Below are 72089 nucleotides of genomic sequence, written 5' to 3' on the forward strand. Positions count from 1 at the left end.
AAATGTCGACATAAGTGATGTTAGCTTCAGGCGAATGTGCTAAGAACTGTAGGCACATATCGTGGAGTTTCTTGTTGAAAACGGTAGCCGCTCGGTTGTGTGAAGCAACGCAGCCGTGTTCGTCCAAGTTTGACGGTTTTTTCCCGAACGTAGCGATGATTCTCGGCAAGCATCCGAGGGGACCTGTGTTATGAACCCAGAAATTCCTTGCCCCTGCATCATATAATCTCTGACAAAAGAAAAATACAAAGCATCATAGTTATTCATCTGAACTAGAACTAGTATAATACTTTCAGTGTTGATTTAAGACAGGGCTAGAGAGAACAGAACCTTCATTCCATAGTTGAGTTCTGACATAAGCTTTGAAATGAAAGCAACAACTTGTTCATCCGATGCCGGAAAGTAGAATACGCCGTCGAGATCGTTCTGGCCGATATCAAATATGTAAAGGGCCTTGTTGAAATCATCTTCCGCAGGGAGATAATTCTGAAGCTCCTTGTCTGAAAAAAAAAACAAGAACCATTTTCAACTTGTCCCAAAAAAACATAGAAGCTTGTCCAATGATATGAACAGAGGTACCTTTAGAAAGCAATGTAAGAGCTCGATTCTTGAACCTGAAGAATTGAGATAACTGAAGATTAAAGGAAAAAGGGCTTGTTGAAGCCGCATTTGCAGGAAGAATGGTAGATCCTCCTGTAGCAAAATTGCACCCTGTTTGAAAACTAGGAGAGCCAACAGATTCCAAATATGGGTTCATGTAAGGAAGCTCCATTGCCTCCACTGCCAAAAAATAAAAAATAAAATCAGAAACTTAATGTGGATCATATGAATGCAATGGAAGGAAATGGAGGTACTTAGAAAATCAATGATCAAGCGACCATCACAGAATCTGCCAGAGGGTTCATGGAAGTAAGTTTCCCCATTAAATTGTGTCATGGGAAAAGCTTTTCCGGCAACTAATCCACCCGTGTCGGAATTCGAGTCACCGAAGTTGAACACCGCCGGATAATTTAAACTCAAGGGGATAACAGTAGGCCAAAAGGAACAAAGGAAAGCTAGTTTTAAAAGGGAATGAAGAATATACAGAAGAGCCATGGAAATGGGGGGAGCAGTGACAAAATCTTTGGCAAAAGCAAACAATAGTCTTGATTTCCTTATACTGGCAGGACACGTGATTATAAAAAGGTTGGTAGGATGTAGATTTCTTGTAGTTGAATTAAAGTGAAAATTAAATGAAGGGTCAATTTTATTTAACCTCAAGTTTCAACTCCGACAACACTAGTTTATTAAAACACTTCATGGCTAATATGTAATGCTAGGATGTCTTATATGCCCGAAGTTAATCCGTGAACAAAGGATTTGGACATATATTATCTCTGTTAAACAAAACAAAACACCTTTCCTGCTTCTCTCTTCCTTCCATGTTTTTATTATCATATTTAGTGGTAAGTTAAAAGTTTTAATCCTCCTGTTTCGAATTTCAAGTTAATCAAATCGAATCAACTCGAATAAGTAATTTTACAACTTGATAATTCGAATAACTTAAATAACAAATTAATGAAAATATCCCCAGAGTCCTTGACAATTTCAAAAATATGCAAATTGATTCCTCTAAAAAATACTAAAAATTCAAAATAATATTCAGAAAATCCAAAATGTTTGTAAAATATTTCTTTCCAAAAATTTTATAAATAAGTATTAAAAATACTAAAAATCTTTTAAAAATATAAAAATACTAAATTATATATATTTTTGCATTAAACAAGTAAATTATCAAATCAAGTTTATCATACTAATTATCTTGTTTTCTTCTTTTATTTTGTTTTAAAAGAATTTTGAAATACACATTATATTTATGTTCTTTAACTTGGAATTTAGTCATATGGTCGACAAGATTTCAATATGGTCGGTTTAATTTTTTTAATTTAACTCGAACAAATTTATTTGATTCAAATCACATTTTACTAGATTTAATTCGAAAGAAATTCAAATCAAGTTAAGATGATAAAATAGAATTCATAAATTCAAATTTTTTTTACTCAACTCAACTTGATTCGGTTGGATGCTCACCCCTATGAACTTGATCCAAATGTTTGGAGAAGAATTTGGTAAAATGCTTAAGAGGGTCATTATATATAGTTATATTAATTTCATTTAGTAATTTTAAAAAAAGATCCTTGTTTTTATCAAACTTTTCATGCAAGAAGTACAGTTTCAGCCTTAAAGTTGGCTCTTACAGGATTTACTCACAAAGGAACAGAGAGATTTAAGTTAGGGAGAAATGATGGGAGAAGGGGAGATTACCCCAAAGAAAGAACAACAGCTAAAATGTAAGCTAAGTCTAGAACTGTACTTGTTTAATTAAAGGAAACGAGCTACAATGACAAAATTGCATCTTTTATACAATATATGAAGGTGTTTTTTTACTTGACCAGCTAGCAATATATTTAGATGAGGATTTGAGCTGAGTTTGGAACCCAAGAGTAAAATTATAAGGCCACAGTCCATGCTGTATGGATAGCTGATGCAGTGCTTCAAGGCCCAAAATGAGAGCTCGAGTAAGCGGCCATTACTGGCTAACCAACGAAACTCAATTGCTACTAAAATAAGTAATTGAATAGTCGGCTCTCCGCTCCATCAAGTTTTCTTTTTCATCGCATCTAAGCCAAACCCAGAAACCCCTCCCCTCTCCTTCTACGCAGAGGAATCAAAATCATGGTATTCTTCTTTTTGGGGCCTCCCAAACCTTCATATGACATATGTTTGTTCTCATTCAATTGAGTTCGTAACTGTGTTCTTCTATTCGTTCTCCAATGGGCGTCCTTTTGATTTATTATTTCTTTTTTTATTATGATTGGTGCAGTTGTTCTTTTCGTATTTCAAAGACTTGGTGGGAAGAGAAGTGACGGTGGAGCTGAAGAACGATTTGGCTATCAGAGGAACCCTTCATTCCGTTGATCAATACCTCAATATCAAGCTCGAGAATACTAGGGTTGTCGATCAAGACAAGTATCCTCACATGGTATTCCCCTTTTCCTTTCCTTTTCTTTTTTTCATGGGTATTTATGAACGAATTACTTAGCTTGTCTAACAAAAGCTAGGGTTTCTTTTTCCTTTCTTTTCATTTTAGTCGTTACTTGGAAGAAATGATTTGGGTATTCTACGTTCCTACTTTTCTTTCGCCCCAATCTGCCTTTTTCTTCTTCTTCTTCTTCTTTTTAAACAGGGGGCATGATTGAAGCTGAATTCAGGGTTTATTCGGTTTCTTGTATGCCCTGCCTTCCCTTTCTGATTGTTTATTTGAATTTTATTTTGTATCTGATTTTGTACTGAATATCTACCACTTTAATTCGTTCCAATGTAGCTGCTTCATGAATTCTCTGTTAACTAGTTAGTAGTTCACGTTGTTTTAATCCTCCAATAGTATAGAAACGATGAGCCTAAAAAAGATTTCTGTTCTTCTGTTATCAGCAATTGTTCTTTTTTTCTATTCTGCTTTGCATAAACGGTATTTCTCTGCCCTGTTGTCAGTGAAAGTTTACTTCTAGGGTTTATCTGTAGATGAAAATTTCAAGTAGTTTACTGTAATGGGAATTTTTGAAATTCAACGTTTAGATGATCTTGTTTATCGAGAAGAACAAAACCCTTTAATCCTAAAATATCAAGTTAAATTCGTCGTTCTTGGATTAGCTAGCTAAGGTAGGGTGCGTCCCAAGATGGGAGTCACTTATCAATCTGTTAGGACATTTGATAGAGGCTTTGCTCATGAGCTTTTCCATTGTAGCCTGTTGAAGGTGTTCGAAATAAAGCCAAAAAGGGTAAAGACGAATGTGAAACCTTGGGTTAAATGTAATCTCACAGTAAGTTTCAAGATATAATTCCTATTTTGCTCCAATGGTTATATAGAGCAACAGTTGGAAAATTGGATTCGGGAATATTGTGTTTTGTAGCACATAATAATGCCTTGTCAATGTTAGCATGGTGATACATGGTCTTGCATTTGCCAAGTAGGATTATTGATGCTGGATGACCGTATTATGCTCCACCTGAAAGAATTTCATGTTAACGGTTGGCATTGGATAGCTCAGTGTAAAACCGGTATAATAATTGGTGTTGTCAAGAAGATCTAGGCAGGATAGTGTATTCAAAAATCGCAATACGGCTTTAAGCTGCTTAAAATAAGAGTAGCAATGCAATCTAACTTGCTAATCTCTGGGAAAAGAGAAAAAAGAGAAGGCAATTCAACTTGTTTGGTGATATGAAGGATGGGTTGATGCTCTTCCCAGCCACTCATCCCCTTTCACCTCATTAAAGTGTGCCACAAATGCAGTGATATTGGACTGTATCAAATTTGATGTCAATCTGCAAATCATTTTCTGTTTTTGGTTTTGCCTCTTTTTGAATTTCATGTTTTTCTTTTGCCTTATGACTATGTCAAGTCATTTCATGTTGAGTATTGATTGCATGGAATTCAAGTGATATGGATGCAAATCCCAGTTTTCTTATATATATATATGAACTTTTTGATTCAGAGACTGCTATAGCTTTGATATACTTTATTGCTGCTGAATAGTATTTCTTAATATAAAGTTGGTTCCTTCTCTCTTCTTCTGATACGCTATTGGTTTTCCTGTTGTTGATTTTCATCCATTTTTCTTTTACTTCGACCTAGAGGTGCTCATGGGCCGGGTCAAGTCTGGTTCGAGTTGGGTCTAAGCATGATATTAACATTATTTATGCTTGCCCAAACCTGCACATATTTGCAAAATGCTAACCCAAGCCCATTTTATGCTCACCAGTATTATTTTTTATTTTTTAAAATATTTTTATTTTAATATTTAATAATTTTATATATTTTTTATTTATTAAAATTTTTTAGTCATATTAATATTATTTTAATGTTTACATTAGAGTAGTATTATATATTTAATATAGGTTTATTTTTTTAATGTATTTAAATTACATAATATATAAAAATAATATAATATAAAGTATTATAAAATTAAAACGAGTTGGGTTAGGCCGGGCTTGGGCCTTGAATGTTCAAGTCTCAAGCCTGGCTCATATTTTAAACGGGCTTAATTTTTTTGCCCAATCCCATTTTTGGGCCTAATATTCTTGCTCAAATCTTCCCAAATTTTGGGTGATCTTTTGGGCTTGGATGGGTAGCTCGGCCCTTAAACAGGTCTACAGATCGACCTCATCCTTCCAGTGCCAAGCCATGAAATACCTTTACTTGTAGTTGAACTTATCCTGAAAGTATCACCTGATACTTGTGATATCCTATTGCCCTGTACCCATAAAATGTGTCTTGGTTAGGTTTTCTTGTATGTTGGCCGTCTTAGTCTAGACAAACCCATCTCTGTTTTCCTCGTCTCAATATTGTCCAGCTGAATTGATAAGTCTTTTTGTCTGGTTACAGCTTTCGGTAAGGAACTGTTTCATCAGAGGCTCTGTTGTGAGATATGTTCAACTACCTCCAGACGGAGTCGACATTGAATTGCTTCATGATGCCACTAGAAGAGAAGCTCGTGGAGGCTGAAAAAGCAGCTTTTGTTGACAAATTCAGTGTGCTTTTAATGATTTAGATTTTTTGCTTCAAAGATTGTGACAAGTTATCGAGGATTTATTCCTTTTTGCATTAATGTAGACAAACTTGCTTGATTTTTGTGTATCGGCAAATTTTATTGGATGAAAAAAATGTTTCCTTACCAAATGCATGTCTCGAGTGATGCTAACTAGTTATGATGCTGTGAAGATATGGATTGTTGAGCTCCAATTCTAAGCATCAAGTCTCACCAAATGGTAGTAATTTATGTAATGAATATCTCTTGATTCATTATGCATGCAGAGATCGGTCATTCTATCAGCCTTTCAAAACATTAGATCTCACAAAAATCTATGGTGGTAAAATGAACCTACTTAAACCTTGAAAAAGTTTAGTATCACATAATAAGTACTTAAATATAATGTCTCATTTTTTAAAAGTTAATTGATTTTTTATTAATTCACTATCCCTAAAGGGCTATGTGTTATTAATTTGCTAGCAATATGTGAAATGATTTACTAAAAAAATAGTGTTTCTGGCTCCTTTCAAAAGTTAACCTGAGCTGGTGAGTCCTTAAATAGGGTAAAATTCTTAAAAATATTGTTTTTTTAAATACCATATTATGCCGGTTTTTTCAAAATTTATTGGATTAGGTCGAAAAGATAAAAACGCACCCAGTTGGTTGCGTTTTCAGCGGATTGGTAGGAAAACACTTCCAACTAGACGTGCTTTCTTGCCACATACGCTGAAAACTGAAAGCATTGGGTTATCTTATTGTTTTAGGGTTATGGTTTAGATTTTTATTAAGGGCTTAAGGTTAGGGTTAAGGTTTTGAAAGGTTAAGTGTTTTAGGGTTTATGGGTTTATGGGTTAAGAGTTTAGAGTTTTTTTATACTTTTTAAATTTTTTATATATTATTTAGAAGCTTTTTATATTTTTTTGAGATATAAATTTAATCTTATTTTGAAATTATTTAGAGCACAATTTGGTGTAATTTTCAAAAATGACAGGTCCAAAAGGATATTTACTACAATCGTATTTACACCAATCGTATATTCGAATGATTCGAATTGTAAAATTTAATTTAATTCAAAATCGAAACTCAAACTATTTAATTTGATTAACTCTTCGTTTGTATTTTTTTCGATTTTTCAATGGAATTAAATTTTGATCACCCGTAGTTTATATGGCAGGTTGAGGTCGATTAGAATTTTTCAAAAAATATTAGCCCGAGATACCTGATGGGTGAGTAGAAAATTTTTAGGAGTTGAATTTTTTAGTGGGAAAGCGCTCCACGTAAGGCGTGTTTTCAGTGTAATGTCAGAAAAATGCATTGAAAGTGCGTCCAGTTGGGCTCATTTTCAGTGAATATTTCTGACATGTTATTGAAAACGTGCCCTACATGGAACATTTTTCCTCTACCAAAGTCAACGCATGCAAACTTTCCACTCACTCGTGAGATATCCTGGGAAAATTTCTTAAATTAATCGCCACTCACCCCAACTCTATAAAAGGATGGCTTTCAGCATTGAATGTCATAAGACAATTTCGAGCAGACAAAATTGCAAGAAGAATCGCAAGAGGATGAAGTTCGCCAGGCATTTCATAAGGCATAATTTGGAGCAAACACGTAATTGCATCAAGTAAAGCTCGATTTTTGTTGTCCATATATAATTACAACTCTATTTTTCTGCTTAATGTTTTTGTTTCAAACATGTGAAACAAGTTGTTTTGTTGAAAATGAGTTGATAAGTTAATGTTGTTTATTACAACGATGAAGTCCGTGACACTGGCAATGGGGTTGTTTTATCATTGGAGAACACAATGCAGTTGGCTTTTGACCCTAACATACAATTGCTGAAGCTGCTTACAAGAATTAGGTGAAAAATCATCGGATCCAACCAGATGAGAGTACCGTCATTGAAATATAGATTTTGTGCTTCAGTTGACCCCGTTAAATATGATGCTTTCGATATCAGAAGTGCAAGGGGGATGGTGGTGATGGTGCAGACGCATATTGCTAGTGGATCACCAATACTCGAGTTATATACGAAGTTTGCAAACACAAATGAAGGCGGTCAGAGGTTGACATATGTTCTAATTCAATAGGCTGGAGCGAAATAAAAAGTTGAAAGCCCAACGACACAGTTGTATGATAGGTTCACTACTTTGTTAGAAAGTTCCCATTATGATATCCTGGAATCATCAATGGGAAGACATTCATTGGTTTCAACCATAGATTTCAACCACGATAGGAAGAACGACTAGTAGTTGAGGTTTGGTGGTAACCCAAAATACTAAACCATGACACGACACTCAATTAGTGGTTTTGATTTGAACTTCGATCAGTCGGTGTTCAACTCTAAGAACACTTACAGGGGTATGACATCAAGTGCTGGTGGTTGGAAATCAACGGGTGATTTTGGTTGTTTTGACAACTATACAAAAAAAAGGGATAATGTACTCCCTACGACCTCCATCGGCGAGGGTACATCCAACACTGAAGATGCTAGTGGATTTGAGAATGAAGGGGAAAATGAATTTGACGTAAAATTTTATGTTGTTAAATTTTGATCTGATAAATTCGAGGCAAAATGCGTAATGCGAGACAGGAGATGTGTATGGAAAATCATGGCTTCTTTTAAGAAAAAGACGGGATTGTGGACCAAAAAGAAATATACCATTCAGCATACGTGTGTTGTCGAGGGTACTGCGTCAAAACTGTCTTATATTTTGGGTATTGAATTTTTAATTTTAACGTACTCGTGTTGTTGCATGTATTTTATAGGATCATTCAAAATTAGATTTAGAAATGGTTGCGAACATAATACTACCTATGGTGAAAACGAATCTCAAGATTGTTATGCTGATTTTAATTGCAAATATCTGTAGCAAGTAGGATTACACGTCGTCGTACCACAAGGCGTGGATTACAAAGCAAAAGACATTGGAAAATATGTATAATGGGTGGGATGTATCGAACAATAATTTGTGGCAGTGGTGTCAGATACTAGAGCAGTACATTTTAGGTTGCGTAACTGATTTGGAAACGATGCCTGCGTACTACAACAACCGGTTGGTCCATGGATGTCAAGTGTTCCATCGTTTCTTCTAGACTTTCAAGCAATGTTAACAAGCATTCCAATACTGTAAGCCATTGGTACAAATCGACGACACCTTTATGTACGGGAGATATACGCATCGGTTGTTGTTGGTTGTGGCACAAGATGGCAATTGAAAAATTCTGCCAATTGCCTTTGCAATAACGCCATCAAAGAATGTGGACGATTGAGATTTCTTTCTGTTTAGGTTGAGGAGGCATGTTGTCCCCCAACATGATATATGCGTCATCTTCGACAGGGGACCTAGAATATTGGCTGCAATTGAACGGCAAGGAAGCCTTTGTAATCTCAAACAACATAGGTATTGTTTAAAACATGTTACGATGAACTACCATAGACAACACGAATCTGAAGCTCAACGTGCACAAGTGATTAACATGGGTATGTATTCGCCACTATTTCAATTGCCTGATATTTAATCGGTCAGCAAATGTTGGGATTAATGGATAAACTATTCACTTTCCTCGATAGGGTATGAGCTCGTCAAACACTGTTTCTATGAAATGTTGGAAAACTTACGGGCTATTAATAGTGTCGGCATGAGGTACTTCTCTAACATACCCTTCGATTAGTGGACACAATCGTCTGACGGGGGTCTATGATATAGGCACATGACGACAAACCTGGCAGAATGCATCAATTTAGAATTGAATGAAACACGTCATTTGATGATAACCTCGATTGTGAAAAAACATATTTCCATTTGGCAAAACTATTTCCAAAGCGAGCAGAAAAATATGTTGGATAGATAAAGGGTGGCCACATTTGATGTGAGGACATTATGAAAGAAATTAGGGAGTCTACAACACAAGCGAGTTGTATGCATTCAATGTGTCACTCGCATGAAAACCTATCATTTCAGGTTATAGAGTTCTACAAAATCGACCAAGGTATTGCCGAGGGAGTGTACCGTGCACACCTGAAACAACAAACCTATGACTGTGGGAGATTTGACTCATTTTGTTTTTTATACAATCATGCAATTGCAACATGTTCCTTCGTACTTTTAGATCAGATGAGCTTTGTGAAAAAATTGTACAAACTGCAACACATGTATAACGTGTAGAGATACGGATTCGTACTAGTCCCAGAAGTAAGTATGTGACCGTCAATATCTAGCGCTCCATTCAAGTTGTTACCCAATAGTTCATTGCATCGCAAACCAAAAGGTTGACCGATATCTACTCGGATACATGACAACATGGATATTCGGGAAAAGACAAACCAACTGAAGTTATGTGGGTTTTGTAGGAACTCAGGGCATACAATGTTGTCATGTCCACACCGACGGGATACTATAAGAACACCTTATTAATCGATTAATTATGTAACAGACCATTTTTCAGTGGTGTCAGAAATAGTGGTTTTGGGGCCACCAAATTCGACGAGTAAGTTTGTAAATATTATTATTTAATATTTACAAGTCAAACATGGTTTTAAAAAGGTTTTTGATATAGTAATTTTTGTTATATAAGCGATTTATTAAGTTTAAGTAGTAAGACCTTAAAGTCAAGTGATTTTAGAAAATAAGGTATCGAGACCTCGTTTCTATAAACCAAGCCGTAAATATTTTTATAAATATTTACGGAGTGTCATTAAGGTGGTATTAAATTTTCGTTGAAAAATTTTAATGTTTCGATAGTTAATTAATTAAAAAGAACTAAATCGTAAAAGATGTAAAATTTGATCACTATTTAATTTGAGTGATTAAATGTTTAATTGAATAAAGGAAAAGGGACTTAAATGGTAATTAGACCATTCAAGGTGCTATTAGCAAACAATGGACATGAATTTGATGTTTTATTTAATTATTAACTAAGGTTAATATGGTAATTTGAGAATTATATTAAAATAAAATAAAACCAAAATGTTTTATCATTATCTTAATGTCTTCTTCATCGATTTTTAATGGAGAAAAACTCCATGGAAGACCTTAAAGCTTTGGCTTACCTTGTGATGATGCATGGAAGTTCGTTTTAGCCCCGTTTTCAATAATTTTTATGATTTTGAGATCGTTGCAACTAGGTCCAGTTGAGTGATTTTTGATGAATTTTCTGATTATGGACTAAATTGTTAAAATAGTAAAAGTATTAAGGATTTGATGTGAAATTATTGTAATAATTTGATTTATTGGATTCCATGAGTATTCAGTTAGGCTTAATTTTGGGTTAAAATGGTTGATTTGTATGTTTTAGGCTCAGGGACTAAATTGAATAAAAGTATAACTTTAGGGGTAATTTTGTAAAAATGTTAAAATGACCAAATTGCATGAAATAAATTGTTTTATTGTCTAAATTAATAAATTGAATGAAATTATTAATTTAGATCAAGTTCGAGTGGAAAAATTAATGAGAATGGAAAATTACCAAAATGCCCTTAAACTTTAGTTTTTCTACAAGTTAGCCAGGCAAGTTCGTATGAACTGTATTCTATATAATTTTGATTAAATTTAATGTTAATATGTGATCATATTGTGATTAAATCAATATATATGTTAATGAAATGATGGAAATCCAATGATGTTTCAGTGACTACCGAGCCCCGTTTCAACCTTAGGAATTCATAGGATACAAATTACATGTCATTAAGGTTTACATGATTCGGGTGCTGGTCTTGAACGTCCTACCGATGGCTGAGGTCCTGCATGTGTTGCGGATACTCCACAGGTCGTGTGAGCAACATCGTTTAACTACTTTCTGATCCACAGCTCATGTGAGTAACCCATTTTCATAGCTTATGTGAGCATACTGATTCACAGCTCGTGTGAGCATATATGTATAGGATTTGACAGACTACACTTATATGAGTTAGCACATTTTGTGTGAGCTATCTTGGGTATCCAACGGTACTTTAAACGGTTCAACGGGCATGAATTGGAAAGGAAATGATAAATGGTCAATATGAGCAAATACATGTATATATGAAATACATTGAAATGATGAGATATATGGAAAACATGTTATGTTATGAAGGAGGTTATATCTAATTAAACCATATTCAAGTATAATGGTTATCTATGTTGAACTCATGTGAAATATGTTCAAGTATGCTAACATGTGTTGTTGTTTGATGCTTAGGCATGTGCCAAGCTATTGGTTGGATTGTATTATGCTTACTTATAAGTTATGCATTGAAATGGTAAGTGTCCAAATGGAAATATGCTTGTGTTCATGAAAGAGTGGTAAGGTTTAAAATATATAATTTCTTATGAAATGGTTTATCATGTGGTTAATTCCAAAAGAGCTATGTTTAAATACACTAGCTTATGGCTATGGTTGATAATATGCTTATGTCTTGTGTGTTATGCATATGAAACGAGTGTGGAAAGGTAATGGTATAGTAAGTTCATACTTGAAGTGTAAATTGATGAAAAAGGAAATGATGAGTTGAATTGATGTTTTTATTTAAGCTAAAGAAAGTAAATGCAATGGAAAGTAATGAAATGCAAATGAAAGTAAGAAAAATTGGAAAAGGGTTTAAAGTTTTATAAAATCCTATGATGCTAGGGATGATATATATATGATGCTGTGAATTTATTCACTTTGTGAGTTGTTGAATATGGTTTCATGAATCTTGTAGTATTGGTATAAAATTATTCTTGATATGTATAAATTTCATAATTGAAATAGATTGATATGACTTAAGTTTATACGAGCTTACTAAGCATTCATTACTTACATAATTGTTTTTCCATTACTTTTTAGATTATCGGACGCTCGATCGGGTTGGAAGTTTGTCAGAGATCTATCACACTATTTAGCTATTATATTGGTAGATTTTGATGTCTTGATTAATTTTATAATGGCATGTATAGGTGGACTTATGGTTAATGATTAGTTGAATACTAATTGATGAGTTTGGTACATATATATGTCATTTTGGCCGATGATTATGGCATGAATTGTTTCCTTGGATTTGAGGTACTTAAGGTACTATTGATATCTTGTTGGTTGTGGTTAATATGGTCAATTTGGTGTATGTTTTGAAATGACCAAAATTGATATGTGTTAATATATCTTTAAATGGCCAAAATGGTATGGTTGTTATGTATCAATTATGTTATGTTTTGGCATGAAAACAAGTTAAGTGATAATTGTTTAAATATGCACATGTATAGGTGTATTTGTTTGATGATATAGCCATTTGTTTTGGCTTGTATTTATGATATTTTGGGTGATGAAATGGTGCTATGTTGGCATGTATATGTTTGGCCTTGTAACGGTTGTCATTTTGGAGTTTTATGGTGATTAAATGATGGAATATGGTATGGTAGTTAAAAATGTATACTATGAGTTATTCTTTGATATGTTTGAATGTTGTTATTTGGTATATTGGTTATAGTTGACATATGTGGCTAATGTTTAGTTGATGGATATTAAATGACCAATTGGATAATTTGAGTGTGGATTTGATATGTGAATATGGAGGTAAATGTTGGTATAAAGTTGGTTACAAGTTAGTTGTTTTGTGTCTAAATTATACAACTATAAAGTACATGTTGGTTGTTGTTATTAAGATGCCCTTTGGGCATATTGGTTGTATGAGCATATAAAATGTTGTTCTAGCTTGATTAGGCATGTTTTTTTATGCATCTTGAATGCTTGATTATATGTGCAAAAGTGTTATAGGTTAGTGCATGTTTTGGGTGAAAGAAATGGCTTGAAAATGACCTATTTCTTGTCCACACAGCCTAAGACACGGGCGTGTGTCTTAGCTGTGTGGGACACATGGCCATGTGACATGGTCGCTGTCCCCTGTAGGTTTTTTTAAAGGTTGCATTTCGAGAGTTACACGACCTGGCACATTGGGGTATGGCTTGGCCGTGTGACCCAAGTAAAAAGTTACACGGGCACAGACACAAGCTGGGACACGACCGTGTGTCCTTACTTCGAATGTCCACACGGCCTGAGACACGGGCATGTGTCTCAGCCATGTGACCCCTTCAGTTTGAAAATTTTCATCTTTTTTCCTAAAAATTCCATATGTTTTCGATTTAGTCCTAATTCGTTTCTAATGTGTTTTTAGAGCTTTGAGGGCTCGTATAAAGGACAATATGTATGTTATTGATTGATTTTGCTATGATTGATGTTATGAATTACATGTTTTAATTTTTTGATAGTTTTGAAATGGAACTCCGGTAATGCTCCGTAACCCTATTCCGGCGACGGATACGGGTTAGGGGTGTTACAAATTAATTTTTTAACCGAAATCTATTTGTTGGTTTTTTTCATTCATACTTAAATTTTTTATAATTTGAAAATATAAGTTTTCATTATACTATAGAGAATAATACAATATACAACTTTGTTCCATTTTCCCGTGCAAACCAAATTAAACTTGGTTTAACAATATAAAATGACAACAAATATCAATTTTGATTAAAAAACAATATTTATTTAAAAACATTTCATATCTAATATCGGTAAAATCTTATCGACTATAATTTAGCTAAACAATTAAACTTTACATGAAAAGTACAAAAATATCATTTATATCGTCGAACAAAATGTGTGCCACAACGAGGTGGTCGTCAGTTGTGAGCCAGATTTCTTCTTCTCAAAGTTGTATACCGACCTCCTCGTCTTCATCGTCAGCTCTACCCTTAAGTACACATTGTGGTCTTGGCATCTCATCTTCTTTGCCTTCATCCGCGGTTGATTGTAGATTACTTTTCGGTTGCCATCATATATCTTCCATTCTACGAAGAGGTGGTTGAAAAGATGGTTCACCTTGGTAGAATAATGATCTTGGAGGTGTTTGCAACACCATCGGCGTAGGTGTATAACCATATTGTGTCTCATACACCAATAGCAAAATAATCGACTTCCGATCAGTGCCCCAAACATAGTCGATCGATATATTGTCGTCAAGATCGTCATCGTCTAAAACATTAATGACATCGGTGTGTAATATGCTGAAGACGAAGGCGGTGGTCCAAAAATAATACCTAGAGACGATGTAGAAATAGAAAAATGTGGTGCAAGATGTGCTGCTTGTGTAAAAATGACGGACTTAGTGAAAACACCATAATAAGTTGAGCCATACTAACCGGGGAGTGGTGTGACCATTGGTCCCTATTCTTGTGTTGGTGTAGATGATGGACCTACCTCAGCAACTACCGCAGACCTTGGATTCCTAAGCGTTCGTCATGGCCTCCTTGTATGACGTTGCCTACCTCCAACTTCTTCCGCTAGTAGATATGACTTTATATGGTGTTTAAACCATGACATGTACTCGAATCGCAGGCTAATTCCCGAGCAATAATGGGTTTACGATTAGGTAAAAATTCGTACCTATGGTTCCAAATGTTGATATATTCCCCATAGAATGTAGGTCAATTTTCATCGGTTCTTCCCCGCAATTTGATATGGTACAGATCTTCAATGTCTTGGGGGTACCGACGAAATCGTTTGCCTAAACCTGAACTACCGCAAAACTCTATCTGATTTGTGCATATCCATCGTAGCGTGCACTACCAATGACACATTCACGTGCCAGATGTTGGGATTCACCAAGAAATTGGATGGGATGCATGCTTGAATTCTCGGATCAAAGTATGCGTTTATTTAAACTATATTAAAATAATAATTTTGATTATACATTTACTATTAATTTTTAAATCAACTACGTTAATATTTTACAATTGAAATTTTAAAAATACATACCTCTGCTTTCGATCATTGATCTAACATAAGCCGTATATCTTGAAGCTCCTCTGGTAGTCCCACATAACTTGGCCCATGGTTCCACCTATTGAAATAATATGTTAACACAATAATTTAAAATTTAAATAATTTTATTATGGTAAATATATTTTCTAATGAATTTTACCTTGTTATGAGCGGGAATGTATAATGGTAGTCCACTCGAAGACGTAAAACTGACACTCAATACCACACCCATGATTGTAGTAGTAGCATGCAACCACCAATTTTAATTTTCTGTGGTTATATCACCCATCACATCTCCCGGTACAACGTCACCAACACGGATGACCCCCAACTAAGTTCTCCCGCTTCACTAAGGTTCACTAGTTTTAACAATCACCTTAAATGGACAAAATTTTGTGATTTATCGGGTATTAAGAAACCCTCGATGATCATAAAGATGTATGCCCGAGTGTGTTGTTCTCTTTCAACTTCATTTGATTTTGTGTCGAGCTCACCAAAATTTATTTTCAACCAATTCATATCTATCAGGACTCCATAAATTGTGTTTGGAACCTTCCCTAAAAGTTGCTCGCATACATCTCTTCAATCGACTGTGACAACTGACCCAGTAACTACCGACCCATCCATCGATAACCCGAGCTGTAACTGCATGTCCTCGAGTGTGATAGTACACTTGCCGCATGGAAGATGGAATGCGTGTGTCTCGGACCTCCATCTTTCCACCAACACTCTTACAAGCGTGGGGTTCAATTTACACCCCATACCCATATGGTCCATGTGCAAAAATCCTACATCTTTCAAGTATAGTTCGATTAAAGATGATGGAGGAGCGAGTAGATTATGAATATACGTCTCCAAAATCCGATCTTCCGACTATATATATAAAACATACAAAATATTAAATTTTAGTATAACAACAAAATATTTAGATTAAATTAGATTAACTATAATAAAAAACATTCTTACCATTTACAATTGATCGATTGAAATGTGCTTGCCATCAAAACAAATTAGAGATTTTGTCATTACTAATTTTATCATGATTTGTTTTTTTTTTAAATATGTGATCGAATAACATATATTACTTCGACTTTTTTTTTTTACAATTGGTGAATTTTTTATAAGTTTTAAAATATATATTTGATAATATTTGTACAATTATACAAAAATACCAAAGTACATTACATCATCACATGTTTTAAAAAAAACAATCATCTCATGATTTAAAAATTAATATTTGTAAGCTAGAATGAGGTACACATGTACTTCATGACAGTTTGGTTATTTCATCAGTCATACTAGTTTTTAACGGTAACCATTAATGAAAATTTTAAAATAAAAAATTAATTTACCCTTTGATCTAACGTACATAACTTAATTTACTCATTTTTTGAGTTAAGAGAGGCACCATTTTTTTAATAGAAAAAAGTAAAATACAATCTAACTTCTAAAAGAGAAACTTAGGTGGTACTTTTATCCATATTTCATAAAAAGTTAAAACTAGAAATAATGGAAAATCTGAAAAAGGAAAGAGAAAAAACATAATACGGGGACCTTTACCTAAATAAAAAATATTGGGGTAGAAAATATTCAGTCCAACTTTGTAAATAAAGATCCTACGAACTCCAAAAACTCCAGAGTGCTCTACTTTCACTCCTATATTTCATATTTATCGGAAGCCAGAAAATGGAGGCGAAGCTCTTCCTTCTAACCTGCTCACTTCCCTTACAACCCTTGCTTCCAACTTGCAATATGCGCCTCTCCCGTTTCAAGACGACTTCCCCTTCTAAAACAGGTTACTTCCTATATCTTCACTTTTTCTCAACCAGGTTTTTTTTATTTGCTTCAAATTCGTTCTTTATCATTTGGTTTTTTGGTGGGGATTTAACACAGTTTTGAGGAGGTGCATGAACCAAGAAGAACAACTTCTGGAAGGGATGCCAAAGGAGTATTACGATGATGTGTGTTGTTCTTTTTTGCTTATTTGGTTTACCCCCATTTTTTTGTTCACTTCTATTATTTGTTCTTACTCTGGTTAATATTAATAAATGGGTGTTCAGGATTAGCTATTTCTGGGTCACTTCTGAATTAACTTACTTAAATCATGGTTGTGTATAGCCACACGTTTTTCTTGGCAGAGTGCAGCTTATGAATCGAATTCCTGCTAACTTAGCCATTCAAGTGTAATTGCAGCGGAAAATTGATTCATTGGTTGCTTACTTGTAAACCTGAGATTTAAAAGTGTCGTTCTTTACGAAATGAATGTATAAAGACTTCAAAATATTGGCATATATGTGTGTTTCTAATTTGCTACATTTGGTGATAGAGCAGTTGTCAACATACAATAGATGTACAAACGTCCTTGTCTACGTAAATTGTGTGGATCATTCATCGGTGCAGTTCAATTGAATTGTTTATAATGAATAAGAAACTGGCATTGATAAACCTCTTGGTCAGGAATGGCAAGCCAGACAACGGGAAAAAACGAAGGAGTTGCATAGAAGACGTAGAGAAGAAGAGGAAGAAGAGGAAAGAAAGGTTGAAGAGTATCGTGAAATAGGTATGCGTTTGAAGGGGTACCCGCAAGAAGATGTTGTAAGAGCCAGGAAATTAGTTTCAAGCTTCATTAGGGCTGAAGAAGAGGTGGAAGAGGTAAAATATTTATATATATGTTTGCAGACCCAAAAGCCAGTTCATTAAAACAAGTTGAAATTTTTTTTCTAAGGTTTTAAGATAATAGAAATGTTCAGATTGAATTCTTATTCTGCTAGTAAAGTGTCAACAATGATAAGAATAATACCATAGAGTTGGATTTTCTTTTCCATCATTGTCCAAAATCGGAAGTCCAATTGTTTCAACTGAGATTCATCAGGAATTGGCAAATGTTTTTGGTTAGGAAATACATCTGAGGTTTTCTGATATAAGTAAAGTTATCTCATGCTATCTTACGCCCAAACCGGGACAGTCCCTTAACAGAAATAGGAACATTATCTTTGGAAACTCTTAGAATAGTCTAATTTGACCAGATTATAATCGCCAGGGCAAGGTTGCCTTTCTGCCTCTGAACATAAAAAGAAACTACATTTTTATTGACATTTTCTGTTGGTCATGCCCCTTGATTACTTTACTCTAACGCAGAAAATCGAGGAGGCTGCAGAGAGAGGTGAACTTACTGAACTTGTGCTAATGGTCATATGGAATCGCCTTGATCTTGCTCGACGGGATGTAAGTGGGCTTTTAGTACGTTTCCATTTTGGCAGCGCTCAATTTTGCTTATTCTTCTCTCTTTTGCAGCCTTCCTTTTTGAGGTTTGACATGTCCATGCAAAAATTTACTGAATACATGAAAAACTTGAACCGTATTCTGAACCTTTGAGAAAATTTGATGTGTAAATCAGAAAATTTGTGTGTTTTTGACAGCCATGGAAAATCACCTCGAGACATAGAAAAACACAACAATGGTAACAGTTATAAGATCCTACAATCAATGAAGTTCATCTTTTCCGTACCAAGCATGGCATGCTTGTTGATTAGGTACATGGAAACTAAACACCCAAACTTAATTGCACATGAGTAAATGATTTTTTCTTTCAAAATTGACCATGTACCTCGTTAGGGATAACCATTGATTTTAACCTGTTTCTTCACATAGCCCAGACCTTGGCAGTTACTGAGTTTGAGCGCTGTAGCATTAGACCTGGACTATTGCTTTTTATCTGTGCATGCGTTTACTTATTCCATGAATCAAACTCTTCTAGCGAACATCCTTTGAACCTTAGCTTGTATTGTTATTTCAATGTAATTTCCAGGAACTCCTGCAATTGGTTTGAATCAGCCTTGTGCATGATGTGTTTGACATAACAATGCCTGATAAGGAGGTTTCAAAAATATATTCTATGCACAAAGTGTTATGTAGTCCATGTACCGACTTTAAGTTCTGTTTCACTCTCTTTAGTGTATAAATTTAATACCTACAACTTTTTCCAGGATGAAAAGGATGCCATTAGGAGTCTTGATCTTCTCTACAGACGAGTTGAGGTATGCACTGCACTAAATATTTTGATTACCAATCAGAATTAAATTCTGTTAACGGGTATATTACAGATGTTAATACTTGAAATGGCAGTTCTGAAAACTGTCCTACTTGTATTTTATTGCAAATAAACATGTATCATACCAGAGGTTTGATTTTTATTACTTACAATCTTGAATCCATATCTCATTTTCTGGTAAATGCCTTTGTTATCAATCATCTTCAGAAATATCCAAAGCTTCTTGATGCATCAATTAATCTTTATCAGTGCTTCATTAACCTTATACCTCCAACCTAGAACCTTTTAATATCTGCCAGACTGCCACCACCTTGAAAAGTCATTTTATTTCATGGATACGATCGTTTTTGGTTTGTTTTATCTAGTATGAATTTGTTCAATGTTTTATGAGTATGAATTTGATCAGTAAAAGGTAAAGAAAATGGTAAAAGCTGTGTTTTTTTCCTCTTTTTTCCTGAAGTGCTCTATTTTGCTGGAGTATTTGGTGTCTTGCTGTCAAAATGGTATAAATGATCATATCTCACATAATAAGGGAATATTTTGTTTGTTTCATCTCCACTGCCTCTATTAAGCTCTTGCTGTATTTCAACTCTAACTGCGAAATGAGTGAAAAAGTTCTATGTTTTACTTCATATTTTAGACCGAGATATTGAAACAGGAGGCAAGTCCTGCTATGAGGCTGCTCAATGATCTTTTGAATATGCATGATGGGTTTGACAATGAAGGATGGTTGAAGGAATGCAAAAAACGCATGGTTGAGACTTTCCCACGAGAGGATCCGTTTAGCATCCTTGTACCAGCTGGTTTTGACATTGATAAGGTAAGCTATTATTTATTTATTCGAATCATGAACCTCCACATTTACACATGGATGTGGAATCAGTGGCTTCAAGGCAAAGTCCTTGTTGCCTGTAGATTTAGAAACCGGAAAAGAGCTCACCGGAGAAAATCTTATCCTTCTAAAGTGCGATTGCATTCTCAACTATCCATGCAATGACATGCTCATGAATGTTAATATTTGAAATGAACACCTTAACTTATTATACCTGACCTTGGTATCAGCATCACGGCCCATTGTCACTACCAGCCGAAGCTGATGATGTTCTTCTACGAGTAGATTTCATAAGAGAGGTTGATGCTTTGCTACAAGAGGTTCGATCCGAACAAAACGAAGCACAAACCCCAGATGAGCTTGATCCAGAATCTGTTGCAGTAAAATTGAAGGAACACGAGAGGAAACGAACCATACGCCAAGTCGAAACTCTGCTGGATTTAGCCATTAACTTACAATGGTAACTATAGTTTAAGATTAAAAAGAGGAAAAAGAAAACAAAGCCATCCAGCTTTTTCTCATCTGCTTCGACATATTAGTTCGATTTTGTTTTGGAAGAACCTATGATACTTGTAACTGTAACTGGATATAGCATTTGTAGTTTCAAGAGTACATAATATGCAGGTATATTCAAGAGTAATTTAATGGTTTTTTTTGCATAAAAAGAATTAATGAACTGAATCATTTGTTCATGATCCAAACGAATCAAAACTATGATGAAAAAAGAAAAGAAATTAAAAAGCAATCGTTGGCGGCCGGTGCAGCATGAATTTTCAAGCATACGAATCAACAAATTCAAGTCCTTCAACTTGGTCTCAAAATCTCCATGAGTTGCTTTTAAATACTCAACCGGTCTCTTCAAAAACTTGTCTGCGATTTCTCTACTCGTATTCTCCACCAACAATCTCTCTTCATCCGACATTGTTCCCTTAAACCTTCCATTAATCTTCTCCACTTCCATATCTCTAAGTTTCTCCACAACTGCCCTCAGCTTGAATATAACAATCTCAGCTTCTCTCTCTAACGAAACTTCATCATGTTGCTTGGTTTTCAACTCACTTGAATGCCCACCTTTTGTCGTCAATGTTTGGTAACCCAAAACCTGTCCCCGCCTTGAAGAATCAACAACAGGGTTGTAATTGTCGGTGCTGCTGATGAACCGATGGAGACTTTTGGTTGATGTTTTCAGCGTTGATGAGATGATGGGAATGTTCTGAGGTTGATGATGTTTCAATGTGGGAAAAGGGTTGTCATTAGGCTGAAATTTTATGGAGCATGGAGTTGGCAAGGTCGCCATTGTTGGGTTCTCTTTGGCTGTTGCAGACTCGTGTTTGGTGGTTAATAATGGTGGGATTTGGCGAGAGGCGATAAAGTTGAATTTGTTAAGAAGTCAAGGAGGCAATGAACTAGTATATAATGGCGGTGGCAAGCTTTCCCACGCGCTTAAATTGATTGACTTTCATAGATGGGCTGTTGGCCGCCGTCCGAAGTTTTCAACTGTTAGTGTAGGTTAGGTCGGAGATAAAATATTTTAAATCAACATAGGAAAGGGTTAATATGACTTTTAGTCGCTGAACGTCGCAATCTAGTCCACTTTGGTACATGAACTTGACATCTAGATCTATTTTGGTTTTTAAACTTAGCAAATGTAGAAATTTGATGATATGAAACTCTAAAATTATGTCACATTATTATTTGGAAATTAAGAAAAGGGCAAAAAATCTCTCAAGTCCCTCCCAATTTCGATAGCAAAAGAATGGAGCAATTTAATCCCTCTCAAATTCAAAAGTTTGATGATCTTCACTTTTTTCATTAATTTATACTAATTTTTGATTGATATAATGGCTTTTAATGTTTATACATTCTAAAATTTTGTATTAATTTTTAAAAAAATTAATAAATTTGATGTCGACATTTTCATTAATTTATACTACATTTTGATTGGTATAATGGATTCCAATGTTTATACAGTCTACAATTTTGTATTAATTTTTAAAAAGTTAATAAATTTAACCCTCAACATTTACACATTTTATCAATTTGGTCTTGATTCTAAATTTTTTTATATCCAATGGGACTAAATTTGTTAATTTTTTTAGAAGAAGAATCAAAATGACAATTTGTAAACATAAAAGGTTATTATACCAATCTAAAGTAAGATAAATTGACGGGAAAAAATTAACATTGTGATTAATTGTCTTTAGTTACTTACTTTTGAAACTGTGAGGAACTAAATTACTAATTTTGAGTGGAATCAAATTGCTCCCTGAAAAGTTCTTTTTACTAAAAAGAAATTTAAATGATGACATGATATAATTTTAAAAATAAATCATCAAAATTTAAAAAAAATTTATGTTGAATGACCAAATAAAATTATAAATAGCAAAGTTTACCTAATTATCAAAGCTATATTAACCTTATAAAATAATATTGACATAAACAGGACATTGGACTGTGTCCGTATATACAATATAGTTATAGAAGTGAATTTTGGCTTTGGTCGGTAAAACTGAAATTTGACCCACAATCTGATTCATATGTAGTTTATGTTAAACGTGTTTTTATATGTAAAAAATTCATCTATATTAAGGTAAATTACAATAATAGTCATTCAATTATTAATATGTTGCTATTTTAGCCAATTAACTTCAAAATTTTTCAATTTAGTCACAAATGTTATGGACATGTGATATTTTGGTGTTATAATTTACTTGGCATAATAATAATTTAACCCTCTAATGTTTATTGATTTTATCGATTTGGTCTTAATTCTAAAAAATTCAACCAATTTGACCCTTAACTTTACACATCCTATCAATTTAGTCATTGTTGATATGGGGTACAATCAGGGAGGAGGACAAGGCAGTACTATAAAGGTCAGTTCACTTGAGGAGGCAGAGAGCCAGAAGAAGGACAAGAGAATAGGCTAATCAAGAAGACAAATGCTCGAAATAACTTTAGGGTGCTAAAGTTCGTTCCCCCGTTCATTATTCTTCAGAGTATTTATAGGAGGGATCCTATTGTCTGTTGATATAACGTGTTGGGATATATGTTTAGCCTCGTTAAATGCGTAATGGATAATCATGCGCACATATCATAAGATTCTATCAATACGAGGTAGTTAAGCCTAAATAGACTTTTTATTGTCTTGGAAATGTGTTCACATTAGGAAAATATTCACACTTAATTCTGGGTGGATGACTCTATTGAGCGAGAATGGGTGGTCATACTCAGAGATACTGAGGTCAGGAGAATGGGTGGTCATACTCAGAGGAAGTCAATTAGAGTCTGTCACACCCCAAAAATCGGGTTAGTAGAATCGGATTTGTGAAAACCAAGAGTGGTCCCTGCCCTCTTATTATTTCTAATTTTTCAACAAACCCCTAATTTTAACCCTAATTACCGCCCCTTGATCCTAATTTGGGTATAAAAAACATTCTTATTTTATGATCAGCCTTTTATTTTTACTTTTCTCTTCTTCTCAAATTTGTATTTTTAGCCCCTCCTTCCCATTTTAATTTTGTGATTTTGACCCCAAAATACATACGATTAAGTGTTTAAAATAAGCAAGAAATGAGTTATAGGCTTAATGGTTAAATGTTAGAGAGTCCTTCTTGGAGACTTTAGTTCGAGCTCCCTTTATCCCATTTTATTTTTTTTGACAACCTAGGGAAAAGTCACATCCCGAAATATATATACGATTAAAAATCTAGATTAAATAAGAAATGAATATTAAGCTTGATGGTTAAGCCTTTTCCTCCCCAAAATATATATCTATTATTTTCAGCAATCTAGTTGTCAAACCCCTGAAATATATACAGATAAAAAATAAGATTAAATAAGAAATTATCTATAGGCTCAATGGTTAAGAGATAAGTCCGTCCATCTTAGAAGTTCTAGGTTCGAGCCCTTCCTTCCTCTTTCATTTTTATTTAATTTCGGTCGTAACATCCTGAAATACATGTACAGCTCAGAGTCTAAATTAGGCAAGAAATGAGAAATAGGCTCAATGATTAAGTGTTAGTCCTACCTAGAGATCTTAAGTTCAAGCCCCCTCTTTCCTTTTTATTTTTCCATTCTCGACAAGGCTAGAGGAAATTTGCATTTGTCGCCCCTAAGGTTTGCAAACCCTAGGTATTTAACCAATTCTTTCCTAATTAGAATTCATATCCCGTCTCTTTCTCAAAATTCCAATAGAATTAGAATTCCACTATATTTTTCTCTTCTTTTCCTAATTAGATTTTTATATTGCCCCTTTTCAAACCCTAATAGAATTTTCTCTCTATCTTCTTTTTCTTTTGTAACACCCGGATTTCTAGTGGCCCAAAATTTAGAATAATTAAGAGACTAAATTGAAAGAGACCACAAGCTGACGAGATATTGGAAGAAACAAGAAAGCTGGAAATTGAATTGGATTTAGTTGGAAACCAAACCTTGTTCGGTTAGGATGGAACCCAGGATTTCCTTAGTGGGAGACATAATGATTGAAAATGCACGATTCTTTTAAGGTTGGAAGAAACGCGGAAAGGGTTATAAATAGCTTGGAGATGGCTCCCAAGGATGATTTCCTTCTCGACTTAGTTTTATTTCTCTCATTCTTCATCATCTTCGGTAGCTCGAGGAAAAGTAACCATGGAAGATTCTGCATGGAGCAAAATCAATGAGGATAGAGATGAAAAAACAGGGAAACCAGCAAGAGGGTAAGGTTCTTAACCCTTTTGTGTACATAGGGTAAAATTATGGACATTAGAACTATTTTAAGAGTTCTGCATGTTTCTGAAAAATGCGTTTAAGTTAATAATGTGGAGTATAACCCATGGTTATTTTTTTGTTGTAAACTACTGCTTGGAGGATGGAAGCTCTGGTGCTCGAGAAAAAGGGATAAGCCATGGAAACGATAAGGATATGGGTGAATTCCAGACTCCAAACCTACTATTATGGTTTACAATGTCTAAGTAGGCCATGGTTGCATAAGCATGAAGCATGATAATATGAGCATGCATTGCATGACTATGAGGAAACCTGTATGGGATAGATGAAGTTAGTAAAGGAAATGAGGAGTGAACCTTTAGTTACAGCCTCAGGCGAAGCTCCGGACCTTGTGAAGGGAACACTGCGGTGTTTGAGCATCAACTGGTCCTTCGAGGCGACACCGTGACGACGATATATGCCATAAGACTATAGATGAAATAAACTATAACAATATGAATATATGGTATGTAGCATAAGACCATGGATGAAAGATGCCATGGCAGTGAGGTAAATGGTATAAGGTATACAGTGTAAGACCATAGATGAAAGATGCTATGGCAGCCAAGTATGATGAGTAAGACCAAGGATGAAAGACTCTATGGAATCATAAGGTAATACGCTAGAATGGCGAAGCAGTGTAAGACTATGGATGAAAGATTCCATGGCATCCACAAAGAGTAAGCCTATCGAGACAGTAAACACATGTAAGTCTGCCAAGACGTGAGAAAAAGATGAGAAGTGTGTAAGACCATAGTTTGGATACAACATCCCATAGAGTTAGTCAGAGAGTAAGTGAGAGAAGTATGCTAGAACCTCAAGTGAAGAGTACAAGCTTGGGCACCAAGTATAGGAAAACCACGTAGGTGGAAGAAGAGTTTAAGGAAAGCATAAATATGGTAAGTGGATCATAAGGTATCTGCCAAAATGTTGAATGCAATAAGGATAGTGATGAAAACCAACAATGTAACAACTCAATTTTGAGTCTAGTCAGAACAGTGGTTTCAGGACCACAAATTCGACGAGAAAAATTATTTTAATATTATTTTTGGTATTTACAGCATGTGATTATATATGTGTGAAAGTTATGTAAAGAAATTTTACTGTTTGAATGCTTAATTCGGTAAAAAGGATTAAATCACGTAAAGCATAAAAGTTGAGTTCTAATAGATAAAGGTACTAAATAGCTATAGAACCTTAGAGTATGGGTCCTTATATGGTAATTAGACCATTTATGTTGATAGTGGAATATGATGGCTTGACATTATTGAAATTTGGAATATGATGGCTTGACATTATTGAAATTTGTAATGTTTGTAAATGTTATAAAAGTAAATTAGTAAATAAGTAAATTAAATAATAATAATAAGATGGAAAGAAGAGGAAGATGATCATCATCTTCTTTCTTTTAACCGCATCACTAAAAGAAAAAGGGGAGAGAATTTGCATGTTGAAGGAAACTAAGGATTTAGCTTGTTTAAGAGTTGTATCCTCAAGCTCGGTAATTTTTCTAAGCTCTCCTCTATCTTTAGCTTTGTTGGAAAGAAAAATGATGATGGATTATGGGGGGTAGGTGTAACTGTGGTTTGTAGAGAAGAAAAGCTCTTTGATTAGTTGTGGATGCCTTTATCTTTGATTATATTATGGTTGACTATGTTTAGCTAACAAGGAGGTAGAAGGTCTAAGCAGCCAAAGGAATGCCAGAATTGTGTAGATAGATTTTATCTTGGGGAATTTTCTTGTGAGTTTTCTTTAAACTCGTTTTGTTATTTTTATGCTAAAAAAATTATTAAATTAGCATTGATGTTTCAGTTTCGATTTAATGGTTGAAAATGTTTACTGTCTAGCATTAGTTAGATTAGTTTATTGTAAGTTTAAATGCTGCTCGAAAATAGTGTAAAAATTAATGCTGTCCAATTTTGTGCCCCTTTTTATGCTATCCAAAATTTGAACAAATTAATGGTTCTATTTTCATGCCGATTGGGGGCTATAAAGACAGTCCCATTTGTTGCATTATGCTGTCCAGTTTTAGGACCAATTAATTGAGTTATTACAGGATTAAAAAGCATGGATTTTTGCTGTGATGAACTAGTAAATTTTAATACTATTGAGTGTGTTCTTGCGGTATACAAATGCCTTGCACGTTTGCTATCTTGTGCTATCCAAAATAGGACAAATTGAATGTGTTTGTGAGTGAGTTTTTCAAACGAAACTTTGTAAATTCTTATGTTTAAATTTTGATGTTTGCATGCAGGTAAGTTATGGTTATATGGGTCGGGTTTAGTAGCTAAAATATTATGTTATTCTTACTAAGTTTCGGTTGATAGTAGTGAAGTAAAAATTTGACAATTAAATGTTAAATAGGGATTAAATTGTGAAATATGCAAATTGAGGGGTTAAAATGTGAAATAAATGGAATTAATGGGCTGCTAGGGACCTAGGGAAAATTTGGCCTAACATGAGCATGATGAAATTTTGAGTATCTTATGTTGTTTTAAAATAGGGACTAAATTGAGAAAATGTGAAATTTTAGGGGCTAAAGTGAAAAATGTTCATTTATGTGTTTTTGGATGAAATTAAATGGATTTATGATTAAATAAGTTAAATTTGAATTGATTTAGATCAAGAGAGAAAGAAATTAGAGTTAGATCGGGGAAAGTAAAAAATTATCGAATAATCGATCCGATTCGTCAATTCCGAGTAGGAGGTAAGTTCATAAGTAAATAAATATTTTTGAATTTAAAATTATATGTTTTATACATTGCCGAATTGATTTGTATGTAGATATACATTGCCGAATTTGATTCGTATATGGATATATATATATTGCCGAATTGATTTGAGCATTGGATGACTGGTTTCGTGCATGAATTGATTTAATTACGAAGTCGAAAGCTCCGAATGAACCTTAGTAAATGTATTGGATATTGATGTCATGATATTAGGACTTCTGAGGTGTGATTTTGTGTAAGACCATAGCTGGGATATTGGCATCGATTTGAGATTTCGTGTAAGACCATAGCTGGGTTATTGGCATCGATTTAAGATTTCGTGTGAGACCATAGCTGGGCTATTGACATTGATTTGAGATTTTGTGTAAGACTATAGCTGGGCTATTGGCATCGATACGAGATTTCCATGTAAGACCATGTCTAGGACATGGCATTGGTATGATACATTATGTATGAGTTTTCCCATGTACCCTTAGTGTTCTAAATGGTTCAACGGGTAATCCAAAGATTATGTCACAGAAAAGACAATGTATGATCATGTTGAAAGGATACAAGTATGTACGAAAAATTCATGAGTAATGAATTCGATGTATATTGGACATTTTGACAAGGATGTAAATGAGTAAGTCATACTTATGAGAATGATCTTATGATGACCTTGTGATTATAGGTCTATACTTATGAGGTATAAATATGTGGTAAATTTGATTGATGAATGTGTGAGGCTTTTAGGCCAAATTAAATTGAGACATGATAGGTTTAAGTTTTTGTTGTTGATGTATAGGTGAAATTGACCAATGAATGCCATGTGAATACATGATAATGATTAGCTATTGGAATGGCTAGTTATGGATATGCTTTGGTGTTATGTGTGTCGAAATAAATGTTAATACAAAGAAATCATGAAAGAGTAAAATTTGCAATAAAACAATTTTGAACAGCAATAGTTGTATAACTTTAAAAAATCACCAAAAATTATGGAAATCGCATTAGAGGTTGAATAAGTCATAAAATTAAAGCTTATTGAGTCTAGTTTCACAGAGAAGAAACAGTGTAAGCAAAATAATCTCATATTATGAGATATTTGAATTTTTGTGAGATAATGTTAGAATGATTTTGGAATCCCCTGTTCTGACTTTGGAAAATCATTAAAAGTTGTATAAAAATAATTATGGGTTAGAATTTATATGATTAAAATTCTTAATGAGTCTATTTTCAATAGAAACAAATGAGAACATCATCCAAATTCTGTACTAAGAAATAATTAATTTTTAGAGAAGAAAGGTTAGAACTGTCAGACAGCAGAATAGGGACAACTTTGAAGAATTAACTATACTTATTTGCTATGCCAAAAGTTCTAAAAATTTTTTGGTAAGAAGATATGTGAGTTTAGTTTCGGAAAAATCAAGCGGATCTTAATTTGGAGTTTTGTAGCGCAAGATATAAATAATTTAGTGACTATGACTCGAGTAGACAACTTGATGTGAAGATGAGTAAATAGTGGAACTATGTGCAATTATGATTGTATTATTTTGAGAACATATTGTGAGGATTGGTAAAAGAATGTTAACAGATTGCTTATTATTTACATACCAACTTACTAAGCTATATAGCTTACCCCCTTTCTTTCTTTTTCCTATAGTATCACAGATGCTAGCTCGGGTTGGAGATCGTCAGAGATTCTATCACACTATCAACCTATTGATCGGTATCAACGTATTCAAGCATTTTAAGTTTATGGCATGTGTAGGGACTCAGCCATTTTATGTATGAGTTATTATATTTTGGCCAAATTTTTTGGCTTGTAATGGTTAAGGGTTTGATCTATGTGGAGCCACGTAACTTGGCTTATATTGGCTAATTGGTTGTAAGCCTATATATATATTAATTATATGTCAAAGTCTTATGTTGTGAGTTGTGTTTGCATGATACATGATGAGTTGTGGGACCCTCATTTGTTGATGATGTCATAAGCAGAGAGTTACACGGGCTGAGGATACGGGCGTGCCCCGAGCCACATGGGCGTGTGACCCTCCGAAACATGAAAATTTTCTTAGTGTTCCAAAGTTTTCAGTTTAGTTCTGAATCACTTCCAATGTATGTTTAGGGCCTCATAGGCCCTTATAAGGGATGGTATGCATGTGTATAAATAGTTTTAAATTGAATGAAATTTTATGGCCCAATTTTGTATGGTTGCTTGTGTTTAAGACCTGTAATGCCTCGTATCCTGTCTCGGCGTCGTACACGGGTAAGGGGTGTTACATTTAGTGGTATCAAAGTTACGGTTTAGTCAATTCTCAGACTAACGTAGCGTATGTGAGTCTAGATATACATTCCGTATTATTATTGGTGATAGTGTGATATCTCCCAACTCTGATGAAATTGTTTTGTTGAGGTATAAATGCTTTCCAACCGAGTTATCTTCGAAAGCACTGAAAATGATACTAAGATATTTGAAAATGTGTTTGTGATGAGTCAAAAACTTGGAAAGGTATGAATAAGAGTTCATGATTTGTATGTGACGATGTATAAAATGAAATACTTATAAGTTGAGGAATATGAGAAAGAGAAATGAAATGTAAATTTATATTTTGATAAGCTCATCTATGTTTGCTTGGTAGTCATATGATGTTATGTGTCTAACTTGTTTGATTAAATGAATGTGATAAGTGATCTTATTCAAAATTGAAGGAATATGTGTTTATGTACACTTGTTTGAATAAATGCAATCAGTAAGTTTGTGTAACATAAATACGTATGTTAATTTGCCTGAGGTGAATTATGTGATTGTGATGATATTATGATGATGATGAATGTTAAGTCACATGTGTGTATATATGAGAGTCGAGTTAGAGGCTTTACGACCTCACCCCCTTACCAATGTGATATTTTATAATGAAAATTTCACGAGAATTATGTTGAATGAGCTCTCAAGTGAGAAACAAAAAGGTTTAGTAGATGATTAACTAATAATGTGGTCAGGGTTGAGAATAGTTTGGCAAGTGAATACAGTTTTGGAAAAGATGCCAGGTCATTCTAAAGATTATTTGGATTTCGCAATGTTACGGTTACAGAAAAAGTTAATCTCGACTAATCGATTCATTCAGGTATGATATCTAAAGTATGTATTTGTCGGAATTTCTTCTGAATTAATTTCTGTTAGTGAACGGAATAATATGGGATTAGTGATGACAGAATTAGTCAGAGAAATGATATTTGAATCGTAAAGATGTTTGAGGGAGACAATTGTAATTGAATAGATGATGATGATTTCTCTTGAGTATTTTTATATTCACTTATCCTTAGAGATATAAGTGATTGTTCGTTTTCTGATGAAATTATTATCGTATGAGAATGTTAGCTGATTATAATGTTAGATGAAAGTACTATTGGTCTAGTTGGTTAATGATTAGCATATCTTATATCTCTGGGGTTCTATTCTGTTATGTTTGGAATAAAGGTTGATGGTGAAAATTTATGTGAGGCTATTCTTCTGTTTTTGCTGGACATTGTTTTGTCTTATGAATATTTGAAAAATATATTGTCTCTGTTTTAATTAATACCAGAGTGTGTAAGCATTATTTTCTTCTGGATTCCTCTAAGGAATCCTTAAGATCTTTATTAATTTCCTATGAGTTATGTTTTCAAACTATCAGTATGATATCGCATCTTGGATTTCTTTATCTCGGTTTTCTTATCATTGTTATTTCCTAAAGTAACAATCATGGCTTATCTTAAAGTGTGTTCTTTGGCTTGTGATAGCTATGTTTATTATGGGTGTAATCCTGGTTCGATCAAAAGAACGTGGTGATTTTGGTATCAGGATTTTTCTAAATTTTGTGAAACGAATTGACATCAGCAAAGGTAAACATAGTGAAAGCTCGAATTCAAATTCTATAATGTTTTTCTTTTCTCAAGTAAGTCCGATTAAGGTAAATGAGTTCAATCCGGATTTTTTTTCCTTGACCTAATGCAATTGTAAGGATCTTTGACTAGCATGTTATAGGAATTATAAAAGATTATATGTTTGAGTTGTTTAACAGTTTAAAGAAAGAAGTATTTTGGTATGTATCATTCGATAGTTGAGATCAACTCAGTTGTTTTGTCAGAGCAAGCTGGTTTATTGAAATGTAATTTGAGTTATATGTGTGTAAAGTATCCTCAGGTATGATAATGAATTTTGGGTATTCACGAGTGTGTAGACGGACAGTCTGAATGAAGAAATGATATTTTTGAAGGCATGATGCAGAAAAATATTTATTAGATTTGTTCTAATTGAATGATGTTATTATTATGGGTTAAAGTAATTCTAATTGATAAAGTTATCACAATTGTGAAAGTTTGAATGGTCGGTTGCATGTTAGCAAAGTTGAATCAGTTAAAGGTATTATTAACCGAAGCTTTAGTTCTGGGTTCAGTTTGAATTGAATAAAGAATTCATGATTTTTTTCAGTAATGTACTAATGAACGGATTAGAATATGTGTAGTTATCATTTTACCTTTGAGAAAGCAGATATTGTTACGGATAATTGAACAGAAAATCCTTGTTTATTTTATAAGTGTTGATTACATGAGTCACGCTATCTGATGTTGGTCTGATTCCAGCTGAATTGAAAAGGGAAAGTGATGTTTCCTCTACGAGTTTGAGAAGCTTATAAATGTGTTAAGAAATGGTAGTCTGAATGAGTTCAGAGTGAATCGACTTCGATTTTGAATTTTAAAAGGAACTCGATATTTTTGATTATGTGTTTAGATGTTAATTTGTCAACGGGTAAAAGCCGAATATCAAAAGTATTCAGGACTGTTATAGTCAGTGATGGCACTGGAGTGAGAGAATAAGATAGAGTTACTATAGATTTCATATCTGGATTTCCTTTATCCCCGAAAAGGAAGATGTTGTCTGCAATGTGGTTGATCATTTGACAAAAAAATTTCGTATAGTCATTTCGGTATGTACAAGTTTCTTATTTGACAGATCAGCTGAGTTATATGTTTCTGGGGTTGTTAGCTCTCATAGAGTGCCAGTCCCTTTTATTCGGATTGAGATCCAAGGGTTATATTGAAATTAAAGAGAAAACTACAGAAAACTCTGAGTACGCAATTGCATTTAGACTTACAGTAGTGTGCTGATGTTTGCAGGACTTGTGAGGATGTTCGAGGACTTAGAGGAGGGACCAAGCCAGATGGAGTGGAGACTAGAGATCGCCGATGGATCAACTTACGCACAGAAGAGAGGAGTATTATTAGAGGCTCCGCCTCAGGGACTATTTCAATAAAGTCAGATAACTTTTCGAGGATTTGGGCTTTTTTTTGGATAGGTTGGCCTTAGCTAAGTTTTAAGAAATTACTTGTAAATAAATATCTTAATTAGAAATTGAAACTGTGAGGACCTAAGCATTTAGTGGCTTAAGGCCTTAGTTGTAAGGATTATTATTATTAATTTCTTTATTACATAGATTTCATTTTAAGCTTCATTTTTAATTGAAAATGGCTTCCAGAAAATAATTTCTGAAAAATAACTTAATTTTTTAAAAAATCTAGTACTGTAACGATCCTATAGTCAGGGGTGTCGAAAAGTGCATTCCCGGGACTCCGTTCCCGTAAATCAAACTCGTAAATATTTATTAAAAATATTTACGAAGCTATTTGTGTAGTTGATTAGGTTTCAGTTAAGTGAATTTACTTGAATTAAAAGTAATTAGGTATAAGGACTAAATTGTGTATAGGGTGAAAGTTGAATTATAGATTAAAAATAAATTAAATGGCTAATGTAGTAATTATACATATGTTATAAAAATTTGTTAAAATATATTATCTTAATAATTAAGTAAATGTATTATATTATAATAATAACTTAAAGTATAATAAAACAATATAAGTATAATAAAAAGAAAGAATAAAACAAAAAAGAAAAGAAAGAAAGCCATACAAAATTAAGAAAGAAAAAGAAAGAAAGGTAGAAAGAGACCGACGACAACCTAGGGACTTTTAAGGTTCAAAGTTCAACTGGTTAGTCAATTTAGTCCTTTTTCTTGTAATTTTTATGTTTTTGGAATCCCGATACCTAGGGTTACTGTAACCGCTAGGGTTTGTGCAAGTGTACACAGTCGTTATCAAGTAATAAGTAAGCATCGAGTTATCGCCTCCACAAGGATTGTATTTGTGCTAAGTCACTTAATTTGTAAAATTATATTAACAATTTGGTAAATAAAAACACAATATAGTTGAGAAGTGGTAATTAAAATATATTAAACTAAATGTAATGATCCCTAATGCAAATTATCTTAAGTATGCAAACTATATGAATGAAATAAATTTTAGTAAAATTAAACATAATTTGCAACAACTATAACATAAATAAACTTGGAAAATTACTTTAATCAAACTCAATTTATTATCAACATGCTTAATAACATTCGGAAAAACATTCCATGGCAACTCGATCTTTCATGAGTTTGGAAACCATATTAGGTCCTTTCAGAATCCTTAATTAGTAAATGCGCATTTTACTAATCCATATTTACTAAAGGTTTCTTAGCATTCATGTGAGGTAACAAGGACGTGTTAGGTTTGAAACAATTTAATCACACAAATCTAAAAACTATGCAGATAACAGAGCTTGGTTAGAGTTGCTATGCAACCTACAATTTAATGGGGTTAGGATCTAAATTGAGCATGCACATTTCAATCATGTGTCCATTAGCCATCGTCTGGTTAGGATTGCTCAACTAATTAAGGTGCATTTCAATCACGTATGAATGAAATACATACTTCATTTTAATTGAAAACATGATCGATTGAGGCACAAACATTATAAGCATGAATCAAATAAATATTATTTAATCAAAATAATCATCCTAGCTTAAATAAAATTAAGCTATCATTGTTGTAAACAAGAAAAAAGAACACATAGCAAACATCTTTAAATTAAATTTAAAGAAAAGAAAGATTAAACCCAATTCAGAGTGGCTGTCACCCAAGACTCTGACTGACGAGGCTCTTTCGCTTCTTTGCGTTGCTCCTTTGCAGATGGCTCTCCAATGTGGCTGACCAAGGGTTCTTTAAGAGGCTTAATTGCTAAAATTCTTATGCAAGGATGATGAAGGGGAAGATAGATAAAAGAGTTGAGAGAATGATGAATAAGTGAGAGATGATGGGGTGAGGGATGATTGAAAAAGTGAGAAATGAGCTCTTATTTATAGGTGAGGCAAGGGAGCTAGTTTGTTAAAAATAGGAGTGTCCATCCTTTGAAACTTCCTCCAAGAGTGGTCGGCCATGAATTGAGGAAATGTGGCTGATTTTTCCTTAATTTTTGGTCAATTTGAATGCCACAACAACTTAGGACTAAGACTTGGTCACCAGCAAATCTTCAGGAAAATCTCTGATTTCTTTAAATCTTCAAGGACCTTGTGTAATTAAACCAAAAATTGATTTATGGTCAGCCATGTTTATCCGGAAATTGGGTTGACTTGGTGCCCAATTTGGATGATTTTGCAATTAGAAGAAAACTCTTAGACCTGTCCAAAAATAGTAAATAGTGTTAGAGGACCAAATAATATAATTTAACCACTTTAATTAATCAATTTACTTAATTAATTGAAACCCAATTTATTAATGAAATATTAAAAATGAATAATTAAATATAAATTTATATTTTATTATTTAATTTAATCATGCATGACCCACTTTATAGCTTAAAAATATAATATGCTAAAATTAATATAAAATAAGTCATTTTATGCATGAAAACTATATAATAAAGTATAAAATCACATTTTAATAATTTCTATGTCCTAATTTCATATTGTCACATATTTCATTAATTTATTAAACAATTACTTGGTTTTAACAACGAATTTAAGTAAAATGGTGATGAAATATATAGGAAAAAACTTATATATTTTTCAGCTTACACACCCCCAAACTTAAATCATTGCTCGTCCCGAGTAATGTTCATGCACAGCTCAAAGTCTTGCTAAGGCAAATTTTGCTAAGAGTGTAAGTAGTATCAATCTTTGTCTCAGAATCATGCATCAATAAATTCATGCTGATAGACCTTTTTTATTAACAAGTAACTCATATACAAACATTTTGAAAATTTTATTCTAAGTTTCAAGATATGCCAACATGAATCATAGTTTGTATGTATGTCACAGCCATAGATAATATTTTTCATTCAACACAATTTCTCATCAATCAAGCAAAACAATCATAAGGCATATTTATGATCTTCATATGTTGAACTTAATACTTCCTCTCCACTAATGTAGGTGACATAATGATCAAATCAATAGGTCTTTTATAAGGTTGTAATGGGGCTCGGTTAAAGGTGGGGATTTTAAGAGATGAGACATTTCGGTTTCAAAATCTTAACCTTTAACTTGTCTTGGATTTATCGAAATTCAACCTTTTTCTTCAAGTGAACCTGTGGATCTCCCCCACACTTATTTTGAACTCATAGTCATACATTTTCTTTTTGGAGACTGAGAAAATTTTTCTTCACTCTTTCTTTGTCTTTGTTGTTGTTGTTTTTTTTTTAAGCATGAGCACATACATCTTTATGAAATTTCCTCAAATGTTGATTCCCAAGACAACTTTAGTTGAGATAGGTGCACAAAATTAGGATAATTTTAAAAAGATGGTACTGGCTTATAATGTAGGTTTATTACAATGAACAGGCCTTTAAGCTCAAAATTATAGTTTCAAGGGTCTAATATCATAAGGTGGGCTTGAAAAGGCTAAAACGAGCCAAAGAAAAATGGTGACCTATATCATTTTAGATTTTTATGTCCCCTAGGATTTCACTTCAAGAAAGTTACTAAGTCAAGATATAAACCTTCATGCATGTCTAATCTCAAGAGAAACTAAGTTTTCATGGAAAACATTACCTAAGACTAAGATCATAAAAACATTTCATTTTTCATGATAACATACAATCACTCAGATAAAATCATCATTCATGCTTGCATACAAGCTATCTTATTAAAAAGAATTTCTCTAAACATTCATTTATTAAGACATACTTATGAAAGAATGATTAGAAACATACTTGAAAATTTTAAAAATTTCAGCAGTTTGCCATACCCCCGTTTAGAAAGAAGCAATGTCCTTATTGCAAGAATAAAGTAATGAATAAAAAATAAACACCAGGTAGGGTTGTAAAGAAAGAGAGGTGAGTCATTAAGACTGCTTAAATAGGTGAGTCATTAAGACTGCTTAAATACCAAGTCTTTCCTAATAACCCAATCCTAGACATGTTCATTCCCATTGCCACATCACTTAATCTTTTTTCTTTCTAAAGAAGTATTTATTCATGCTTGCTATGTTTTATTTTGAAAAAATTAAATCCTAATTACTAAAGAAATAAATTCCTAAAGACCTAAAAACAATTAAATAAATAACAAGACAAGAATCCCCCTTTTATTTTTCTGACTTATTCCCCTTGTCTTCTTTAGCTCTATCTTTGCTTGCATCATCAGTCTCTTCCGCCCATGTCTCAAAGATAGCATCCGGGAACTCAGGAACAAAAGTATTATAGATATTCTTAAAAGTATTTCGAATTGAATCATCTCTAATTTTGCATATTTCCAGTAAGTTTGTTGCTGATTGTGCATGAACTTGCACATATCCATCAAAATTGACAACTCTAATTTCCTTGAAGTACTTTCAGAAATCGGCATGGGAGTTTTATATTTAGGTTCAACACTTAGTTTGACTGGTTCTTCTTCTGGCTCAATCCTAGGTTCAGGGTTTTCAGCTCCTTCAGCTGGTTGAGGACTATTTGGTTCCTTATCATATTCTTCTTCTTTAATGTCTGTAACTGAATCATCTTCAGTTTCTATTTTATTTGTTGACTCTTCGGTTTCTGGCTCAGTTGGTTCCTCTTGCTCACCTTGGTTCAACTCATGCACCCTTTCTACCAACCTTTCAAGATCATGACTTATAATACACCCTTGAACATACTGCCCCTTCAGATTTGCTTGTGTTTTAACACGGGCCCTTAAGCAAAGTGAAGTGATTAATGATGGGAACTAAGCACTTCCTGCCTTCTTTTTAGCTCAATCATGAATCTCCTTAGGGATAATTTTTCCAACATTAATGGATTTTTCTGTCAAGATTGCATATAACAAGTACATCTGTTCCATCGAAATGGTGTAACTGTGTGAGATAGGCATAAAACTGTAGCGAACAAAATAAAACCATACCTTTGCTACTGGTTTTAAGTATTCTCTTCGACAAGAATGGCTCCCATACTTTCTTATAATTCATTGGGATCCCGGATTTTTCACAACATTAAGCACTTGTTGAAGAAAATCCCAATTGATATTGCTCATCATAGGGTAGTACTCATCTTCTTCAACATCAGGTAAATTAAACAAATCATTGATGGACTTAGAAGTAAGAGGTACCTCTCTCTTTTGAACAATGACTTCAATAGCATCTTGCATAGTCAAATTAGCATAGAATTCTCAAACTAGTTCATCATCGGGAAGTGAACGAGCATCACAAAATCGTTCCCATTTGAGAGCATTGATTATCTTTCTAACTGGAACAGGAACAACCATCACATCATTGCCCTTCAGATTAAAACCTTTTTCCGACATCATAGGTTGATGCTTGAAAATTGAATCAAATCGCTCTTTCACTTCTTTATCAACCACAATCAAGTTTTCAGGAGTAGTCTTTGACGATCTAGTTCTTTTGTGAGACATGGTACTTTCCCAAAAATTTGGTAGAGTTTCTGCACAAGAGAGAAAAGAGAAATCGGCAAAGTTGGTATAACTTGCTACGGCAAAAATCTTGCGACAGCAAGGATGTTGCGGCGGTGATCTCTTCGCGGCAGTAATAGGGAATTTCGACAAAAAAGAAAGAAAAGGACTAGGGTTTCTTTCGGGATTTGAGGTTGACGACACAAAGAAGAGATTTAGGGATTTTTAGGGTGGAAGCAAATTGCTTTGAGAGATATGAAAATTAGTAGAATGAAGAGGGTTTTATATAGGGAAAAATTAGGGCAACATGTAGCAAAATTTTAGCTGCATTAAAGTTACTTGGCCGACAAGTAATGGGTGTGACGGCAAGGCCTAATTTTTTTCCCTCCTTTTTGCTGTCTTGAGCCTCAAACTCAGACTGTGTCTTAAAAAAAACTGATTAGTACTTGGCCAAATTTGACCCCTTTTATTAACATAAAAATTTAAACTTTAAACCAAACAAAATGAAACTTAAAAATTTTAATTAGAAAATTTCTTCTTAATAAATTACATTAAATTAATTCCTAGGAAAGGTTGGAGGGATCACAGCAGTCCCGCTTAAGTTCCAATCTCCTTAGATAGAATTAATTAAATGTAATAAATTAAGAAAATAAGTTCTAATTATTTATTTATTTACACAATGAGTTCATGAAAAATTAAGGGTCTGCTAAGATGAGCGAGGATTCAATTCGCTCAACTTCACCATCCTAGAAGTGTTTGAGACGTTGACCATTAACTTTAAACGTACCTCCATAATTGTCGTAGAATTCAATAGCTCCGTAAGGATAAACTTGGTAGATGGTATAGGGTCCTTTCCATCCGGATTTCAGCTTCCCAGGAAATAACTTCAGCCTTGAATTAAACAACAACACCTTCTGACCTTCTTTAAACTCGCGAAGTTGTATATGAGTATCATGCCATCTCTTTGATATTTCTTTACACATTTTGGCATTCTCATAGGAAAACAACCTCAGCTCTTCGAACTCATCCAGATGTAACATCCTTCTCTCACCGGCCTGCTGTAAATCAAAATTTAACTACTTCAAACCCTAGTGAGCTTTATTCTCCAACTCTAATGGAAAATGACATGCCTTTCCAAAGACTAACTGATAAGGAGTCATTCCTAACGAAGTCTTAATTGTTGTTTGATTGGCTCATAATGCATAATTGAGCCTTCGAGACCAATCTTTTCTGCTAAGGCATACTACCTTTTCAAGGATACCTTTGATTTCACGGTTCACTCTTTCAACTTGCCCATTAGACTGAGGGTGATAGGCAGTAGCAATCTTGTGCTTCACATCATATTTATCAAGCAACCACTTAAGCCATTTGTTCATAAAGTGAGAACCTTCATCACTAAAAATAGCTCTTGGTGTCCTAAATCTTGTAAACACATGCTTATTAGGAATCGCATGACTACCTTAGGATCTAACATCTGATCCGAAAAATGTTCATTCCGAATGGCTTTGTTCAACTTTCTGTAATCAATACAGATTCTCCAACTGATAACAGTTCTCATTGGAATTAACTCGTTACGCTCATTTTCAACAATCGTGGTTCTACCTTCCTTTGGCACACACTGCATCGGACTTACCCACGAACTATTTAAAATATGATAGATGATTCCCGCATTTAACCATTTGATCACTTCCTTCCTCACAACTTCTTTCATAATAGGATTGAGCCTTCTTTGCCTATCAATTCGAGCTCTTTCACCTTCCTCTAAAATAATTTTTTGCATGCAAAATGAAGGGTTTATACCTCGAATATCAGCTATGGTCCAACCAATTACTTTCTTAAATTTCTTTAAAACAGCAATCAGTTGTTCCTCTTGATCTTTCATTAGTTCTGCTGAAATAATCATAGGCAAAGTAAAACAACCACCTAAATAAAAATGATTCAAATAGGAAGGAAGTACATTTAGTTCGAGTGTAGGTGGTTCTTTGATTGACAACTTGGGTTGCACAAATTCTCTGACTTCCAACTCTAACGGTTCAAACTGTGTGGATTGAATAAAATTTCTCAGATTGGCTTCCATCAAAGCCATGTTTTCTTCACCTTCTTCATCCTCCAAATGGTCAAGATCTAAGGCTTTCTCCAATGGATCTTCTTCAAAATTGCTTTCCATAGAAACCAAGGTTTCTATCTCTTCCATAACTGAACACTCCTCTACCGGATTGGAAAATTTCATCGCTTTAAGAATGTTAAAAGTTACATGGTCGTCTTAAACTCACATGGTAAGTTCGCCTTTCTGCACATCAATTAACGTCCTCCCCGTGGCTAGGAAAGGTCTCCCAATGATAATTGGCACTTCCTTATCTACTTCAAAATCTAAATAATGAAATTAGCAGGAAAAATAAATTTATCGACTCTTACCAAAGCATCCTCGATCTTTCCTTCGAGATATGCTAACGATCGATTCGTTAGCTGAAGCGTCACAGTTGTAGGTCTTACTTCACCTATCCCTAACATCTTAAAAATAGAATTAGGCATCAAGTTGATACTCGCTCCTAAGTTACACAAAGCTTTACTACAGTAAAATTCACCAATGTTACAGGATATAGTAAAGCTTCCTGGGTCTTTCAATTTCGGTGGCAGTTTGTTCTGCAGGAACTCACTGCACTCCTTTGTGAAGGCAATAGTCTCATATTCACTTAGTTGTTTCTTCTTGGACAGTATATCCTTCATAAACTTCACATAATTCGGCATTTATTCTAAAGCCTCCACCAACGGAATATTAATGTGTAAATACTACAAAACATCCAAAAACTTCTTGAATTGCACGTCTTGTTTCTATTTGTGTTGCTGCAATCTTTGTGGATATGGAGGTGATGGAACTTTCAGTTGAACCGGACAACTTTTCTGAGTAGGTAAATCTGCATCCAAAGAAGATGTTAAAATATCTAAATTCACTAAGTCAGGGTTTACCTTGTCAGACTTTGAAGATTCTGATTCCTTTGGTGAAAGAACTTCATAATCTGGTTGACTTTCTTCCTTTTAAACATGCTCATCTTCGACATCAATCAATCGGGGTTCCAGAGTCTTACCACTTCGCAATGCCACTACCTTGATATGTTCTTTACCCAAATTCCTTGGATTCTCAGTATTTCTCGGCAAGGTTCCTTGCGGTTTATTACAAAGCTCCGTAGCCAATAGACCCATTTGGTTTTCCAAGTTTTTCAGTGTTGTTGCTTGGCTTTGAATCAAAGCGTCATTCTTTGTCATGTACGCTTTCAACAAGTTCTCCAAACTGTTTAATGCCTCAGCTTGAGTAGGTTTTGGAGCTTGCTGATTAAACCCTTGAGATTGGTTGGGTCTTTGCTGCAATAAGTTCTTGCTCGATCCATTTTCTTAGTTGCTCGAAGAAAAGTTAGGATGATTACGCCATGAAGAATTGTAGAAGTTGGACTGGGGTCCTTGTCCACTCCTATTTTGATATTGGTTCCCCACATAGTACACTGACTTGGGATTTGTTGGACAATTCTCAAAAGAATGATCATTCCCATAATACACACAGGAAACTACTTCAAACAGAATTGGTGGCTGAGTTGCAAAATTATTAGTACTATTAGCGGTTGACTGTTTTAACATAGAGGAAATAGACAATACCTGAGCTGATAAGGTAGTAAGAGAGTCAACCTCATGACTTCGGCTACGCGTCTTTTTGAAGATGTTCGATTTGTTGGCCATTGATAGTTATTACTCTCGATCCTCTCGATAATCTCATAAGCCTCATTATAAGACTTAGATAAAATCGCACCATCCGCAGAAGCATCTACCATCAATCTTGTATGTGCATTGAGACCATTATAGAAGGTCTCCAACTGAAAACAGTGAGGAATCCCATGATGAGGAAACTTTCGAAGTAACTCCTTGAATCGCTCCCAAGCCTCATACAAAGACTCGTCATCCAATTGTTGGAAAGTTGTGATCTCGTTCATTAACTTAGCATTTTTGCTAGGTGGGAAATACTTAACCAAGAATCTCTCTGCTAATTCTTGCCATGTAGATATGGAACTTGGTGGCAATGGTTTGAGCCATGCTCGTGCTCTATCTCACAACGAGTACAGAAACAACTTCAACCTCAGTGCGTCTTTAATCACACCGGCTATCTTGAATGGATCACTCACCTCCATAAACAATCAAAGGTGGAGATGCGGATCTTCCATGGGCATACCAAAAAATTGGCCCACCGTTTGTAGCATTTGAAACATCACTAGTTTCAATTCAAACTGGGTTGCCTCAATATCTAGCCTTCTAATTCCTGGGTTTAACTCACTGAAAAGTGGCACAGCATACTATCTGATGCATCGATCCCTATCATCGGCTTCATTACCTTGCAGTGATGTGTTAGGTTTGAAACAATTTAATCACACAAATCTAAAAACTATGCAGATATCAGAGCTTGGGTAGAGTTGTTATGCAACCTACAATTTAATCAGGTTAGGATCTAAATTGAGCATGCACATTTCAGTTATGTGTCCATTAGCCGCCGTCTGGTTAGGATCGCTCAACTAATTTAGGTGCATTTCAATCACATATGAACAAAATACATACTTCATTTAAATTGAAAACATAATCGATTAAGACACAAAAATTATAAGAATGAATCAAATAAATATTATTTAATCAAAATAATCATCCTAGCTTAAATAAAATTAAGCTATCATTGTTGTAAACAAGAAAAAAAAACACATAGAAAACATCTTTAAATTAAATTTAAAGAAAAGAAAGATTAAACCCAATTCAGAGTGGCTGTCACCCAAGACTCTGACTGACGAGGCTCCTTCACTTCTTTTGCGTTGCTCATTCTGAAAGAATGATGAATAAGTGAGAGATTTTGGGATGAGGGATGATTGAAAAAGTGAGAAATGAGCTCTTATTTATAGGTGAGGCAAGGGAGCTAGTTTGCTAAAAATAGGAGTGTCCATCCTTTGAAACTTCCTCTAGGAGTGGTCAGCCATGAATTGAGGAAATGTGGTTGATTTTTCCTTTATTTTTGGTCAATTTGAATGCCATAACAACTCAGGACTAAGACTCGGTCACCAGCAAATCTTCAGGAAAATCTCTGATTTCTTTAAATCTTCAAGGACCTTTTGTAATTAAACCAAAAATTGATTTATGGTCAGCCATGTGCAGCCGGAAATTGGGTTGCCTTGGTCTCTAATTTGGACGGTTTTGCAATTAGAAGAAAACTCTCGGACCTGTCCAAAAATAGTAGATAGTTTTAGAAGACCAAATAATATAATTTAACCACTTTAATTAATCAATTTACTTAATTAATTGAAACCCAATTTAATCATGCATGACCCACTTTATAGCTTAAAAAAATAATATGCTCAAATTAATATAAAATAAGGCATTTTATGCATGAAAACTATATAATAAAGTATAAAATCACATTTTAATGATTTCTATGTCCTAATTTCATATTTTCGTGTATTTTATTAATTTATTAAACATTTACTTGGTTTTAACAACGAATGTAAGTAAAAAGGTGATGAATTATATAGGAAAAATCCTATATATTTTTCAGTTTACAGTTACCCGACCCATGTTGAAATTTTAGAAATTATTAAATTTTTAAGTGTTGTCAATGTTGAATAATTTTAATATTAGGGATTAAATTGATAGATTTTAAGTTAGACATGGAAAATGATTAAATTGTAGAAAAATTGTAAAATTCAAGTATTAGGAAATAAATTGAGAAAATTTTGAAATTTAGGGGTTTAAGTGAAAATAAAAAGTTAAAATTTAGAGGTTTACCTGACCATACGGCCGGGTGAACCCTGTAGTTAAAATTTTTTCCTAAAATTTTTAAATGTTTCCGATTTAGTCTCAAATCATTTCTAAAGTGATTTCAAGCCCTCAAAGGCCTTAATAAGGGACTCTATGCATGTTAATGATGAATCATTTTATTATTTCTGAAATGCTTGAAATGAATGATTAGATTATGATTACTCAGTAATTCTTTGAAACCCTATTCTGGTGACGGATATAGATTAGGAGTGTTACATTTAGTGGTATTAGAGCTTTGCAGGTTTAGCCGATTCTTGGACGAAATCAAGCTCATAATTGAGTCTAGAGGTACATGCCATAATAGAGTCGAATTGAGTCGAGATTTGGATGCTAATATACTTGTTTTTGTTTTATAGTTGAAAATGTCAGATGATTAGAATGAAGATGTTGATCAAGAGATGTATACCGGAGATGATGTCTTTAATGAGTTAGATGGAACTGAATCGGTAACACCAAGTGTTAATCTAGTTAGTACTCAACAACCTAACGTTAAGCGAGGAAATACTGAGGGAGGAGGTGATTCACAATTATTTAGAGCTACCGCTGATGTTCTTCAGCGTGTGGCGAAAACCAGATCTGCTACGACATCTGCACCTACTGTTCGTTAAGCTCTGATTAAAGAGTTGCATTGATACGGTGCGACTAAATTCTTAGGATTAAAATGAGTTGAACTTTCCGCAGCTAAAGTTTGGATTAAATCCACTAAACTTATCTTGCAACAACTTGAATGCAACCTACGTGAAAATGTAATATGTGTTGTTTCTCTACTGCAATGACAAGCATATACTTGGTGGTAGTCAGTGACACACCATGTATCTACAGATCAGGCTAATTGGGAATTCTTCCAAAAGGAATTCCAAAAGAAATATGTTGGCGAATTATATATCGAAGATAGAAGACAAGAGTTTTTTATGCTAAAACAAGGTAGGATGTCTGAGGTTGATTATGAACGATAGTTTTCGTGACTTAGCAGGTATGTTGTTGATTTTGTGCTGACTAAAATTGATAGTTGCAAGTGATTTCTGCAGAGTTTATACGATGAGTTATGAGTACAGTTAGTATTGCACAAAATTACTAAGTTTGCGAACCTAGTTGAACGAGTAAGAATAGTAGAACAAGTTTTGGGTTTTGATAAAAAGACTTAAAATAACTGTACTATTGGAAAGTGTCCTGGAGCTGCGAGTTTAAATCTACAATTAAAAAGATCAAAAAAATTTCGTGGTACCTGGAGATCAAATTTTAAGTCAGATAGAGTTGGTAGAAATCGTGATAGACAATCGACTGTGTCTACGGGTAGTGTGCGAGGTCTATTCAGGTATACTGATATTTCGAATTGTGAGTACTGCAGGAAAAAGCATCGTGGTGAATGCTGTGTAACTGCCCGAATTTGGGGCTAACTGGAATAGTGGTTTCGGGACCACAAATTCAACGAAAAAATATTTATTTTCATTATATTTTTACGGTCTACATTTTACAAAATGATTTCGTGAAAATTTCGTTTGAAAATTTTGACGTTTGGGCACTCAATTTAGTCAAAAGGACTAAATTGTAAAAAGTGCAAAAGTTGAGTTCTATATGTTAGAGGTTTCCAATTGTTATGAAATTTTAAATTAGAGGTCTTTATATGGTAGTTAGACCATTGGTTAAGTTGGTGGACAAAAATGAGTATGGTTAGGCATGTTTCCAAAGTTTTTCATTAAGGACATTTTGGTCATTTAGTTATTAAAATGAATTTAAAAAAAAAAACTAAAAGCCAATTTTTGTCCATATTCAACCCCTAGGCCGAAAACTGCATGGATAAACCATGGCTAGGATTTTTCAGGCTTCCAAGCTCGATTGTAAGTCCGTTCTATCCCAGTTTTTAATGATTTTTACGTTTTTAAAATCCTCGTAACAAGATTTACCTATTTTTATCATTGTCTTGAACTAGGGTTTGTGTTTAAAAATTTACCCATGAATGATATGCATGTATTTTGATGTTTTATGGAAGAATATGAATGTTTGGAGTGTGATAAACGATTTGTACTAAGTAATTTTCGATGAAAATGCCTAAAAGGATTAATTTGTAGAAGTTATAAAATATGTCACAAGTGGGTGAATAAGTGAGTATTGTGGAATACTATAGTTATGAAAATGGTTCAGCTAGGCCTAAAATGCAAGGAAATTAAATAAAAATTATTTTATGAGCCTAGGGGCAAAATTATAATTTTGTGAAACTTTAGGGGCAAGAATGTAATTTTCCAAAGTATGATTTTTGGACTGGAATGAATACTATGAAGGTTATATAAGTTAAATGAATTTCTAGAAATCAAGAAAGACGAGAAATTGAAATTGATCGATAAAAAGAAAAGTGAGAAAATTGAAAATTTCTCGAATGAACCTTTGGAATAAAAAAGGATACGAATGAAGTGATAGAAATGATTACATGTGTGGCACGGATTGTGTGTAGGCCACTATGTAAAAGTGAAAATGATGGTCACGTGTGTAGTACTATGTGCAGACTAATACGTGTACCGGAATGATAGGTCGCATGTGTAGTACTATGTGCAGGCTACTATGCGTACCAGATAGTTTGGATCACGTGTGTAGTACTATGTGCATGCTACTACGTGTATCAGATGGTAATGGTCACATGTGTAGTACTATGTGCAGGCTACTATGTGAAACAAAAATTATTGATTAGTAAGGTGGTTGCTATGTGCTGATTCCACCGGACATCATTGATTAATTAGGTGGTTGCTATGTGCTGAATCCACCGAGTATCTGTTATTATTCTGAAGTGTTCATCGGGAAATTGACTAAGTGTAATTGAATAATGAATATAGGTGTGGAATTGAATTGAATATCGACATAGAAATGGAAAAGTGAATTTTGAATTGAATTGTGATTGAAAGTGAAAAAGTGAAATTATGAAAAAGTACATTAGCAATAAAATAGTTTAGACAGCAACAGTTGTGTGGCTTTGAAAAATCACCAAAAATGGTGGAGATTGAATTAGAGGCTAAATAATATATGAAATTGAAGTTGAATGAGTCTATTTTCACATAAAAGAAACAGAGCAAGCAAAAGAGTTATATATTTTGAGATATTTGAAGTTTAGCTAGACAGAGTCAGAATGAGTTCGGAATCCTCTATTGAGTTTGAAAAATTTTCAAAAATTGTAAAAAAATAATTATGGGATAACATTTATATGTTTAGAATCCTAAGTGAATCTATTTTCAAGAGAAACAAACTGAAACAATATCTGAATTCTGTACAATGAGATAATTAATTTTTAGTGAAGAGAGGTCAGAACTATCAAGCAGTGAAACAGGAGAAACTTTAAAGAATAAACTGTACTATTTGGCTAAACCAAAAATTCTGAAAATTTTATGGTAAGAGGATGTGAATCTAGTTTTGAGAAAAATTTACGGATCTTAATTTGGAGTTCTGTAGCTTTGGGTAAAAATAATTTAGTGACTCTGACTTGAACAGACAACTTTGAATATACATGTGAGTGAATAGTGAAATTGTAGTTAATGTTGTTTAAGTGTGTTATACACATTAAGGATGTTGAATGGAGAGGAGGAGGAGGAAAATTGGAAGAACATATGAATGATTTGTGTATAATTGGCCATATGCTCGATTATAATCAATAAACGATTGAAAAGAAATGATGTTTATAATTGTGCATTATTAGTGTTAAAGTTCATGTGAGAAAATAAAGTTTCATAGTATGTGTATGTGGTATACTTGGTATATGATTTGGTGTGTAGCAATGTTAGAAATGGATTATGAATTAACTCATGTTGATAAGTTTGATACATAAATAAATGTGGTGTTTATTCATGCTTATAATGCTTATACTATATGTTTATTTGGCTAGCATGTTTGGTGTGTATGCTTAGGCTTTCGCCAAGTTGTGGCTGGATTACACCACATTAAATTTATAAAATTATGCATTGAGATGGTAAATGTCTAGATGGAAATATGCTTGTGATCATAAAAGGGTGTTAAGGTTTAAAGTTTGTAATATTTAATTATTAAAATGGTTTATCATGTGGTTAGTCTTCAAAAAGACTAGCTTGCGACTATGGTTGAGTGTAATGTTTACATCTTGTGTGATATGCATAGGAAACGAGAATGGAAAGGAAATGAAATACTAGGTTCATGCTTGAAGTATAAAATGATGCAAAAAGGGGACGTTAAGTTAAACGATAAATATGTATTAGTGTTGAACTTAATGAAATTGAATTGTACGTTAATTAAATGGAAATTGCAAATTATATGATTTGAATTAAATGAATTATTGTGGTATTGAAATGTATATTGGATTGAGAAATTGAATTGAATCGTGAACATGAGAATCGTGAATTAAATGAAATGGAAATGAAGTATTGAATTGTATGAGTATGTATTGGGTCTCAGAAACCCTATTTGTTACAAATATAGTATTTTGAAGTTATAATGTGAAGATTTATAAAAGCATCTTAAAAATTTGAAGAGTTTAAATTTGAATGAAATTTTATAACTCGGTTTAACATGTTTATAAGTGTATGTGTTCTGGTAATTTCTCGTACCCTATTCCGGCGTCGAATACAGGTAAAGGGTGTTACAATGTGACATCACTAGATTCGGTCATAATGTTTAGACTGAATTTGGGGTGTTACATGTTGGAAGTTAACTTGAGGTTGTTTTTGTTGTGGATCTATGGAAGATTTTGCTAGAGAGTGTCCGAAGAATGAGAAAGCTACACATGTTACTTCTCAGATATCTATGTCTACTCCTAGAGGTCGCGGGTCGAGTCGAAGTGGTTCATTTTTGAGAGGGGGTGCTAGAAAGGGTAATGATGCTGTTACTCATCAGTCGGATGCCAGAACACTAGCTCGAGCTTATGTTGTATGGACTCGTAAAGATGGTGATGCTAATGACGTTGTCACAAGTATCTTTTTATTATATTTAGAACCTGTTTATGCTTTGATAGAATTGGGACCTTCACATTCTTATGTTAATACTGAATTGGTTAAGTCAGGAAGTTTAAAATCAGAGACGTCTAGAGTATTGATAGTGGTGTCTAGTCCATTGGGACAATCTATGTTAGTGGATCAGGCGTGTAGGAGATGTCCATTAGTGATACAGAATATAACATTCCCTATTGATTTGTTGATAACACCGTTTGGCAATTTTGATATGATTTTGGGTATGGATTGGCTTACGGAGCATGGGGTGATGCTGGATTGTTGTAAAAAGAATTTTGTTGTTCAGAGTGAAGGCGGTGATATGATTGAGGTGAATGGTGTTCGAACGAGTGGTTCAACTCATATCATTTTAGTAATTTAAACTAATAAACTTCTTAATCAAGGTTGTGAAGCTTTTCTAGCCTATGTTAGGTTATCAACTCGAATTCTGGTGATAGTTGCAGTAAAATTTGAACTGTTTACAAATTCCTTGATGTGTTTCTAGAGGAATTATCGGGATTACCACCAGATCAGGAGGTTGAGTTTGCAATTGAAATGTTTCTTGGTACGGCTCCGGTGTCAATGTCTCCCTATCGTATGACACTCATGGAGTTAAAAGAATTAAAAGTACAATTGTAAAACTTATTGGATCATGGCTTTATACACCCTAGTATATCGCATTGGCGAGCTCCAGTGCTTTTCGTCAAAAAGAAAGATGGTTCGACGCGGCTTTGTATTAACTATCGATAATTGAATAAGTTAACAATTAAGAATCGATACGCTCTACCTCGTATTGATGGTTTATTCGATCAACTAAAAGGAGCTCCTGTCTTTTCAAAGATCGATTTGAGATTGAGTTACTATTAGTTGAAAGTGAAAGATAGTGATATACCGAAGACGACATTTCGTACGCGTTATGGCCATTATGAATTCTTAGTGATGCCTTTTGGGTTGAAAAATGCTCCGACGGCATTCATGGATCCCATGAACCGTATTTTTCAATCGTATTTGGATCAATTTATGGTAGTTTTTATTGACGACATTTTGATCTATTCAAAATCTGAATCCGAGCATGAGCAACACCTCAGAATTATTTTGCAAGTGTTATAAGAAAAATAGTTATACGGAAAGCTTAGTAAGTATGAATTCTAATTATCAGAGGTTGTATTTTTGGGTCATGTTATCTCGGCAGATGGAATTAGAGTTGATTTGAAAAAGATCAAGGTAGTTGTCTAGTAGAAAGCACTGAGGAATATGTTAGAGGTTCGCAGTTTTCTTGGACTAGCTGGTTATTACCAAAGATTTGTAAATGGATTTTCGAAGATAGCTTTGCCGATGACAAAGCTATTGCATAAGAATGTTTAATTCATATGCGACGATCAGTGTTAAGAAAGCTTTGAGAAATTGAAGCAAATGTTGATTGAAATGCCAATTTTGACTTTACCAGAATTGAGAAAGGATTTTGTCGCTTATAGTGATGCTTCCTTGAGCGGTCTTGGTTGTGTTTTGATGCAAGACGGAAAAGTGATCGCTTATGCGTCTCGTCAGCTGGAAATGCATAAACGTAATTATCTGACACACGATTTAGAGCTAGCTACTGTGGTTTTTACTCTAAAGATATGGAGACAGTACCTATACAGTGAAAAGTGTCATATCTATACCGATCATAAAAGTCTCAAATACCTCATATCTCAAAAGGAGTTGAATTTGAGATAGCGTCATTGGGTAGAGCTTCTAAAAGATTTTGATTGCGTTATTGATTACCACCCTGGTAAAGCTAATGTCATAGATGATGCGTTGAGTAGAAAAACAGCGATTGAATTGTGAGCAATGTTTGCTCAGCTCAGTATCAAAGACGATGGAAGTCTATTGGCTGAATTAAAGATCAAACCGGTGATGTTTGATCGGACCAAGTCACCGCAGCTAGATGATGACAAGTTGACGAAGAAAAGAGAAATGATTCAGAATGTTATATTAGAAAATTTTAGCATTGGTGATTGTGGTTGCTTGAGATTTTATAACCGAATCTGCGTTCCAGATGTTTCTGATTTAAAAGAGTTGATACTTACGCGAAGCTCATGATAGACCTTTTGCTTTGCATCCTGGAGGAACAAAAACGTATCGCGATCTGCAAAAATCTTATTGGTGGCCAGTAATGAAAAGAGACATGGTTGAGTATATGGCTAAATGCTTAACTTGTCAGCGAGTTAAGGTAAAACATCAAGTTCCCACTAGATTACTTCAGCCTATTTCTATTCCTAAATGGAAATGGGATTGTATCACGATAGATTTTGTAATGGGGTTACCTTTATTGGCAAGTAAGAAAAATGTTATTTGGGTGATTGTTGATTGACTTACAAAATTAGCTCATTTTAGTGCAGTCAGGACTGATTGGTCACTTCAAAAGCTTGCTGAAGTTTATATTCAAGAAATCGTGAGATTACACGGTCCCTATGTCGATAATCTCTGATCGAGATTCGCGATTCACTTCGAGATTTTGGAAACAGTTGCACGAATCTCTTGGTACGTGACTTAATTTTAGCACAAGTTTTCACCCACAAACTGATGGAAAATCTGAGTGTGTTATTCAGATTTTTGAAGACATGTTTCGTACTTGTGTTATTGAATTTGAATTAGGATGGGAGCGTTACTTACCTTTGGCCGAATTTGTATACAACAATAGTTTTCAATCGAGTATTCAAATGGCTCCGTATGAAGCCTTATACGGTTGTATGTGTCGAACACTTATTTGTTGGATGGAATTGAGTGAAAGGAGAATGATCGGGCTGGAATTAATTCGAGAAATGAAAGATATTGTTAAGAAAATTCGAGATAGATTGAAGACAGCTTTCGATAGACAGAATCGTATGCAGATTTGAAACGTCAAGATATCGAATATTCTGTTGGCGATAAAGTATTTCTTAAAGTTTTTCCTTGGAAGAAAATTTTTAGTTTTAGTCGAAAAGGGAAGCTGAGTTTTCATTTTATTAGATCGTATGAGGTAACGGAAAGAGTGGGACCAGTTGCGTATCGTTTAGCTTTGCCTACGGAACTACAGAAAATGCCTAACGTTTTTCACGTTTCAATGCTTAACAGATATCGATCGGATCCATCTCATGTTATTTTAACGGAAGATATTGAGATTCAACCTGATTTATCGTACAAAGAATAATTGGTTGATATTTTAGAGCGTAAGATGAAAGAGTTGCGTAATAAGCGAGCTCCATTAGTGTAAGTACTATGGTATAGTCATAGTGCCGAAGAAGCGACTTGGGAATTGGAAGAGATGATGAGATCTTAGTACCCACACCATTTTTAGGTAAATTTCGGGGACAATTTAATTAGGGGGAGAATTGTAACGACCCTATAGTCAAGGGTGTCAGAAAGTGTATTCTCGGGACTCCATTCCCGTAAATCAGACTCGTAAATATTTACTTGAATTAATTAGGTTTTGGTTAAGCGAATTTACTTGAATTAAAAGTAATTAGGTATAATGACTAAATTGTGTATAGGGTGAAAGTTAAATTATAGATTAAAAATAAATTAAAGGGCCAATGTAGTAATTATACCTATGTTATAAAAATATGTTCAAATATGTTATATTAATAATTAAGTAAATGTATTATATTATAATAATAAATTAAAGTATAAAAAAACAAAATAATTATAATAAAAAGAAAGAATAAAAAACAGAAAGAAGAAAGCCATACAAAATTATGAAAGAAAAAGAAAGAAAGAGACCGATAGCAACCCAGGGACTTCTAAGGTTCAAAGTTCAATTGGTTAGTTAGTTTAGTTCATTTTCTTGTAATTTTTATGTTTTTAGAATCTTGGTACCTAGGGTTACCCGACCCATGTTGAAATTTTAGCAATTATTAAGTTTTTAAGTGTTGTCAATGTTGAATTATTTTAGTATTAGGAATTGAATTGATAGATTTTTAAGTTAGAAAAGGAAAAGATTTAAATTGTAGAACAAATTGTAAAATTTGAGTATTAGGGACTAAATTATGAAAAAATCAAAATTTAGGGGGTTAAGTGAAAATAGGGAGTTAAATTTAGTTTAAAGTGGAATTTGTATGAAAATATAGAATTAAATGTGAAGAATAAAAATTAGTCTCAATTTAGGGACTAAATTGGAATTTAGGCAAATATTGAGTAAAAATTGAAATATTCAATATTCAATATTCAATATGAAATTGAAATTTTATTGTATTGATGAATTTTAATTGTTTTAATTCCGTAGCCAACGTCATATCAGAATCCTCAACTAAAAAAGGGAAAGATAAAATCGATGTGGAATAGCTTAGAATTCACGGTTTGTATTTCTCTAATCCGAACTTAGTTGTTAATTGTTATAATTCAATTTAATGCATATGGAAAGTGTTGAGGTGAGTAATTGACATTTTGATCATTGATTGAAATGGATTGAATTGGTAGATACATATTGAATGTAATGATTATTGAATTGAAATGAATATATTTGTTAATGTGAAAGTTGGATATTGATTATTATAGATTGAATTTAATTCATGTGTATATATGTGATTATATGAAAAATTAGTATTGGATATTGGTTATATATGAAACGTGAAATTAAACTCTATTAACTGTATCAGACCGAGTTAGATATAGAAGGCATGCCATAGGATAGGAAGAGTTTAGGGATTTCTTCGACTTCGAGTCGATGAGGCACTAGGTGCCAATTTACTTCGGTTTAACCAATGAGACACTGGGTGTCAAATTTATACAGCGCTGGGCGCATATTACTTCGGATTATCCAATGAGGCATTGGGTGCCAAACTGGTGTGTTGGTTGGATCCGTGTATCCGTTCGAGTTCGAGTCGTGTTAATAGTGGTAATTAAATAAAACGGTACTATGATTGATATTGGATGATATTGCATGTGAACTGAGAATAGGATAGTGATTTGAAACTTGAAAATGAGATACATGAGTTATGTACTCATGAATTGGTTATGGAATGGATAATGTTATTGTTTAAATGATATGTGGATCAAATTGTGAGAAGCTATTATATAGAAAGTGATGAGAATTGAGTATGGCATGAAATGATGTGTTCATGAGTTGAGTATTGAATGACTAATGCCATTGTACAAATAAATATGGTTTGATATGTGAATAACTATTTATATAGCAATTGTGTGAATTGGGACATTGTTTAACAAATGAAATATGATAGCATATGATAGTTATGATACTGGACATTAATATGTGCTCAAAATTCAATTGTGCATATTAGACTATCTTGTCTTTAAATATTCAGTTTATAGAAATATCACTAAGTTTTACTCAGCGTGCGATTTTTTTTTCTGTGCGCAGATTAGGTACTTCTCTTTTGATCACCGATTCAACATCCAACAACGATCCCGAACTCAAATGTGGTGATGTTTATCTTTTGTGTCGGCATGTAGCTAGGACATCTAAATGATAGTTATTTTGTGGATGGATTATAAATGTAATGCTCATTTGGTATATACATATAAACATGTGTTTGTGTTTGAAGCCATATTATGGCATGGTAAATTGAACCAAATCTAGATATGTGCATGTGAATTTAAGTTAATGTTTTAGGTGCTTTTGAGTTTGGCCAAATTGATGAATTTTGACATGATTTTAATTTGGTTGATGTTTTGATGATATAAATGTGGTACTAATGAGGGTACATTGGTTAGGCCCCTAGGATGATTATTTTGGCATGTTTTGAATGTGTTTGATCGTGTTTTGAACAGGTTAAACGAATGGTTTTTGAGTTGTTTAATGTCCAAGCTTGTTGGAAATGGTAAATTTGTTGTTTAAGGCACATTTTAGGTCCACGTGATTAGAGACATGGGTGTGTGACTTGGCCTTGTGAGACATACGGCTAGAAAACGGGCGTGTGAGACCATTTCAAAGGGTGCACAGCCTGGCACACGGGCGTGTGGCTTGGCCGTGTGACCCAAGTCAGAGAGTTACACGGGCACAGACACGGGCTGGGACACGGCCGTGTGTCCCTACTTCAAATGCCCACACAGCCAGACACATGGGCGTGTGACTTGGCCATGTGAGTCACACGGCCTAACCACACGGCCGTTGAACTCTGCAGTTAAAATTTTTCTAACTTTTTCCTAAAATTTTCAAATGTTCTCGATTTAGTCTCAAATCATTTCTAAAGTGATTTCAAACCCTGAAAGGCCTTAATAAGGGACTCTATGCATGTTAATGATGAATCATTTTATTATTTTTGAAATGCTTGAAATGAATGTTTAGATTACGATTACTCGGTAACGCTCTGAAACCTTATTTCAGCTACAAATACAGGTTAGAGGTGTTATCAATGTTTTCTGGTGTTTGGATTAACCTGTGTAAAATATTTTCTGTTGCTTGACAGATTTTTTGAAAATATTTCATAAAATTTGTTTTGAATGAAATAAACATACATTTGAAATAAAAGGGCAATTTTATGTTGACGGGAAAATATCTTACGTTGGTCATCCTATTTTAAATGAAACAAACATCAGAAAAGGCTAAAAATATTTTCCATAAAAACTTTTACGTTGAAACAAACAAAGTTAATTTAGTATTATAATAGTTAATTTAGTAAGTTTAAGTATAGATCCTTTGTGACGCCTCGTACCCGAATCTAAAGGACAGGTCGGGCTTGGGGTGTTACATCTTTCCTTTTTCCTCTTATTTTCTCTCATTATTGCACCTTATTTTCTTCTTTGTGCTATTAATTATTTTTCTTCCTCATATCAAATTGACCTCCTATTCGTTCAATTTTTATCGTTATTTAGAATTGCATCAATAACACCTGTTACATTTCCTAAGAATTGGTAAGTACACTTTGTTTCAACAATTAGATTTCATAATCCTATTGTACGAATATCCAACGTTAATATTTAGGTTTGATTAATCAACATTTTGTGATTCTTGCCAAATCTTTTGGCTATCTTGTCGAAATCTTAACACCAATTGTTAATTCGTGTGTAAATGTCATTTGAAAGACTGGATCTAGGTGAATCGGACCAAAAATCGAAAGTAAGAAGCGTCACACAGACATGTGGTGAAAGGTGTGTGTCTTTTCTAAGTGAATCGGTGATGATCATGTGTAGGTTTAGGGCTACACGGTCTCCCACACAGGTGTGTTAACCATATAGGTAGACCACACGGCCACCACACAACCATGTACACTTGTAGAAATTAGGGACTTTGTGAACTACATAGCCTCAGCCTGTTACACGACTTTCCACATGGTTGTGTCTCTCCTGTAGGGTAATCTATCATTTTCCACATGACATCAAGTTGTTATACGGTCTAGCTACACGACCGTGTAACCTTTCCACACGGTCACGAGACCTTCACATGGCCTGACGATATGGCCATGTGACTATTGTTTTATAGTTTTGCCCATAAATTTATGATATGTTTAGTTTAGTTATTGTATATCCCCTAAATTATTTTTAGAGTTTTTATTCTCTCAATTAAGCCTGTGATATTGTGTTTATTATGAAATCTCTGCTTTAATGACTAAATTGCTATTGTTATATTGTATGAGTGGTAAATACTACATGCTTATTGTCACTGTGATACTGAAAAACTATGAGTGTTAATATTCTTACCACCGTACTTAGTACATGTTAAGCATGTCTACTGTTTTTGCATCATTGTGCTATAAAGCATATCATGTTGCATTGCATGGGGTGGGACGATATGTACGGAGGAAGATTTTCAGTTAATTAATTTGAAAACAAGTGGTGGCTTGTCCACAAACCAAGTGACAGTTTATCTGTAAATGTTTTTATCTGAAAATACTGGTGGTTTACCCACAAATTTTACAACAAAGTGACAGTTTATCTGCAAATCAGTAGTGGTTTATCCACAACTCGGTGTGTATGGATGAATGAGTTATGGGGAATTCTTAATGTGGTGTGTAGCAGTTGGGTAGGATAAACTGAAATTGCATTGTCACGCATAAGCATGTGCATACAAAAACTGTGAATTCTAAACAGTTATATAATTTATACATTTTTTAAAAATATTAATTAACATCAAAATTTATTAGTATGAGAAGAAAAAGTTAAAATCACATCATCATATGTAATATGTTATTCTTATAAAGTAGTCGATAATATGATTGCTAATAAAAATAACAAAAAAATAAAGTAGTCGATATGCAATTTATCTAATTGTTCTAGTGTTTTATATTTGTTGGGTTATTACATCTTTAGCATTTAACAAATACTCCTTATTTCTTGGTCATTGGTCAAGTTATTCATCATATGAACTTGAATCTATATCATTAATATTATCAAGATCTTCTTCTTCTATGTACTTTTCAAAGTATGGATCATCTCAATTCCACCTACGGATGAAATTATGAAGTAAGTGATGTGCTAGTAAGATCCAACTTTTTTAATGTTATACTGAAATATTGTTGTTAATATGAGAAATATATTTTTTTAGAATAACAAAAGTCCTTTTAACCATAGTTCGAAGAATTGAATGTCTCAAATTAAAGAGTTCACGATCTGTCTCTAGTACTTGTGTTTGACTCCATTCTTTCAAATGGTATCGTACTCCACGATACGGTATAATAAAATCTTTTGTATTTACATAACTTGTAAAACCCTAAAATTTAGAAGGGTAGAATAATTAGATGTTATTGTAAAATGAAATCTGATTAGGAGGTCTAATTTTAAAATAGTGTGTTTTAATTAGGTTAGGACCTAATTGGAAAAAAGGGTAAAAGTGAATTAAAATATTAATAGCGAGTCTTTACTATGAGTATTAAAATATGATAACATTAAAAAAGATATAGGTTAAATAAGTTAAAGAAAAATTAGGAAAAATATGTAAGGTAATAAAATTATATATATGTTGAAGTAGAAATGAATATATATAATTAAGTGACTAAAATAAATAAGATATAAGCGTTAGGCTTGATGGTTAAGTAACAAGTATATCCCTCAGGGAGCCTAGGATTAAATCCCTGTCCTTTCATTTTTTTTCCTTTTATTTTGAAAATACAGCAAGCCTTCAACAAGAAGCAATAGGTATAGTTAAGTGCAAAAACATCCAAGAAATGGGCTTTGGTCGAGTGGTAAGGTGTTGGCATTCCCAAACACATTTTGCTTTTCTTTAATTTCGATCAACTTTGAAAAATTACAGTCACGCCCCTAAACTTTAAAAAATTGTAGTAATGCCCCAAATGTTTGTCAATTTTAGAAATTCACCCCAATCCAATCCTAACTAGATTTAATATCTTATCTTTCCTTAAAATTCAAATTAGGATAAGAACTCTATCACCTTTTTAACTTCTTATCCTATTTTGAATTTCAATATAATCCTTTTCAAATCTTATATTTTGTTTTTATAAAATATAATTTAAATAAAATTAAAATTCTATTATCTTTTTAACTACTTATCTTAATTTATTTCAAATTAATCCTATTAAAATCCTAACTAGAATTTAAATTACTCCTTTTCAAATCCTAATAGAATTTATCTTTCTTATTTATAATTATTATTTATAATTCCCCATTTGTTATTTTGTTAGATTAAAACCCTAAACTCTCTCTCTCTATATATCATAATTTTCTCTCATTATTCTTTGTCACAAAACTCTTTTAAAATCCTTACGTTTTACTGAAAAATACTCCTAAAGTTTTTGAAAATTCAATCAAGTGCACATCAATTGTTCTTCCCCAAATTATCGAATTTCGAGTTAGTAGATCGTTGAGTTTTTATGAAGATCGACCCTTGTAGGTGATTGGATCGAGCTTGAATGAAGGGTAATCACCTGAGACCTCAATAAAGACAAACATGTGTTCCTTTATGAAAAATCGAGTTAAAATCGTGTCTAGGTTTAGGCCCACACGACCGTGTACCATCATTTTACAGATTTTACAATTCTGCCACTGTTTTCCAGATTTTACATTTTTGCCACTGGTTTTCTAGATTTTATAGTTTTGCCACTCTTCTTTAAAAAAATTACAGTTTTACTATAAACTTTATTATTTTACTCAAATCAGTCTCTAATTAGGATTTTAATGGCATTTAGAGAACTAGATTATGCAATTAGGTCATTGACTATGATTAGAATGATTGAATATATGAATGAATGAATTTATGATCTTAATGAATGAATTTATGATCTTACTTATTTTCTTATTGATTGCTTGATCCATGAATGCTTTTATGATTATCAATGTTATAAATGTTGAATGAACGTCTCGTATGCTTATTTGATTGAACTATTGATTGATGGATTTAATCGTGACCGTCGTTATTGTGCAATGAAATAGAATGTTAAAAGAATTAATGATTATATGAGTGAATGTAATAAATATTGATTGCATTACATATGCATGGGGGGCAATATGGTAAGGAGGAAGTATATAACAATATATTTGCATTTAATTGTATGTTGTGTATCCACAGTAAAAGCAAATTCCGACTGTTTCCATTCTACCATGCAAGCACAACCCTTTGATAGCTTTCATCTGTGAGTATGTTGTGTTTCCACGGCCACTAGCTAGTTTTATCTGCATTCCATTTGTGCGTTGTGTACCCACAGCAAAAGCAGATTCCAATTGTGTCTATTTGTTGTGTGTCCATAGCCAGTGGCAATGAAAACTGCAAATTATTGATGGTGTTAAGTCCACAACCCGGTGTGCTTGTGCGATAAAGCATTGCCGAGGATGACTAATGACCTGAAAAAACATTTTTAGCTTTTTTGTTGTATATATATATAAGAATAGATATGGGAGTTTTATTTGATGTTAATCTAGTCAAAGTGTGTTCATCTAAGAATGGCAGCATTGCAAATTCTAAACTCATACTTGGTAAGTTTCAAGCCATTCAACTCTTAATTACTATCTCTGCAGGGCTTGCCTTCTAAAATCCCCCAAATTTTGCTTCAAACAACACTGTAAAGGAACTATCTGTATGCAATAAGCCTGCAAATTCAAATGGAAAAAGCAAAAAAAGGAAAAGGGGAGAGTCTGTCAGACAACCGCGTGACCTTCCCAGCCGCGCAAGGCAAGCTGAGAACGATCCTCTGCGGTCGAAGTGAAACCAGCAAAGGAAACACCAGACCAGTAATCATGCTTAGATCACATAGTCGTGGTTCATCAACTAGACTTGGAATCCTATCTCCTTTGAACTTGAGGACATAGAGGTACGAGCTTATAGAACATATCCTATTCAAGTAAGGTCGTGCCCGGTCAAGCCTTGATTTTATTTTAAATACCACTGGACTTTGTCTTCCCTTTCCGATATGGGATACTGATTAGTTTCTGACAAAACCAATGTTTGTTTTGTCTGTTCCGTAATTTCTCGCCGCCATCCATTCAACAAAGTTGGATATATCTATTCAGCACTAAATACAATATAGTTTACATATATATCATCCCAGCTATTACATTAACTTGAGTTACTGGATTCTATTCACGGTTCATTAGCCTGTTTCATGCTTTCATCATAGTTTTCTCTTTAGAAAATGCTTGTCTATCGACTAAGCTTATAAAATATTTTGCAGCAGAGGATGTAGTTGCTAGCAATGTGTAGGTCTTCACTCAACTGATGGGAAGTGAATACAATCGATGATGATGGTAATTTGTTGTGTTGGTTTGGTGATAATTTCTGTTTTATATATTAATCTAAAACTTAGTTGACAATCAATCAAGCACCTTATCTGCCACTATTCAAGTAAGATAATGCTCCAGGCTTTTGCTTTTACCTGCATTTTAGGAGTAGGAAAACAGGGGAAGTGTAATTGAGATTTTGGATTTGCATTTGCAGTATTTGTGACTCATTCACTGATTTAAATTGCGATAAAATATATATATATTAGTCATCTTGTGTTTCCATCATGATAAATATTAAAAAAAAAAAGAAAAAGGTAAGAGAGCCTGTCAGACAACTGCATGACCTTCCCAGCCGCACAAGGCAAGCTGAGAACGATCCTCTACGGTTGAAGTGAAACCAGCAAGGTTATCACCAGACCAGTAATCACGCTCAGATCACACAGTCGTGGTTCATCAACCAGACTTTGAATCCTGTCTCCTTTGAACTTACGGACACAGAGGTACGAGCCTATAAAATAGACCCTATTCAAGTAATATCATGCCCATCTAAGCCTTGGTTCTATTTTAAATACCATCTGGCTTTGATATTTTTCTTCTATGTGGGATATCTGTTCAGCTTCTGACAAAAACAATCAGTGTTTGTCCTACACGTGTCTTTCATGATCTCTGGCCGCCGCAAGGATTGGGATCCATTCAACATAATTAAATATATCTATTTGGGCCTGAATAGAATAATTTTGATTACTCATGGATCATTAGCCTTGTCTAATTCTTTCTTCACTGTCCTAAATACAATATAGTTTACATATATATCATCCCAGCTATTAAATTAACTTGAGTTACTAGAGTCTCTTCATGGCTCACTAGCCTGTTTCATGCTTTCTTCATAGTTTTCTCTTTAGAAAATTCTTGTCTATCGACTAAGCTAGTAAAATAATTTACTTGGACCAAATAGAAATAAATTTCAAGGACTCTGTAGCAGAGGATGCAGTTGTTAGCAATGTGTTGGTCTTCACTCAACTAATGGGAAGTGAATATAGTCGATGATGATGGTAATTTGCTAAGGTTTGGTTAATGAAAGGTAGAATGATAATCTGTGTTTTATGTATTATTCTCTTTTTAAAATATGAAATTTAATTCAATAATATAAACAGTAGACATAAATCTGAAAAAGAAAATTTAGGGTTTGGGACAAGTAAAAGTTTTGGAAAGAAAGTAAAAAGACAAAAGTTTGGAGGGTTTAGGGGAAAGTAATTTTTTTAGAAGAAGTAAAAGTTTTAGAAAGAAAATAATAGGAAAAGAAATTTGAGGGTTTGGGGGAAAGTAAAAGGGTTTCAGAGGGTGGGGGATTGGGAAGGGAAGTAAAATGGTTTGGTATTTGGTTTATTTAAATTAATTGAGTTATTCGAATTCAAAAATTCAACTTGATTCGAATTCAAAATTAAAAAAAGATTGATTTGATTCGGTTAACTCGATTTCAATTCGAATAATTTGAAATTCAAATTTTTTTTATTTTTTTGAGTCGAATCAAATTTTGTTCACCCCTAATGAAAATAATACTGATATTTGAGTATAGGCCATCTATGAGGCTTGCAATTGATGTGTCACGAAACTAACTAAAAATTCGACTAAGACAAGTGCACATATAAATTAATATTATAGTTACAATGAGCAAATATATTGTTCCCACGAAGATTAAAAGTATTAGTAATTATTGTCTTTCTATTATTTAACCGAATAATTCGAGTGATCAATGAAAAACTAAATTTAAGCAATTTAATTAACTAACTAACACGATAAAGAACAAATTAGGAAAATAATCGATAATGTGGTCTCGACATGTATAACCGAAGCAAGTTCTAGAATAACTAATCAAGGTGACATACTCACAACTAAAAATAAAATGAGCATGAAAGAAATATATGCTTTATAGGCTCAAAAGCTCATAAAAAATTATGGTTTTGATGTTAAACTTGTGTGTAGAAGCCCAAATTTGCCCGGGCCCGTACCAAATAAACCAAACAAAAATCAATTAACAGTCTATAAGTCCAAAAAATTTACCCAAATACAAGCCCAACTACCCAAACCCAATTCAGCCCAAAATAAACCTAGCCCATAAGCTAAACTAGTGACAGAAACCCTAACTTACCCTAACCACCAACTGTTCTGCCGCCGCCGCTCCTTCAGTGCCGCACGTCTGCCCTCTGCCACCACCAACTCAGCTACCAACTCTGCCACCTGCACCTACAAAATCAAAGAGGAAGTGACAGCAAATAATAATAGAGAAAAAGTGTAAAATGGCTATAAAAGCCAAGCAAAAAATCATTGTGAAGGGGGCTTCATCACTGTAATAGGGTTTTTTTTTTATTTCTTCTTCTTTTCTTTCGGTTAAAAACCGAATCTGCTGTAAGGAAGGATTTCCTCTTCCCTTTTTTTTACAAACAAAAGAGAAATAAATATCCAAGAAAAAAAGAAGAGAAACGAAAAGGTTTTCCTAGTTTTCTAATTTCATTAATTTATTATTTTGTTTTTCTACTTTTGATTTGTAATAATATACATATTATAAATATATATAACACAAAAAAAAGTAAAAAAATATACCTTTTTTGAATTTTCCGGCAACCGTGTACGGTGGCCGGCGCGGCGGGGCTGACGGCGGTCGATGGCAGTTTCTCGCCAGATTCTGGGCAATGCCGAAGAATGCAGAGAGAGAGAGAGAGCTTTCTCTCTGATTTTTTTTAAAAATGAAGAAGCTGTTTATTTTTTTGGTTTTTTTTTTAATATTTATATTAAACACAAAACAGCGCCGTTTTGGTAAAGGGGGATCCGCGCGTTGACCCGACTCGACCCGAAGGGTTAGCGTGTTTTCGCTGGAGGGGATATTTGCGCGCGCAGTCCCTCCTATTTTGCGATGTGTTGCAATTCGGCCCTTTTTCATTATTTTCTTTTATTTTTAATTTAGCCCCATAATTTCATTCTTGCTTCAATTTAGTCCGCTGCAGCGCCGCGTTTTGGGAACTCCGTCTATTTACTGTTTTGGTCCCTCTCTGTTTGGCGCGAGTTGCAATTTAATCCTTTTTTGTTTTTTTATTTCGAATTGGCCCTGTATCTTTGTATTTATTGCGATTCAGTCTATTTTTAGCATCTTTTATTATTTAGCTAATTATTTTTAACATTATTATTTTTAATATTTTTACTATTATTATTATTATTATTATTATTATTATTATTATTATTATTATTATTATTATTATTAACATCTTTACTATTATTATTAATATTAATGTTATTATTATTATCATTATATTTCTATTTATATTTACTTATGTAATTTTAAATGTATGTGCCATATTATATTATAGTATTATTATATAAGTGCTTATATATATTTCATATATAATTTATTTAATATATATATTAAATACTTTTTATATATACATATTTATATACGTATATCTATATACTCTTTTTCCTCATGAATATATGTATACATACTCATATATATTTTTTATTTTATTTTAATAATTTTAAAACATGCATATACATATTTTTCATATTTTTATAAATTTATGTGTGTACACATGTTTTTATACCATACATACTTATATAGTATATATTTTTTTCGCATTTTATAATCTATATACATATATATGTGTAAATACTTATATTTTATATCTTATAATTCATATATACATCTTTCATATTTTCATAATTTTATGTATATACATATATATATATTTCCCTTATATGTACATACATATTTTTCATATTTTATGATTTTCATATATTTTCCTTTATTTTTTTATGTTCATTTATGTATTTATTTATATGTCCATTTTTATGCTTTAGTTTATTTATTTATTTATTTGCTATGGTATATGCATGATTGATTTATTTTATCATTCGTTTTTGTTCTTTTTTTATTCACATTATCATGTTTATTATTCCATTATGCATGTAAATATCATATTTCAAAAAAGGAAAATATTTCTAATTGAGGCAATATTTAGCGTTTGGAAATTCGAGAAAACGTACCTTAATCTGCTAGGTTTCGATTTTTCTCATTCAACCAAATAACTAAGTATCCTTTTAAAAATTTCAAAATAAGGCAATGTTTTGCGTTTGGAAATTCGAGAAAACATGCCCTAATTTGCTGGGTTTCGATTTATCTCGTTCAACCAAATAGCCAAATATCCTTTCAAAAATTTCAAAATAAGGCAATGTTTTGCGTTTGGAAATTCGAGGAATGTGCCCTAATGCGCGGGGTTTCGATTTCTTGTTTAACCAAATAGCCAAATATCCTCTTGAATTTGAATCTATGCCATTCGAGTTTTTTAAGGATCGTATTTTAAATTTCTTTAAAGTTTTCAATATTCAACTTTAAGACATTAACTAATCAACTAGGTACCAATTTTGGGCGTATCAAGGGTGCTAATCCTTCCTCGTGCGTAACCGACTCCCGAACCTGTTTTTCTAAATTTCGTGGACCAAACTTGTTGTTTTAATAAAATCAAATCGTTTATTAAAAATAACCGCTTTTCGAGGTGATCCGATCACACCTCATCAAAAAGGATCGGTAGCAACTCCTATTTTCATTTTCATTTTCAAAAAACCCAAGTCGACCCCGTTTTCATTAAAAATGGTGTCAAGATTGTGAATTTAAGATTTCAAGATAATGTTTCAGTTCAGAGAGATAGTCTACAATAATAGTTTTTGAAAAACAACTTATCATACTTGACTCTCTCGTGTCTTAAAATGTAAATATAAAAATGCACAAATTAATCCCAAATAGAATCAATAAAAACTCCAAATTAAAAAATTTTAGGTTTGAGAAAATTACTTAAACATAAACAACAATTCAGAGAATATATCGCTTAAACATATAAAATCCTCCCCAGACTTAAGATATACATTGCCCTCATTATACAAAGAAATATAAAGAATATAAGAAAAATATCAAAAGAGAGGAAGAGAACTGAAATTACCTTGAATTTGGATGATTTCGCAAAAATAGTAAAATCTAGAAATGTAAGATATCATAACTTAAGTACATGGTTCCAAGCACACTAATAAGAAAATAGAAAAAAATAAAAGAAGACAAAGAGATAACAGAACAAATAAAAAAACAGTTGAAAAGCATAACAATAAAGTGCATAATAAAATAAAATAAAACATATAAATCGGTAAAATAAAATAAAAGAAATAAAAAATTTAAAAAATAAAGTAGATGAACCGGGTTGGGTTTGGGGTAGAAAGGAACAAAAATAAAAACTCTAACTTTAAAAAAGGGTACACGGCCATGTGTTAGGCCATGTGAGCTATAGGGATGGGTAGTCCAGTTGTGTATCTCTCTGAGGCTGTGTGACCTATTAGAAAATTTTCTCCAGTATTCACACAGTCTGTGACACGGCCGTTGGCACACACGGTCGGGTTGCCAGGCTGTGTGTAATCACCTAGACCCTGTGTTGTTGTCGTTCATTTCTCCCACGGTCGTATGGGTCACACGACTGTGTCACCAGGCCGTGCGACTTCACTCAGACCGTGTGTGTCAAAAATTTGTAAAAATATTGGCTCCAATATTCACATGGTCCACGACACATCCGTGTAGTAACATCACATTTTTCAGTGATGTCAGAAATAGTAGTTTCGAGACCATAACTCTGACGTATCAATTCATAAATATTAATTATTTAATATTACGAGGTCATTAGTGTCGTATTAAAATTTGGTTAGGAAATTTTATCGTTTGGATAGTTAATTAAGTAAAAAGGACTAAATTGTAAAAAGTAGAAAAATAAATTGCAATTAGTTAAGGTTACCAAATAGCTATAGAAAAGTAAATTAAAGGATTAGGATGGTAATTAAACCATTTCTTTTCATAGTGGACAGTAATTGATGAAATTTGAATGAAATAATAAAGGGTATAATAGTAATTTAATTAATAAGTAAATTTATAACAAAATCAAATAGGAAAAAACAACTCCATCTTCTTTATTTTTTTTCTTTCAAAAGCTGAAAACCCTAGAAATTTTGCAGTAAGCTTTGATTGAGCTTTAGTCCTTTGATTTGGTGAGTAAATCTCGCTCATTTTTAGTAATTTTTATGTTTTTGAGCTCGTATTAGATTGATTTAGCTAACCCGAGGACTAATTTGTAAAGCTTTTAAATGTTTTGGATTATGCCATTGTTGAGTTTGAATTATTCTTGAAGCTTTATGGAAGAATATTGAGTTTGGCTGTTAGTTAGGACTATTTTGTAAAGTAGTTTTTTTTATTATTTTAATGTTAATGGTTAAATTGTTAAAATGGTAAAAATTCCAAGGACTTGTTATGAATTAACTAGAAATATAGGTTGTAATGAGGTCCTATAATATTCGGCTAGGCTAGGTTTTAAATAAAATTGGTTAAATTGCATGTTTGGGGCCTAAGGACTAAATTACATAAATGTAAAATGTTGGGGGTAATTTTGCGAAAAATGTCTAAAAGGGCTTAATTGCATAAAATGATTTAATTTTTCTATTAGAATTAGTTAATTGAATGGAATTATTATTCTAGATCAAGAACGAGTTAATAATCGTGAAAAAGCGAAAGTTGTAGAATAGTCCTTGTACTTTTGACATCGCTGTAGTTTAGTCTGGTACGTTCGTTCAGTTTAATTGTAAAAACATTTTAAATTCTCATTATATAAACTTAGTTATTGAATGTCGATTAATGAATTAATGTTTGTACATGGAAATACAATTAATGAGTTATTATCGCTTGATCACTGATGAAATGCCCTGAGCCAGATAAACGTAGGATAGAGTACAATTAGCATGCCAATAGGTTATTTGCGCGCGGTACGATATTGGTATGAGGTGTGATGATGATTTCTGAATATTCTCTGTTCACTAAATATACTAAGGTCCTACATTTGTTGCGAATTATCAAGTTATATTACAGTGTTTATCTAGTGAGTTACACGGGCGGACACATGGGTGGGCACACGGGGGTGTGGGGTAGTCACACGGGCATGTGGGATAACCACAGGACCATGTTTAGAGTCATACAGTCTAGGCTTTGTCACACGATCATGTGACCCCTATTTTGAATTTTTTTATATTTTTGTCCTAAATCTCTTGTTTTGTTTCGAATTGGTCCTTAATTGTTCCAAAACTATTATAAGGCCACATAGGCTCGATTTAAGGCCCATATATGTATGCTTTATTCTAATTTTAGTTATTTATTATTTCTACTGATTAATCTGATAAACTTGGTGCTATCGATTATTGATTCTTTTGAATGTACGTTAATATGCCGTAACCTTAATCTGACGACGGGTATGGGTTATGGGTGCTACATTTAGTGGTATTAGAGCCATAATTTAGTCGATTCTTGGGCTGAATGTAGCGTAAAGGAGGTCTAAAAATTACATGCCATATAAACCTATGATAGTGTGGTATTAATTGATCCGATGTAACCCCTTTTTCTTATAGATTTTTAAAGATGTCATCTGATTTTGATCGTGATGAAAGTAATGAAGTTAACTGTAACATTCTAACTGCTGGTTTTGAAGCTAGTCATAGCATACTGATTCCACAAATGTCTGGAAACGAGGTTAAAAATATGTTCTTTGGTTTGATGGGTCAATGGATCATTGAGTTTATGAGAAATAATCCTGTGGCTTAGCAACCTCTACCACCAGTAGTACCCTCTGTTGTACCTTTTGTGATACCTCCATCCCTTCCGATAGCTAAAACGAGTCGACGGGTCCCAATTGAAAAAGTTAGAAAATATGGTGCTGAGGAATTTCGGGGCAGGACTGAAGATGATCCGGCTAAAGCTGAGTATTGGCTGGAGAATATTCAACGAGTTTTTGGTGATATGACCTTTTCTCTTGATGATTATCTTAGATGTGTTGTATCATTGTTGAAAGACAAAGCTTACAGTTGATGGTCAACATTAACAGTAGTAGTACTAAGAGATAACATCAATTGAGAATTCTTCAAAACAGAATTTAAAAAGAAATATGTCAGCAAAAGATACCTAAAATGGAAAAAGAAAGAATTCCTGGAATTAAAATTGGGAAACAAATCAGTAGTTGAGTAGGAGAGAGAATTTGTGCATCTCTGTAAGTTTGCTCGAGAAATTATGCTAAATTAGGGAGAAATATGTATCCGTTTTGAAAACGAGTTAAATGATGAAATCAAGATGATGATCGATGGAACTGAGATACGATAGTTTGTATTTCTATTTGACCGAGCTCTAAAGATGGAAGAAATTTATAATCATTTTCTGCACCACCACTAAAAAAAGCAAAAGAAGATGATAACCGTATCACTGCGTCATCTGGGTTTCCAAGCATAAGTAAACTGAGCGAACATGATCCCAAGTTCTAGAATAAACCTGCCGATAGTGTGGTCAGTGTTCGCAATACTCCGAGACCGGTGTGTGAACACTGTGGTAAACCACATACTGGTACTCACCACATACTGTGTAGGGCCAAAGTGAGTGCTTGTTTTAGGTGCGGTTCAACTGATCATTTTGTATGCAATTATCCAAAAATGGTGAGAAAGACTGATGATCAGAATGAAAAACCTGTGACCATGCCGCAGAAGAGCAAATGTCCTAGTCAGAGTAGCAATACAGGGGTGAATCGCAATGGCACTAAAGATATAATAGCCAGATCTGAAACTAGAGCACCTACACGGACTTATGTTATTTGAGCCAGAGAAGAGGCTGTCGCGCCTGATGTCATTACTGGTATATTTTGTCTTTTTGATGTTACTGTATATGCTTTGATTGACTTTGAGTCGACACATTCGTATTTTTGCACTTCTTTTGTAACGCCCCAAAATTTTAATTTTGGGTATTGTCAATGTGTGACACAAAATATCTGTCTGCTTTAGTGGTTATGTGTTCTGGGTGTGTTTGGGAGGTCCCAAGTTCAAGCCAGGACTTAGGCAAATATCATTGGTCAGTAGGCTTTTAAGTAAAAGTTGGCAAAAAATTAACAGAATGGGCTTGCTAGTCTGGTGGATAAGTGGAGTGTTGGTGTAAGGAGGTCCTATGTTCGAATCTTGGCGTGGGCATTATTTTTGCTTGTGTGTCCAAGAGAGTTTGAGATGGATTAAAAATCTGAGTAGTGGATTTAGTGGGGAGTTTGATGGAGAGGAATAAAGGATTGGGATGGTTATCAAATATTCTGTTCATCTTTTTTTTCCTTTTTTACTTTCCTAAAAATCCCTCCACCCTCTTGCCGTTTTTTGCTCTCTTTCACCCTTCATCTTCTTGATTTTTCTTTTCCCACTCTGCCTCATGTTGTTCCACGTTTGTCTATAACCGTTCGATAAGTTTTAGATAAATGATTTGTCTCTGTGTGTTAACTTTTTTCTGAAGTGTTTTTTAAGCCAATTAGGGGAGGATTCAAGGGCTCGTCATCACCAATCGGAGTCTTAGTTTGTGCAGGAATTACCGTTCATCGGTTGAAGGTAAGGTTTAGTCGCTTATTGGTTAAAACCTTGATACGAGTTCGATTTGGGATCACATTATATGAGATTAAATTAGTGTTATTTGTTCAATTATAGGCTTTAGAATGCTCGGGGACTATTTTAGCATCAAACAAAACCAAGTGTGTACCCGAAACACAAAAAATGGGATTTGGCGAAAAGCCAAAATTGCTTGCTGTTTGGACAGCAGTAGTAGGCTAATTTTGAAAAATCACCATAAATTTTGGAAATTGAATTAGAGAATGAAAAAATATGGAATTAAATATTATTGAGTCTAGTTTCTCATAGAAGAAACGCTGTAAGTAACGGAATTGTAAATCATGAGATACAATAAGTTTTGTGAGACAAGGTCAGAATGAATTCAGGTTCCCCTATTTTGTCTTTGGAAAATCATCAAAAATTGGAGAAAAATAATTAGGGGTTAAAATTTTCACGTTTAAATTATTAATGAGTATATTTTCAATAGAAACAAATGGTAACATCATCCAAATTTTTTACAAAGAGATAATTAATTTTTAGCAAATAAAGGTCGAAGTTGTCAAACAGCAGAACAGGGATAAGATTGAAGATTTTACTGTACTTATTGGCTTAACCAAAAATTTTGAAAATTTTATCGCAGAAAGGTATTTGAGTATAGTTTCAACGAAATCAAGCGAACCTTAATTTGGAATTCTGTAGCTCAAGATATAAATAATTTGGTAACAGTACTCAAGTAGACAGCTTTGAAGGAACATATAAGTAAATAGTGAAAACATATATGAATATTTAGCTAGCACGGGTTACATTAAAAATGGATCATGCGGCCAAGGCCAATTTGGGTCAAGTGAGCCACACGGATGTGTGGGCCCACATGGGCGTGTGAGCCCATTTTCACTAAATTGATTGCTAAGGTTGCACGGGTCGCCCAAGTCGACTGTGGACCTACTGTAGGGTCGGTAAGCATCACTTAGACCCCTAATTGTATGAATTGACTGTTTGATTTATATATGTGTTAAGCATGATGATAGTATGCTTGTATAATGAACTGGTTATATGTATTAATGTCCTGAGATAGCATGTCATAACTTGTATGTTGCATTGCATGGGGTAGGGTTAATTATATTTGGAAGAAGTGTACTGAAAGGCTCTTAAGCCTAACATACTAGCAGCTCAGCTGCAAATTACTGTTTTGTGCCGCATTCGGTACTACCTAGAGTGTAAGGATGGGTGGGTTGATTTGATCCCCACATGGAGTGTAGGGTTGGACAAAGATGGTGTGTAGATGCTGGTTGGGTAAGACTTTGTTACTAAATACTACATGACTGTTAGTGATATTGTGATGGGCTAATGCACTACTGCATATTTGATATTGTACTGAGATGGGCTAAGGCCCAAACTGTTATTGATATTGAAAAAAAGGCTTAGGCCCATGACTGCTTTAACTGTGCACTGTGATTTGCTATTGTTTGTTCTCTGTGGGATTACACACTGAGTTTTCGTAAACTCACCCCTTTTGTTTAAATGTGCATAGGTAATCCCCAGATCTAGACGGATCGGTGCGGCGGAGGACTCGACGGTGACCACGGTTTTGGACTTTCATGGTTTTTAACCCATATTTACGATAATTGGTTTTATTTCTATTTTATTTTTACTGGCAAAGTTTTTGGGTTGTAATTGGACTTTTGGGCTTTGGTTTTGGATTTTAATTATCTTTACCTTATAGATTACAACTAGTAGTAGTAGGAAACCTCGGTTTTCAAAAGAAACAAATGTTTTTCCTAAACACACGATTGTTTAATCTATTTTAAAAGCTTCCGCAAACGAATAACGTTTTGAAACTATCGATTAA

At 33.7% G+C, this 72089-nt stretch overlaps 3 protein-coding genes and 3 non-coding genes across 11 annotated transcripts in view; 3 read left to right on the forward strand and 3 right to left on the reverse strand.

Annotated features, from left to right (window-relative positions):
• LOC107949236 (GDSL esterase/lipase At1g54790) overlaps positions 1-1149 on the reverse strand; it is a 1575-nt gene extending 426 nt beyond the window's left edge. The window contains exons 1-4 of the mRNA XM_016883981.2: positions 855-1149; positions 580-780; positions 331-500; positions 1-229 (exon numbers count right to left, since the gene is read on the reverse strand). The exon at positions 1-229 is cut by the window's left edge and continues 42 nt beyond it. Of these exons, the coding sequence (XP_016739470.2) occupies positions 1-229; positions 331-500; positions 580-780; positions 855-1095 (841 nt within the window). The 5' untranslated portion in view covers positions 1096-1149. The remainder of the gene's footprint in view (positions 230-330; positions 501-579; positions 781-854) is intronic.
• A 1333-nt stretch (positions 1150-2482) lies between these two features.
• Positions 2483-5716, forward strand: LOC107949227 (sm-like protein LSM2). Its single transcript, XM_016883974.2, has 3 exons — positions 2483-2718; positions 2864-3022; positions 5423-5716. Exons 1-3 carry the CDS (start codon positions 2716-2718, stop codon positions 5540-5542), a joined length of 282 nt encoding a protein of 93 aa, XP_016739463.2. The 5' UTR covers positions 2483-2715; the 3' UTR covers positions 5543-5716.
• Positions 5717-16914: 11198 nt separating this feature from the next.
• Positions 16915-20864, forward strand: LOC121220269 (protein PALE CRESS, chloroplastic). 6 transcript variants are annotated; one of them, XM_041099839.1, is made up of 7 exons: positions 16915-17136; positions 17235-17302; positions 17799-17993; positions 18480-18581; positions 19328-19378; positions 20033-20212; positions 20455-20864. In XM_041099839.1, exons 1-7 carry the CDS (start codon positions 17028-17030, stop codon positions 20686-20688), a joined length of 939 nt encoding a protein of 312 aa, XP_040955773.1. In that variant the 5' UTR covers positions 16915-17027; the 3' UTR covers positions 20689-20864. The 6 variants fall into 6 exon arrangements, with proteins under 6 accessions (XP_040955773.1, XP_040955775.1, XP_040955774.1 ...); XM_041099841.1 differs by having other exon boundaries at positions 20051-20212; XM_041099840.1 differs by having other exon boundaries at positions 18480-18566.
• Positions 20865-42293: 21429 nt separating this feature from the next.
• LOC121220464 (small nucleolar RNA R71) lies at positions 42294-42400 on the forward strand. Its single transcript, XR_005917666.1, has one exon. It is a non-coding gene; the product is annotated as a small nucleolar RNA R71 (small nucleolar RNA).
• Positions 42401-60187: 17787 nt separating this feature from the next.
• On the reverse strand, positions 60188-60406 carry LOC121220681 (small nucleolar RNA U3). Its single transcript, XR_005917900.1, has one exon. It is a non-coding gene; the product is annotated as a small nucleolar RNA U3 (small nucleolar RNA).
• Positions 60407-61096: 690 nt separating this feature from the next.
• Positions 61097-61315, reverse strand: LOC121220679 (small nucleolar RNA U3). Its single transcript, XR_005917898.1, has one exon. It is a non-coding gene; the product is annotated as a small nucleolar RNA U3 (small nucleolar RNA).
• Positions 61316-72089: the final 10774 nt, after the last annotated feature.

The sequence above is a fragment of the Gossypium hirsutum genome, chromosome D08 (genome assembly GCF_007990345.1).
Source record: "Gossypium hirsutum isolate 1008001.06 chromosome D08, Gossypium_hirsutum_v2.1, whole genome shotgun sequence".
Taxonomy (NCBI): Eukaryota; Viridiplantae; Streptophyta; class Magnoliopsida; order Malvales; family Malvaceae; genus Gossypium; species Gossypium hirsutum.

What these genes read in the sequence shown, in the direction of transcription:
- LOC107949227 (XM_016883974.2), top strand. An exon ending in AAGACAAGTATCCTCACATG is followed by an intron (nt 3,023 to 5,422) that starts GTATTCCCCTTT and finishes GTCTGGTTACAG; the next exon opens with CTTTCGGTAAGGAACTGTTT.
- LOC121220269 (XM_041099839.1), top strand. Translation starts at nt 17,028, where the DNA reads ATGGAGGCGAAGCTCTTCCTTCTAACCTGCTCACTTCCCTTACAACCC. An exon ending in CTGAAGAAGAGGTGGAAGAG is followed by an intron (nt 17,994 to 18,479) that starts GTAAAATATTTA and finishes ACTCTAACGCAG; the next exon opens with AAAATCGAGGAGGCTGCAGA. An exon ending in GGGATGTAAGTGGGCTTTTA is followed by an intron (nt 18,582 to 19,327) that starts GTACGTTTCCAT and finishes AACTTTTTCCAG; the next exon opens with GATGAAAAGGATGCCATTAG.